At 40.5% G+C, this 72,089-nt stretch overlaps 5 protein-coding genes and 1 pseudogene across 5 annotated transcripts; 2 read left to right on the forward strand and 4 right to left on the reverse strand.

The window, feature by feature from the left end:
* Positions 1-32,649: 32,649 nt before the first annotated feature.
* On the reverse strand, positions 32,650-38,311 carry LOC115107723 (gap junction alpha-1 protein). The gene is made up of 2 exons (XM_029631302.2): positions 38,158-38,311; positions 32,650-35,730 (listed from the first exon to the last, which is right to left on the reverse strand). Exon 2 carries the CDS (start codon positions 35,712-35,714, stop codon positions 34,563-34,565), a length of 1,152 nt encoding a protein of 383 aa, XP_029487162.1. The 5' UTR covers positions 35,715-35,730; positions 38,158-38,311; the 3' UTR covers positions 32,650-34,562.
* A 654-nt stretch (positions 38,312-38,965) lies between these two features.
* LOC115107724 (gap junction Cx32.2 protein-like) lies at positions 38,966-40,392 on the reverse strand. Its single transcript, XM_029631303.2, has 2 exons — positions 40,304-40,392; positions 38,966-40,084 (listed from the first exon to the last, which is right to left on the reverse strand). The coding sequence occupies exon 2, from the start codon at positions 40,062-40,064 to the stop codon at positions 39,219-39,221; it is 846 nt and encodes a 281-aa protein (XP_029487163.1). The 5' UTR covers positions 40,065-40,084; positions 40,304-40,392; the 3' UTR covers positions 38,966-39,218.
* Positions 40,393-41,028: 636 nt separating this feature from the next.
* Positions 41,029-43,299, forward strand: LOC115107294 (gap junction Cx32.2 protein-like). Its single transcript, XM_029630681.2, has 2 exons — positions 41,029-41,177; positions 41,649-43,299. The coding sequence occupies exon 2, from the start codon at positions 41,662-41,664 to the stop codon at positions 42,415-42,417; it is 756 nt and encodes a 251-aa protein (XP_029486541.1). The 5' UTR covers positions 41,029-41,177; positions 41,649-41,661; the 3' UTR covers positions 42,418-43,299.
* A 190-nt stretch (positions 43,300-43,489) lies between these two features.
* LOC115107295 (gap junction Cx32.2 protein-like) lies at positions 43,490-46,998 on the reverse strand. Its single transcript, XM_029630682.2, has 2 exons — positions 46,891-46,998; positions 43,490-45,488 (listed from the first exon to the last, which is right to left on the reverse strand). Exon 2 carries the CDS (start codon positions 45,472-45,474, stop codon positions 44,686-44,688), a length of 789 nt encoding a protein of 262 aa, XP_029486542.1. The 5' UTR covers positions 45,475-45,488; positions 46,891-46,998; the 3' UTR covers positions 43,490-44,685.
* A 1,264-nt stretch (positions 46,999-48,262) lies between these two features.
* On the reverse strand, positions 48,263-50,152 carry LOC115107725 (gap junction Cx32.2 protein-like). Its single transcript, XM_029631304.2, has 2 exons — positions 50,048-50,152; positions 48,263-49,463 (listed from the first exon to the last, which is right to left on the reverse strand). The coding sequence occupies exon 2, from the start codon at positions 49,438-49,440 to the stop codon at positions 48,562-48,564; it is 879 nt and encodes a 292-aa protein (XP_029487164.2). The 5' UTR covers positions 49,441-49,463; positions 50,048-50,152; the 3' UTR covers positions 48,263-48,561.
* A 6,576-nt stretch (positions 50,153-56,728) lies between these two features.
* The window catches only part of LOC115107471 (protein broad-minded-like), a 24,268-nt pseudogene continuing 8,907 nt past the window's right edge, over positions 56,729-72,089 (forward strand).

Here is a 72,089-nt window from a genome sequence, read left to right on the forward strand (position 1 = left end):
CTCTCATCCACTGGCACATTGCATGTTTCCTCTCTAAGCACTGTGAGTAGCCCTATCAATTTTCTGTCATTACTGTATGTAGAGTCAATCACATACACAAAAACAATCATGTTATTATACATCATGATTGTTTTTTGTATTCTCAGTAAAATCCTGTCCTCCACTGGTCAAGCCTCTGAACACCTCAACTCATGCCTCATACCCTCGTTCAATTACTGCTATGATCCCTTTCCTACACTGTTAGTAGCCCTCTCATTCAGATTCACCATACTATTGTACTATAAATGTCTTTATTAAATGCTTTAGGTTCAAATAATTTTTGACGATTTTTGAAACACACTTTGTCGTCTCCATGCATTCTACGCCTATACCGCGGGTCTCCCATCCTCCTCAATTTTTCAAGTCACCAGTCTCCACTGGTGTGTGTGTGTTCATATTTCTTATTTCTCACGTGTTTTTTTCTAGTATTACATTATTGATTATTGCATTGTTGGGTTTTGGGTTGGCAAGAAAGGCATTTCCCTGTACTTGTGCATGTGACATTACAACTTGAACCATGAAATTGAAATTGTGTGTCTGTGTCTGTGTGCCTGTGTGTGAGTGACCTTGCATGTCCCCCTGTGTGTCTGCGACATCTCCCTGAATCCCTGCACGTTGCTCCTTTGTCCCCAATGTCCTCAAATGGCTCCACTTCCGTCAGTGGCATGGCTATGGGAAACAAAATAGCTCTGGGCTGATCAAAGGCCATGGGAGAAGCTCCCTAACATTGAGGAATTAGAGAGGTCAGACCAGACTTTCTGGAGAAAAAAAATGTGTGTTTACTGTTTTACAGCCATCAAGGCCAAGCAAAGCACATTCTAAACATTATGTTTCCCCACCAAAAAGTATTGTCTCTGTATTTGGCTTCTTTTACAAGCGATGGAAATGTAATTAAAATATTTGTTTGGCCACTCCAGATTTAAATGAAAGTGACCAGTGCTTTTTATGACAACTTTTTCTCACCATAAAGTTTGGGAATCATAAATAATTGCTTGTTGAGTGCTTGAAAAGAAAAATACAGACCTAATGTGCATGTCCTATGCAGTCTCTGTTTTCTTCTGTCACACAGATTAGTTACCAAAGTAACAGAGGCATTACTTTTTCATACATTTGACTATTTAGATCACGTGAAGAAAGGCAGAATTTCACAGCGTAAGAACAGGACATCCTGTAGGGCCCATAACAACTCAGTCATACTGTAGAATTGCACTACATGTGAATAGGGTGAGTCAGTTTATGAACAAGAACTTTAACTGTGTGGGTGAATGGGCAGTTCAGCACAAAATATTTCATGACTGGCTTTCTGCAACGTAAGCAAATGGAAAACACATTGAATGGGTCCAGAAAAAAACAAAAAACAAAACGTGCTTGGGAGTGGGGAACATCTCTTTTCAGACACAATGACAACAGGCAGTCATTGCCTTTATATTCATCACAGTCTCGGTTATTAAATCAATGGTAAATACTGTACTTAAAAGTGCCAACATATCAGTTCTGCCCACTAATTGCTGCAGTTTTCACACTCCTACCCCTCAGTAACTGTTGTCAACACTGTATTGTGTTTTCCCTATGATCTTACTAGAGGTGGCTGCTGCTATGCTCAAAGACGTCACAACGGGAATGTCACACGCTGAAGCCAAGCAGGTCGTGGCAGGGGAGAGGCCAGCACTTTTAGCCGACAGTCAAGTGTTAATGCATTGAAGGGATGTGTATAGGAGTCCCCCTTCCAGTGCCTGGCTGACTTTTATACTGGATGTGAAATGGGGTCCTACGTACGTGTTGACAAGCTGTAAACTGAGATCCAAATGAAATTATTCCCCCTATTCAGTTCCAGTCGCACTCAACTCTGTCTCAGTGTGGCTGTGGCTTTATTAACGTTCCACTTCAATTCTGTGACTGCGGTTTTATTAACAGCCACCCATTACTGCCGGAGGTGGGAGCCAAGCAGTTTGAGCAATAGAGTCAGTCACTCACTACGCATGCAACACAGCTAAGCATTTAACACAGGGCCGTATTTTGGGGTATTTCATTACTTTAACAGAACGTTTCCTAAAACGGCTACATTGAATTTTACATGTTGGTAATGTTCTACGAACGTTCTCCAACTGGTTTGACATTGGGAAGAGACAACTTTTACTTGTATTGTCTTTTTTATTCTTGGATTAAATGGTATCAGTCAATATGGGGAGGGAGAAACCCTTTGTATTCTGCACCAGGATCAGGGAACTCCTGTTGTATATGGGACACCATAAAGGAAAGTATGACCACTCTGACATGTTTTCCAAGTTAACCCCATTACCACCTGACAAAATTCCAATTTGCACAGTAGGAATGACAATGAAAATGAAAAGATACACATTGTTATATTAGCAGAACACTTCTTCTATGGTATTATGTAACATTTGTTTTATTCTACGTGGACCTGTTACTACATTTAAAAGTTACCAAAATGGCCTCCCGGGTGGCGCAGTGGTCTAAGGCACTGCATCGCAGTGCTAGCTGTGCCACCAGAGAATCTGGGTTTGAGCACGATGCACAATTGGCCTAGCGTCGTCCGGGTTAGGGAGGGTTTGGCCGGTAGGGATATCCTTGTCTGATCTCGCACTAGCGACTCCTGTTGCGGGCCGGGCACAGTGCACGCTGACCAGGTTGCTAGGTGCACAGTGTTTCCTCTGACACATTGGTGCAGCTGGCTTCTGGGTTGGATGCGTGCTGTGTTAAGAAGCGTGGGTTGTGTTTCGGAGTTTGTGTTTCGGAGGACGCATGGCTCTCAACCTTTAGTTTAGAATATCTACATGAATTCAGCAATTGTATTCTCATATTACTCTGTAGGCTACTGACCTGTTCAAAGCTTCCTCCGGCATCTCACCATACATCTGCATGTACAGTAGTGATTAAACTCAACCTGCAGGAGGTTTATTTGTTGTGATTTAGTGGGGGGAAGGTTCTGACAGATGGGTGTCTCCGTTCACAGCATCAACAAAACTCTCTCTATCCTCTATCTTGTAAAGTGTATTCAGGTGCCTTGGCCGCATCCACTAATTGGCCACACCTGACCTTATTGACTGCTTGTTTCCACTGAAATGGGCTCTGTTTGAATAGCCTGAAATTAACAGCTTCGCAACCTAAAAATAAATGTTCCCAGAACAGGTAAAAGGTTCACTTCTGTTCTCAGAATTTTTTAAAAACCGGTCGGAAAATGTATGGCTTTGTTCACACAACCAATGTGAAACCAAGAACATACAATCCCACAACTTCCAATGAACCAAATGCACTAGCTGGGTGGTGTCCAGTGGGAACAAACGGGGACAGTATATGCTGCTACAGTATGAGGTCACAGCCACACATAAGGGTGAACCCTGACCTCGACTCCTCTTCCTGTTGATATGCCGCTGCACTCGACGAACCATCCGCTTCCCACAATGGCACAAATACACGTGACCCACATGGACAAAAGTGGAGTCTGCTGAGGGGAGGACCGCTTATAATAATAGCTGGAACGAAGCGAATGGAAACCATGTTTGATGTCTTTGATACAATTCCACCTATTCCGCTCCAGCCATTTCCACGAGCCTGTCCTCCCCAATTAAGGTGCCAATAACCTCCGGTGATGGACACGTACTTCAACACATGGGAACTTGTGTCCAAGAACACGGTGCACTGGTGTTACACTTCTGACATCGCTGGCCAGGTTTACTATCTAATACTGTAGCTCTATGCATTATATGGAGAGTTATTTCAGACCGGGGTGTGGAATCTGGATGTATATAATCACACAACTTCAGCTCATAAACATATGCATGAACTCTAAGAGCTGAATTGTAAAGCAGTTTATACACTATGACTAAATTGAATGACTCAATGAATAGTATTGTATGTGTGCCATATTTTAGCATCCTAATCAATACATGGCACCATTGGAGCTATTTTCATGCCTCCATGAAATGCATCCTAGAGTAGATTATGTAACATTGTTTGGAAAAGTGGCTGGGTCTGCTACGTCATGGTTATCATAAACTCCCCTTAGAGCTGGTTACTGCATTGCGCAATCATCCAACAGTGTTTTCAATGACAGTGTTGAGCCTGAACAGTTATGGTTCGGCAGACATTAGTCTTTCTCCTAAGTAATTAACTATTTCTCCTAGACTTGCCAAGATAAGCAGGCTTATACTTGATTTGTTTATAGCGTTGGCTGACTTTTTTCTCTCTCAGCCCTGCAGATGAAATGTCTTGGCAGTACCTATGAAACTCTTAATGGTGTGGATGATTATCTTAAGGCAGGAACTAACTCGTGCGACCATTGACGTGAGGCAGTTTTATATGATTTCAGTCCTGCTACTAGCTATTACTGGAACTCTGTTCAGATAAAAATTCACCATTTATTCGATTCAATTTCCCTTTCTTACTGTATGTTTTTTTTTCCAGCAGGGTGGGGATACTCTGGGGAGCATTCTGAAATACCCCTTTTCAGCATTTTATGTGTACTCTTCAAAATGTGTTTCTCCTACCTTTTTGATAACAAAATGCATTACTTGTTAAACAAAATCACTTTCTCTGAGCAATTGTGGAGAATACAATATAGCTCAGTATTTGAATTATTTTATACAGTCTTTATTGCTCATATTTATCAAGGGTGTCAATCATTTCAGACCCCACAGTATGTTGTTGGAAATGAAGATTAGTCTGTTTGTCACGCCTTGGTCTTAGTATTTTGTGTTTTCTTTAGTTATTTGGTCAGGCCAGGGTGTGACATGGGTTTATTGTGTTGTCGTATTGGGGTTTTAGTAGGCATTGGGATTGTGGCTGAGTAGGGGTGTCTAGCATAGGCTATGGCTGCCTGAGGCGGTTCTCAATCAGAGTCAGGTGATTTTCGTTGTCTCTGATTGGGAACCATATTTAAGTAGCCTGGGTTTCACTGTGTGTTTGTGGGTGATTGTTCCTGTCTCAGTGTGTTTGTATTTCACCAGATAGGCTGTATAGGTTTTCACGTTCCGTTTCTTGTTTTTGTATTGTTCGTGTTTTTTCTATATTAAAGATGTATCGAACTAACCACGCTGCATTTTGGTCCGACTCTCCTTCGACGGAAGAAAGCCGTTACACTGTTAGCACTGCTGAAACGTTAATGCACTTCCGCAAGGTCAAATCTGCAAGGTCAAATCTGCAAGGTCAAATCTGCAAGGTCAAATCTGCAAAGCATTCATGCACACTTTACACACTTGCCTACTGACTTGCCTACTTAAAAAAGGTTTAAAAAATTTAAATGAATTAAAAACCATCAAGTCGCTCAGCACTGCTATTTTTACGTTGGTGTTGTCAGATAATCTGACAATTATTGACTTGATTCTTAATAAACTTTTTCCATAGTTCAGAAATGTATTCTTGCCATTAAATCTGTGCCAATCTCTGTCATGCCCACAGACCTGGTGGTGTAGCAGGACATTCAGGTCATTAGGTTGTGAGTCAAACCCCAAGTGAGGTACAGTCTCAAGTACCAGCATTCATCAGCATACTGTTCTTTTACAGCAATAATACCTTAATTCAGCAGTATAAATTAAGTCACTCATTGTTGTGTACCATACAATTACAGGAACTTTTTAACAGTGTAGAATTTCATGGCATAAAAGGAAAACATGGTGGAGAGGGAAATAACTATCACAACAGTAAAGAACCATTCCTGATGGTTGGTTACACATATCACCCTCACCTTTAGTGTATGCTGGTCCAGCTGGTCTGCAAAACCATGCTCATCATTATCATATTTCCCAGCATGCTCTATTGCAGTCTGATTTGTAGAGTTGTTTCAATATCTATATATTTGCATGTATATTGATTTAATTAATCACAAAGATAAATAACATATATTTCTCTAAACTAATCCAATCTGTTAGTTGGATGTATTGCTCCCGTTACTGAAATGGTTGTTCCAGTTGAGATGGTTTAGTCAGTTTTGTTCATTTTTCTTTTTAACCCTGGCAGTCATTCTGAATGCATTTTGTGGCTGAATAAAAGTTCAAATTGTTGGATATCCCTAATTCCAATTGGAATTAGACATCACTTCGTAAACCAGCATAATGTGACTTATTGCTGGTTTTGCAGGTGACCAACATATGCTGGTACAGTACGTTGCTGGTCACCAGTGCCCAAAACACACCGAAGGCTGGTCCCCAGCGAAAACACAAGCTCATGGTTATTGATGGAGGTTCAGCACATGTGCAGAAAATGTTGTCTGCAACTGTTTCCGTTTATAAATTCCATGACATTTGTCAAAAACAAAAAATAAACTTTGGACTGACACGCTGCGTCCCATTCAGCATCCTGTTTGTTTACAGGGAGAGACATGCTTCTCCTTGTGTGAGTGACCGCGTTGCATACTAATTGTGCTAAATACCATATGTGACACATACTCTCTAACTGAATGTGTGTTGTTTTCCTAATTAAGGTCACAGTTAAGGTAACATGGATAGGGGATGGTGGGTAGTTGGAGGGGGTGCGGATGGGGGTTTGGATACTCTACCTCCTTTCCTCTGATTGGCCAAGAAGGGGGACTATACAGCTACTGTCTGTGGCCGGCCCTGTTTCTCCTTCACTGCACTGGGTCAGCACTTAGCATCTGTAACCATACATTCCCTCCAAATTAGACACGACGCCACCAGTATGGGAACAATGCGCCCAAGCCATCAGCAGAATGGCCTTTGTGGAAATAATTGTTTAAGGCCACAATCCAGCAAGAAGCGTGGTTATGAGAGGGCTTAGCCCTGAGATCCTTATGGAAAAAACAGCTGTTCCCTCTCTTCTCTTTCTCCTCTCCATCTATTCTTCCCTCTATTCTCTATCAGACCAGTCAGCTGCTGCTTCTGCATGGTGTGACCACAGAATGTCAAAAGAGCCAACTTTGTCAAGAGGAATTCCAATTCAAACACACCGAGATAGTATGCTTCTAGAAATGGAGCTGTTTGTTAGAATTTCTCCAAGTTTTAAACTTTCTATCATTCTATTGTTCGCTCTAGGTTTCCTTAATCATTCCTATATTTATGAGATTGGTATATAGTTACAAACAGTACCTCAGTACCTCATTATGCTCAGCATCAACAGTTAGATTACAAATAAACAAACATCCTAGATTATTAACATGCACCACAGGTCTATGTCTATCTTTTCTTTCTTCCTTTCTACCATCAAATAGTTTTCCAAATGACGGAACTACTTTGTCTGCCTGACGCTCCCTCACTGGCGAATCACGTGTTAATTAGAGGGGATTAGTTCAAAAACGGAGCGGCAGGCATTGACTTGTCTGATGGGGACTCTTTTCTCCAATTAAAATGGATGGGACAGTTTTTGGTGTGAAGTCGACCATTTCTCCTGTTTACAAAGGAGCTTTTAAAAATAAATGAATACAGTGAACAGTTCATGAAGTGTCCATTATAACACGGGAGAGTTATTGCCCGTTTGTTTTAAAGAGGGATAAAGCTCTTTCGCCATCACTACCCACATCTCCCCTCCCCCTCCCCTCCCCCTCCCACCACTTGCTTTCATAATTGCTTAGTGTCTACCGTTTCTTTTAAGAGGGCGGCAGAGGCCTCTTCTGTTTTCATGAAAAACTTCAGCATAACTGGGCCATTTATTGTGTAAAACGAATACAGTTTTATGGGAGTGAAATAACAATGTGTAATCTCAGTCGTGTGAGTTATATCCTTTGCTTAATAATGCAGTCACTGAGCTGTATTGTGTTCTGTTGTTGTTGACTCCTGGCAGCATTTTGGAATACTGTACATTTTCTCAAACATAACTGAATCAGTGGCTTGTGCTGAGACACTGCCTGTTTCACATAACATCTTATCTACCAGCTCTCATAGCAGTATTGCAAATTATATTTTCAGGGATGACACTTTTTACTTGTCCTCTTGGTGACAAAGAATAAATTGTTTATTCATGTGATAAATGTATTCTTATTGAAAACCTCATTCTCCAGTGTGTGTGTGTGTGTGTGTGTGTGTGTGTGTGTGTGTGTGTGTGTGTGTGTGTGTGTGTGTGCGTGCGTGCGTGCGTGCCTGTGTGTATGTGTGTGCCTGTGTGTCTGTCTGCTGTCCACCTCAGCTGCTAGCAGAGGGTGGGGGGGGGGGGGGTGAGTGTAGTCTGCAGCTCTCCAAATCTCTCTGTATGAACCACAGCCTCCTTTTACAGAGGAGCACTAACACCATGCTTTCTGTACCCAGGCTAGCAGCCTTTTATGGGTTCCTCTCTTCACGCCGCCAGCTTGGCTCTGCTTGTGAGGAGCAAACGAACAAACACCACACTATGCTACACTATAAAAGCTGCACTATTGGAGGATGCTTCTAAGCAATGAAAAGAACAAAGCACTTTGCTTTCTGAAATCCTACACATCTTCTGAAGTCCATGCCAAAATGAGAACAATGTAATGTGGGGTTCAAGAACACCTTAGCTGCTGCAGCAGGACACTTGTGAAGTAAAGACATGAACCAAACTCTCTTGAGCTATACTTGTTCTCTCAGAGAGCTAAAACTATAGTTGTGCTTATCATCTCAAAGACATGAATCATTCCTTTCTCTGTCATAGATGACAAGGTCTTCATTTGGCATGTCAGGGTAAGCCTATGGTGTCTCTCTATTCTCCCTCAGTGGGTTAGCTGCATGATGTTTAACAACTACGTACTGTACACGGTATCAAGCTTTCTGCAGAGTCACTTTTTGTCTCCAGCACGTTATTGATTGTCCTGCAGCCGCGCTAGCCAAAGGCAGTTAAAAATACCCTAGTGAACCAAATGAGGTGCAATTTGTTTGTTTCTCCTCAAGCTTGTAAAGTGGAACCATGTGAAGCAGACGTATATCTCAAAAGAGTTTGCAAATAATTGGAAATCCCGATTTCTAGTTACCGCATTTCAAACATAATTACAAGTTGCAGGCATAGTTTGTTGTGTCTGATGTGGTCTCTGCCTTTTCTTTCCTCTGTTTAAGGCTTTGAAACCAGTATCAATAACTTTTTATTTTTTATTTAGGCCAAACAATGCCCTGATATAAAATGAAGCCAGAGAAAGCCACCCCCCTCCCCCCAACATCCACAGCTAAAATAATGTTTTGAAATATACAAATGATTAATCTATTGCAACATTTAGTTTACTGTTCAGGTATTCTACACAAATCTTCAGTAAGTGCGATAGGTAGGTGATAATAACATATTTTGAATTTAAACCATTTACTTTCTCAGAGGTCTGATGTTTAACTTAGCTGAAATAGCACGGGAGTGTGGTCAGGTGGTCAGCTGTGGAGAGGGAAAGCCCAGTTCCATGCTATACTTACACGTTGGAGGGATGGAGGGGTGAATTATCTCCTCCTGACATACTTCTTCTTCTGCCTCAGCTTCTTTCTTTCCTCCACAAGGGAGACCTAACAGAATTAGGATAACACCTTCAAGTTAAAGCTTTTTTAATGGCTGCGACAGAACACTTTACAAGACCCTGAGACGACTTGTTTACGGTCTGTGGGTGATAGAGTGCACTAGGTGGGGCTCTCTTGGAGCCATACACGGCCACAATTATGTCACGTGGGCTTTCTGCCCCTGACCTGAAAAAAAAGGCTGCTTTTCTGAGCTTATGTAAAACACTGTGACCATTCCTCAACTCATGAAGTTCGGCAAAATATAGTCATACGTTCTCCTCAAATCTTAATTTTCATGTTATTCAATAACGCTTCTGAGGGGAACGCTATCCAAATAGGACCTGTTTGAGCTTTTGTGTCGTTGCACTGAGAAGAGCTGTCTGTGTAGTTTAGCTTTCAAAGTCTTTCCAGCATCAATTACGAAAGGTTCCATAATGCCTGTGGTCTGTTCCCAAATGCCCTTTGAACTATTTATAAAATATCTATTTGCACTGGCAAGTTCAATGCAAGTCTAAATATTACTATTAAAGATGTAAAACAATCTAGGTCATCCTTGAAAGTATTCTTTTTGACTTAATGGTAGATTAAATGTCAGAGAGTGCTTTCCTTCAGTAGGAATTAAGGTGGTGTGGTGGAGGTCTATGTACCAACCAAGAATGGGAGATGGAAGTTTCATACTGTCCCTTACTCCTCCAGCCTCCAGGTGAAGGCAAATATGTTAGTGCCATGCTAGAGATATTTCAGTGCTCCCATACTTAAAACAGCTCAGAAATTGCAATCAGCATCCATTTACAGTGTCTTCAACACTTGATTTCCCTTCAAAAGACTTGTATGTCCCTCTATTCTAAGCAGCATGTGCAGAGCAACCATGCTAATGTAGCACCCTTCAGATAAGTGTCCTTCCTTAGGTGGGAAGATAAACCCGTCTGACAGAGTGATGGATGGTTTGTATGTCTTTAGAGGCAGCTCTTTGAAAACCAGTAACATTGGGAGAAAGCTTTATGGACACAACAGCCAAGAGCACTTAGTGTTAAAGGGATACTTTTTTGTTTCAGCTTCATGCTGACTGCACTCAGTGGAAACAAAAAAACAACTATTTTAAACATAATTCAGACTTCATCAGAGAGACCCAAGATGTGAACTGCACATAACCAGAGAGCATGAAGCATTCTGGGACATAGATGGGATTCACCCCAGTGAAAGTAACAAACTCAGTCTCAGACACTGTCTCGATAAGTGAAGTTGAGTCTGATTTCTCAGAAGTATTTCAATTTTTTGAGGATTCAATTAGCTCAAATATAACAGATGACTTATGACGATAATCTGTTTTGTGTAGATCTGATATGAGCACTTGGCGAACCAGCATTGTAGTGTGGCGTAGTGCGTGTGAATGGGCCTTTACCATCACCCTCCTTAATGCCAGGTTGGAAAGGACAAAATGAAGACGTCAGATCTCTTGGTTGTCTGCAACATTACCAAAAGATTGCACATAATAAGAGCTCGGATGGCTTAGGCAATCAGGGCCTGATTGCTTTGGCCACTCATGAGAGTTACTGTGCTGTTTGATGTGCTAACCAAAAAGCCCATCTCCTCTGTGTGACCGCCTGCTTTCTCATGATAGTGGTATTAAACAATGCTAAACTGATGCAGCAGTCCCAAAACCAGCTGATACATAAGTGGCTCGGACAAATGCTATGTAAGAACAGAAGACAAAGATCTCACAAGGCATACAGGGTGTATTTCAGAGCCACAGTATATAGGACCCCACAATGCATTGTGACCCTTTTTTACAGGTTCAGTCACCAAATAATATAGCATTTGTTATGAACACAGGCTTTAGTTTTTGGGGTTTCATTTTTTTTTTTTACATCAACAGGCTTTAATGACCATATAATTAACTATTCAATTCAAGGTATAAATCATTTATTGTGAAGTAAGCTTATACTTTATAAGGATTTCATGGTAGTTGCAATCACTAGATTTACCCGTTGACATCACTAACTACAAGGAACAGTGAAAAGCTAACATCGGCCCTTCATTGATGACCTGCCTACTAATGAGGAGGAAATAATCTCTCTGGTTTCCTGGAAACAAGTCCAATGACCGAATAACAGATCTGTTCTTCTGTCTCAGAGAAAGACGTACTGGATACAAAATATAAAAAGATGCCTTCAGAGTACCAACTTTCTATTATAAAGTTTGTCAAATATTCTTACAGTGAAGAATAGTTACTTAGTTAGCAGTATGCAGGGACGCTTAAATGTCACCTTTAGCTCTCTATGTATCTGTATATTGATGATGCAATCACAGATACACTTGCTAGGGTTTTCTTCCTTTCACAGAGATACTTGATAACTCACTACATGAGGAGCAAACATGCATATACTGTCGGTTGAGCCCTAATTTAAAGCCATGTAAACGTTACACCAAAGACTATTTTAGTAAACTGAGCTCACTGACACACTCCTCTATAAGAGGCAGGAAGTGAACAAGTCCAACAGCTCTACAGTATATCACCCTTCTACAGCAGCTGAGTCATGTCATACAGGCATATTTTGGATGTGAGCTCTTTTCTGTATGGTGAAAATGGCTTAAACGTTACATTGTAGAGTAGAATGTCATTCAGAAGGAGTAGTTCTGAGAGAGTAATCGTTGTGTCTGTTTGGTCAACCAAGAGACTGCAGAAGGAAAGGAATAGCCCAAATGTCAATCCCCCCCTTAGGGGACACATCACTAGAAGTATTCAGGTAGCCAATACAACCCTCCTAAAATGAAGACTAACGTGAAAAAGCAAAACGGTTACTGGTGCTTACTCTACCTTATAAGCCATTTTGAATGGGAGGGACACCGTGCAAAGCACGCCTACTGTATTTTTAGTACATCCGTTTTACACAAAGTTCATAGTTTTCCACTAAATCTACTTCTAAATCATCATATCTTTCTTTCAAGTTGTTAATAATGGGTTGTTAATACATTTGAGATTTTATTACAACTTTACAACCACTCCATTTTGAAGAAAGTGACGCAGCTGCGCCATAAACAATGTACCATCACCCAGGCGTATTGGTCCAATAAAAAAGGTTGAAATGTGAGACTCATCTAGGGCCTGTGGTGATGGTGACGGGGGGTTGGAGGGGACCCACAGGGAGCTCCCCTTGTGGCGTAGCCACACTGCCCCTGGCTGGCCCCACTGTCCACGGGCCAAACACACCCAGCAGGTGATACTGGTAGCTACTGTTAATGAAGCTGTTTTGTGGGCAGTAAAACCCAAGAAGAGGGTTATTAGGCCCTGTCTATGTCTGAGAGACCCAGTCCAAACAGTTCAGCACGCCTAATTACAGCATTTAAATGCTGAACTGCTTTCATTTTCATTACTTATCGCTGAGCCCAGCAAAAACGAAAGATTGTTGGACAAACATATCTAGTATGCAAATTACTGTATGGTTGTCCTCCATCTTGCTCGACTCAACTGACTGTCTGATACAGCTCCAATGTTGGTGACAAGGATGCTAGAGGTTCAAAAAGGTTTTCCAAACCAATAATGTATAATACTGAACCAGGATACTGTGACTGGGTGACATTATTTCCCCCCAAAACATGACAGAATGTGTTTACAAGAGACTTGGCCAAGCCCACCTGACTGACTTCATCTGAAACACCATGGGAACATAATGGTGGGAACATTCAAACTGAAAAGGTGTAAATAATAATTTCCTCAATAATTATGTTTAGACAAAACAGGCCGTAACCATACATAGAAACACATGATGTATTGGCAGCATAACGTATGATTTCATAATCATGGAGTAAACTTTGTCTGGGTAGCAAGTTCATGAACATAACATCATAGTTTAATGCCATACTCTTTTCATTAGAAACAAATGTTGTGGGCAAAAAAAAATGGGCTTAGTCTCCTTGAAAAACAAAAGATCAGCAAATCTCAAGAATCCCCGAGGTTTCATGTGGGATTTGAATTTCAGATAATTACACGAAGTGTGAGGAGAGTAATCCTATTTTCCAAGATACAGTGTTTATTTTCTGATTAAGACCAGATCATATAGGTTTTTTAAATTGAAATTGCAATCCATTCTCATAATACTCTCTTATAAATGTATTATATTTGCTTTATTATATTTATATAAGCTATATCCTATTTTCACCCTCTGTGCACTTTCTTATTCACCAGTCTAACGAGACATAGTCTTTTTATGATCTGAAGTAAATCATAAAAAGATGGACAGGAATTTCTCTAGGCTAAACCCAGAGGCTATCAGAACATTGGGAAGAGTGCTTGTACAGACAGGAAGGAAGGACATAACGTTTGGTGAAAGGGACAGAGAGCCAAATTAAACACTTGTCTGTTGCTGCTCAGCTTTGCTATGGTTACCATTCTTCACACTTTTCTATTGCATGTGGACTATATTGGTACAAAGAGGTGCAGACATCAGGAGCGTATTGCACTCCAGTATGTGGGGGAGATGAACCCACCCAGTCACCTGGGGTGAACTTTCAGTCCATTACCTGTTAGTTAAATAGTACTTCATCTTAGTGGTGTAAAGTACTTAAGTAAAAATACTTTAAAGTACTACTTAAGTAGTTTTTAGGGTTATCTGTACTTTACTATTTATATTTTTGACTATTTTTACTTTTACTTCGCTACATTCCTTACGAAAATATTGTACTTTTTACTCCGTACATTTTCCTTGACACCCAAAAGTACTCGTTACATTTTGAACGTGTAGCTGGACAGGAAAGAAGTCAAAGTCACACACTTATCAACCGGACATCCCTATCCCTATCCTTATCCCAAAAACTCTGATCCGGTAGACTCACTAAACACACATGCTTCATTTGTAAATGATGTCTGACTGTTGGAATGTGCCCGTGGCTTTCTGTAAATAAAAATAAATAAAAATGGTGCCATCTAGTTTGCATAATATACAGAATTTTTGATGATTTATATTTTTACTTTTGATAAGTATATTTTAAACCAAAAATGTTTAGACTTTTACTCAAGTAGAATTTTACTGGGTGACTTTTACTTTTACTTGAGGCATCTTCTATTAAGGTATCTTTACATTTACTCAAGGATGACAGTTGGGTACTTTTTCCACCTTACTCTCACATAACCATATCCTAAATGATTTTTCCTTCTGAGAAAGTATTTGAAAGTATACACTCTTAAAAAAAGGTGCTATCTAAAACCTTAACGGGTTCTTCAGCTGTCCCCATAGAAAAAAGCTTTGAAGAAATCCTTTTGGTTCCATGTAAAACCCCTTCCCCAGAGGGTTCTACATGGAACCAAAAAGGGTTTTCCTATGGGGACAGCCGAATAACCCGTTTGGAACCCTTTATTCTAAGAGTGTATGTAATACTACAGCTGTAGTAATTGTTGACCATAACAATGACTGAAGCATAAAGATGTGGTCATGCCCTAATTATATCCACTTCTCTAGATGAGGTGAGATCATTGCTTCTGCTGTGCATATCTTAAATCAACCCACAGAAATAATAATTGCTGTACAAATAGGCAACACTGATTAAATACATTCAGTACTTTTGGACTGTTTCTTTTAAAAGCTTCCAGAGCATGGCACTGCATTTAAGTATGTGTCGTAACTCTTTGTTGCCAATATCACAAAGACCGACAGCCAAGCATTCGGAGACGTGTGAAGCAGAGGCGGGGTTGCGTAGGAACTACATTCCTTAATTGGGCTCATGCAGTAAACATTTTAAAAAGCAAAACACATTTAGTTGCATGTGTGGGAGGGTGTCTTTGCAGTTGTGTTTCTGTCAAAAACATTGAGACTAACTACTTGCATTTATTTTATAAATTAGGTCTGTCACTTTGCATGCTACTGTCAAAGGGCAATGAGAGCTCATGTAAGTGAGGTATAAATCCTGAGTGTGTGCCTGGATAAACAGTTAGTAAATAGACTTTGAATGGACCACCCCTTCACTAAGGACTTGGTTTTATTTGTCAGCATAATTTAGAATCTGTCAGCATTTTCAGTTGATTAGCTCTGGCAGTGGGATTGAGGTGGAACATAGAAATGTGGCAATACTCTTTGGGTGAGAAAGTATCTCTCTCTGGCTGTACTCAAGTCTAAGTGAAGGATTTGAGGTCTCTGCTGAATCCTGTAATAGGAGTTAGGTGCATTGCTTCACATGAAGTAAAACGTCCAGGTTTCAAACAATAAAGAAACAGGAACAATATATCAATGCTAATGATAGCCTAACCGTCTTCTGGTAGATGGAAAGGCTTTCCCCAAAACCATCTCTATTAAATGTTAACTAGCTACAAGTAGCCCATGCCTACCTGTCAGAACTATGTCATGGCGATTATTTGCATCAGTCCAGTGGCCATTTATTTTACAAACTCCATCTCATGTGCTAGAGAAACACTGCTAATCAAACAGTAGTGCTAGGTGCCTGCACACTTGAATTAAAAGGTAACTACTCTCAAAAGTCAAGGTCTTATGTTTTTCCCAGGCCTCAAAAGTGGTCTCCTGATGTGGTTTAAGCATTGTTATGGACATAGAATATATATACGTATATATACGTATATTTAAAAAAGTGTGACTGAACTAGAACCTGAAAAGAAATCTCGAACATTTCTGACCCAGTTTTTCTGTTTCAATAGTAGACCTACTATTAACCTACTGCAGAGGGCAGCTCGGGTTGGCCTGACTGTGAAGACCAATATGAGATGTGTCATTTTAGGTCATTCATTGTGTATGTCACTATTTCTCATAGAATATTTCACATAAGGGACATTTCTTTCTGCGGGCGGGCCATTTAGATGATTGTTTTGCAAAATTAAAGTATACCTACTTCTTCAGGCACCAATACACCACTGAGGCAGGGTTAGGGCTGGTTATTCTCATGGAAAATACTGTCAGTCCAATGGAAATTGACCGTTAATGAACATAAGCATGTTTAGTGTCTCTAGGCCTCCACACATACAGGCCTCATACAAGCCTCATGCGCTGCTAATGCGCGCCTTTGGAACATCTAGCCGACATTTAAAATAAGTCTAGCCTAATAAATCCATTTAATATACACCATCACAATAAATCCATTATTTATTTTATGCAGATATTTTCTTGAGCAGATGGTTGGGGGGCCAGATCATAATTACAAATAATTTGTAGACTGAAAATTGACCACAAGAAGCTCGAACATTTATAATATTTGACAAAAAAAAATCGAATTTCAAACCTATTATGTGTGGAAATAATTGGGAACAGATTTTCAAAAGGAAAATCACTTGGAGCTAATTTCTTGGTGTTGTCTTTTATGTCCAACAATGGGAGGGCGGGATACCTAGTCAGTTGTACAACTGAATGCCTTCAACTGAAATGTGTCTCCTGCATTTAACCCAACCCCTCTGAATCAGAGTGCAGGGGGCTGCCTTAATTGACATCCACAGAACAGTGGGTTAATTGCCTTGCACAGAACAACAGACTTTTACCTTGTCAGCTCGAGGATTCGATCCAGCAAGCTTTTGGTTACTGGCCCAACACTCTAACCACTAGGCTACCTGCCACCCCAATGAATTCTTGTATTTATTTATATGTATTTATTTATGCTCAGAAAACTTGGGAGGCCAAATAAAACCACCCTTCGGTCACCAGTTGGGGAAACCTGCCATAGACTGTAGGTTTGTTCATTTAGCAGCCAATATGAGAATGTTTTAGAAATCATAACGTATATGGGCTGCATGATGCGACTATAGGCTATTGATGATTTGAGTATGCTACTCCAGCTCTTTCACTCCAAGCATCAACCATTGTTTGAGGAGCATCTAGCCTCTCTCTGCATGACAGGTGATATTCCACCAAAACTCTGTATGCCATGGGCTCTCCAACCCTTTTCCTGCAGCTACCCAGTACTCTGTATGCCATGGGCTCTCCAACCCTTTTCCTGCAGCTACCCAGTACTCTGTATGCCATGGGCTCTCCAACCCTTTTCCTGCAGCTACCCAGTACTCTGTATGCCATGGGCTCTCCTACCCTTTTCCTGCAGCTACCCAGTACTCTGTATACCATGGGCTCTCCAACCCTTTTCCTGCAGCTACCCAGTACTCTGTATACCATGGGCTCTCCAACCCTTTTCCTGCAGCTACCCAGTACTCTGTATACCATGGGCTCTCCAACCCTTTTCCTGGGCAGCTACTCTGTATACCATGGGCCCAGTACTCTGTATACCATGGGCTCTCCAACCCTTTTCCTGCAGCTACCCAGTACTCTGTATACCATGGGCTCTCCAACCCTTTTCCTGCAGCTACCCAGTACTCTGTATACCATGGGCTCTCCAACCCTTTTCCTGCAGCTACCCAGCTACTCTGTATACCATGGGCCAGTACCTCTGTACTCTGTACCATGGGCTCTCCAACCCTTTTCCTGCAGCTACCCAGTACTCTGTATGCCATGGGCTCTCCAACCCTTTTCCTGCAGCTACCCAGTACTCTGTATACCATGGGCTCTCCAACCCTTTTCCTGCAGCTACCCAGTACTCTGTATACCATGGGCTCTCCAACCCTTTTCCTGCAGCTACCCAGTACTCTGTATGCCATGGGCTCTCCAACCCTTTTCCTGCAGCTACCCAGTACTCTGTATGCCATGGGCTCTCCAACCCTTTTCCTGCAGCTACCCAGTACTCTGTATGCCATGGGCTCTCCAACCCTTTTCCTGCAGCTACCCAGGGCTCTCCACCCTTTTCCTGCAGCTACCCAGTACTCATGGGCTCTCCAACCCTTTTCCTGCAGCTACCCAGTACTCTGTATACCATGGGCTCTCCAACCCTTTTCCTGCAGCTACCCAGTACTCTGTATGCCATGGGCTCTCCAACCCCTGCAGCTACCCAGTCCTGCCATGGGCTCTCCAACCCTTTTCCTGCAGCTACCCAGTACTGTATGCCATGGGCTCTCCAACCCTTTTCCTGCAGCTACCCAGTACTCTGTATACCATGGGCTCTCCAACCCTTTTCCTGCAGCTACCCAGTACTCTGTATACCATGGGCTCTCCAACCCTTTTCCTGCAGCTACCCAGTACTCTGTATGCCATGGCCTCTCCAACCCTTTTCCTGCATCTACCCAGTACTCTGTATGCCATGGCCTCTCCAACCCTTTTCCTGCAGCTACCAAGTATTTCATTTGCAAAACCAGGAGAGATCTGTTCGAGAACATCAACGTTTTCACAACTAAACATATTTCATTAAACTGTTGACAGCCCCTCTCTCTGCGGGCTTGAAAGGAATGAAGGAGAGAGGGGAGGAGACGGAAACGCATGGTGGTGAGATATTCTGTAGCTAAAGAAATGAAGGAGAGAGGGGAGGAGACGGAAACGCATGGTGGTGTAGCTAAAGGTGATGTGTTATTACTAGGCTATTCAACATAATGTACAAATTCACTATAATTGTAAACTACTCTGTACGCCACCCAGCACAGTCAGTGAACCAACACCATCGCCTAGGCCTATATGTTCTCTCCCAGACTCATGGATAGAACGTTTGGAGCATAGCATAAGGTAACCAGTCCCTCCAGTATGCATAATAATACAGTCCACAGTCAAAGGTGATTACTAGAATTTGTTTCATTTTGGAGTACAGACTAGACCAATTATGTACCAAAGACATTTTAAATCCGTTTTTTGTCATGGTTTTCTGCCATGCGTAATATGCGATAGGCTACGTATTGTTTAAAGGCACAATCAATATTTTAATTTGTGGGTTTTTTCGGACTTGGTCTCATATATAGGCCTATGTGTATGCATAAAGTCTAGTATGAGTATGGGTGTTTGGAATTAATCATCACCTTAGAAAGCACTGTCCATTTTGTTGTGTTAGGGTTTGAAACAGCATCCTGTTGTTGAATTTATTTCTTCAAAATGATCAATCACAGTGAGGTGAGTTTTAAAATCAGACTGTTTTGATGGTGTTTGATGTGATTTTCAACAGCATTTGCATTGATGTCAGACTGGTTAGACGGACAATAGAGCCATGAGTACCAGGCCATTGGCAACCTGATGATCATTAGCGAGTTTGTTACTACCAGCGCGTGTCTAATGTACATACTAAGTGGAGATTACCATGCACATGGAATTTTACTGCGGTCATGACACATGACTGCCGGTGTGGCGGTAATATGGTCACCGCAACTGCCCTAGGCATAGTACTGGATGGAGGCCAGCTAGTGGTGTCTATTTAACAGCCTGACGGCCTGGAGATAGAAGTTGTTTTTCAGTCTCTCAGTCCCAGGTTTAATGCACCTGTAATGTCTCTGTCTTCTAGATATTAGCGGATGAACAGGCCGTGGCTCAAGTGGCTGAGGTCCTTGATGATTTGCATGGCTTTCCTGTGACACTGGGTGCTTTAGATGTTCTGGGGGGCAGGCAGTGTGCCCCCGGTAACATGTTGGGCTGAACGCACAATCCTCTGGAGAGCCCTGCGGTTGCTGTCGACATCTTGAAGCAACATCCACATTCCAACTTAAGTTGCAGAACCACTTCTCTGCTCTCGTCCACAATATCCCAGCCAATCCAGAAGAGATCTGGACTGCCTTTAAGAACAACATCACTGAAGCAGCTGAAAAGACACAAAGAAGAAGGACTTCATCTCAGAGGCAACCTTTAATATAATCGGGGCCAGAAGAATGGCCAGACTCAAAGGACTCAGGAGCGACTTATGAAGGTTGAACTCCACAAGGACAAACAGAAGTGGCATGACACCATTGCTGATAAAGCCAAGGCTACTTCTAAGGTAGGAACCATGGAACCTTTTACAAAACCCTCTGGACTCTCACTGTGAAGAATACACCCCGCACAGTGTCAGTATATGTCACTCAATCGGTCTGAGTTAGAGACCTCAGAACAGCAACTTGAGTGCTGGAGTAAACACTTCTCCAAACTCCTTAACCTCCGTCCTCTACCTCCCTCTCTAATCCCAGATGAGCTGGCGTCCTCCTCAGTGGAAGACTCTACCATCATGTCAGAGCCTCCCTCGGAGGCAGAGGTTGACGAGGCCATAGGGAAACTGAAGCTAGGAAAGGCACTCACCCACATACTCCTCAAATGCATACGCCCCCTACTTCTGCAAAAACAGAGCTGTGAACAAAGCGGATTCACCCCTAGTCTTTCCACTACCGACCAGGTCTTCTCCCACAGACTTCTTGAAGAAAAGAGAGTTCAGGAAGCCACTATACGTTGTCTAAGTTGACCTAAAGCAGGCTTTTGGCAGGATGCACAGGGAAGCCCTCTGGAAGTTTCAGGGAAGCTGACCGGTCTGCTTTCCTTGCTGTACAGGAACACCAGCTCTTGAGTTCGGGTCAGCGGGCGAACCTCCCCCACCTTTAATAACAGTGGAGTTAGACAGCGCTGTGTTCTGGCACCTACCACCTTTAACACAACCATCAACTTCGTAATGGGAAGGACTGTTACCCGAAGCATGTGTGGTACCAGTTATAGCAGCCTCAGCTTCACTGACCTGGAATATGTGGACGATGTGGCAATCCTTGCCGAGCTCTTGGACATCATACACCTTGCTGTTGAATGAGGAGACCCAGCCACTTGGCCTCATGATCAGCTGGGACAAAACTAAGATCCAGTCCTTCTGTCACACCCTGATCTGTTTCACCTGTCTTTGTGATTGTCTCCACCCCCCATCCAGGTGTCACCCATCTTCCCCATCTTCCCCATCCCCTCTGTATTTATACCTGTGTTCTCCGTTTGTCTGTTGCCAGTTCGTCTTGTTTGTTCGAGTCAACCAGCGTTTTGTGTCTGAGCTCCTGCTTTTTCCAGTCTCTCTTTTCTCACCCTCCTGGTTTTGACCCTTGCCTGTCCTGACTCCGAGCCCGCCTGCCTGACCACTCTGCCTGCCCCTGACCCTGAGCCTGCCTGCCGACCTGTACCTTTGCCCCCCTCTAGATTGGACCCTCACCCTGGACCTTACATGTCATCTGGACGCCTTTGACTCCCCGATACGGACCAACCTCCTGTCTCCTCCCTGGTCAGAGCCTCCTGACTCCAACTGTTTGGTCACCTGGTCAGATCAAACCCACCTTTGGAGCCTGCCCTTATCCTCAAGGAGCCATCCCCCAACTGGACATGCACAGGAGGAAGACTGAGAGCCAAATGGTCCAACCAGTTGGAGGACGACCTACACAACCTAGGACTCAACACCGTGGAGATCTATTTGTTGAGGCGCTATGCTACAAGGAGCGAGCGAAGATGCGTGAGAGTGATTTAGTACTTCCTCAAGATGCTGTGGAAAAGATGACAAATTATCTATTGAAACATTTGGTATTTGTATCTGTTTTAGTACACAAAACATGTGCAGTATATTGGAAAATGGCTTAGAGTTCGTTGAAGGACATAAACCAAATGGATTATGACATTAGTCAATTACCATTTGTCTGGGACAATGGAGAGGAAATATGTCAGTATCTCTGATGTTTGGATATCTCATCACCACCACTGGCCCAAAGTAGTGGCAACAGCACATTACCTTTTGACCTTTATTATAAATGCCATTCAATCCTAGTCATTTGTGCAGCTACGTCCTTCCCTCCTTCCCTACCTCTTGAACATAATAGTTTGTTCCACACTGGGTATTTTTGTTCTGTCCAAAGAAACTTGTGATTGTCTCCTTTCTATCACATTGTGAACATTTTGAGAATCCCTTTTTACTGAACAAAGGGGGAAATTAATGTTGAGGGTTTGGATGGTATCCAGGAACAAGCAGGATCAACATCCTCAGTCTTCTTTCATGTTGCTTTGCAAAAACCTGTCCAGTCCCTACTGTTGGTAAGCACACATACCTCCACTTCCTGTTCAATTTCCTCAGTGGCCTGTCTCCTTTTCTACACGAGCTGCATATGCTACTTTTCATTCTGCTTCATTCTGCTTTATCCAGCTAAACGCCCAAGCTCCCACTGCGCAGGTTTGTACACTAATGAGAAAAGCAGTACCCTCTAAGCATGCTAGACTCATTACCAGTAACCGTGACACTGCCCCCGATAAATCTACTACAACTCACAATATCTCTCTATGATCTCAAATGTCTCTTGAGAGGTATTCATCAGGCTAAGACAGTAGCCTTTCATCTTTACATTTCAATCTACCTATTCAGAGAGAAGAAAAAGTAGAGACTGCATCCCTCGTGTGTGTTTCAGATGCCCAGTAAGAGACGGGAGCCTAAGATTTTGAGGCAAAGTAATGAAACTTTAAGTATTTTTTACTTTAAAACAACCATTTGTCAGACAATGTTACTGTATATGTTTCGACATACGGAATAGTTTCGTAAGTAATCACACACCACACAGTCCTCCCTGCATCAAAAATCTTTGACATAATCGGTGTCTCATATACATAGCCTTATATTGCGAAAATAGCTCACCAATGAAAACAGGCTATATTTTGACATTGGTGGATGTGTTCTTCAACTTGTTTGTTGAATAAGTCCACAGCTGTTAAAGGGGGTGCTATGTTATACCCAGCGTGTTGTAATGGCCTCTGAAAGTAATTTGTAGCCTACATTTCACACTAATCTACTGGATCTAGTAACTAACAAACATGTTCTGTAAAATATTCAAAGCGTAATATGTAAACAAACATGTCAAGGTTTAAGGGTTTGCATTCTGGTTGGCCCATATTGGTGTAATTTCTTGTGAATTGTATCTTGTGATCAAATCAAATCAAACTTTATTTGTCACATGCATTGAATACACCAAGTGTAGACCTTACCGTGAAATGCTTACTTACAAGCCCTTAACCAACAGTGCAGTTCAAAAATATTTACCAAATAAACTCAAGTAAAAAAACAATAAAATGAACACAATAACATAACAGTAACGAGGCTATATACAGGGGGTACCGGTACCGAGTCAGCGTGTGGGGGTACAGGTTAGTTGAGGTCATTTGTACATATAGGTAGGGCTGAAATGACTATGCATAGATAATAAACAGTGAGTTGCAGCAGTGTACAAACAAATGGAAGGGGAGGGTTGTCAATGTAAATAGTCCGGTGTCCATTTGATTAATTGTTCAGCAGATATAGGCTACTGTGGTGATGGATACTGGGGCAAACTGAGGACTGTAGTCATTATGGTCAGGTAAGCTTTAGCTATTGCTACGAGTGCAAATCCAGATCTAGCTTAAACACCAGATTTAACTGGTTCTGATCATCAATCACAACATACCCACTCGGCACAGATGTCAACTCAACATGTTTCTCACATTGGTTCAACGTAATTGAATTGAAATGACATGGAAACAACGTTGATTCAACTAGTGTGTGCCAAGTGGGTAATGATAATCAGAAGCCATTTTTTTCCTAAAATAGATTTGAATCAGTTACCAGTGAGTAACAGTTTCCACTTGGCAGTCTGTTCTGCTCTGTCCTCCTACTGTCTACACTACAGCCATCCAACTTATCACTTGCTTTGGGAATACAAATAATATGTTATTATGATTTGGGGGGTCTTGTTTCTTTTCATTTGCACAAGAAGCCAGGTGGTGTATGTACAGGTGGATCTTGAACCAAATGCCTACATTCATTTTGTTACGCAAGAGAGAGGTTGACTTTGGGCCTTACCCAGTGACTGTCTGAGCCATTCATCACACATTACCTCTGGTTATTTCTCTCTGTTCCCTCTGCAAGAGCAAGTGTAACTGCGTACAGACCTTTCCCGATGAAATTACTGCTATGGCAAATATGTACAGTATTGCTAAAATAATCTTGCGCAAGTGATTCAATCGCAAGCATATTAGGTATCTGAAAAATAATGTAGGACTCGCCATTCTTAGAATACTCCTGGCTTGATTTTCGAGATTTGGATCTTGTCATGGTAAACCAGGACCCAACTGGCCAAATAGAGACTAACCGGCATTGCCAACGCACCGACCAGGCTGCATTGTTAGTGGATGCTGATGTGGAAGAAAATACACAGAACATTATTTAGATGTGGAAATAATTAGTGTGCCAGTACAATTAGCTATTACATTTCTATGCCTGCTACGTAGTTTCTTTATTATGACCTTTCAGAGAATAAAAAGCTGTCAAACATTTTAGCCTCACCAGTTTTATGATAACAGTTCCAGTCCCATCCATCTAAATCCAAGTGTCTTGTTTCATAGGCAGTGGCTTGAACTGGCTTATAATTCTTAAATGAACTTGGACACCTTTCATATTGCAGAAACCACTGTACTGTAGTTACCTGCCCCTGCACTTTACCATAATCTGTTCTGAGACCCTGTTTTTCTGCTCAGTGCTTCCTTCTCTGTGTCTCTCCCTGCCTCAGGCTCCAGTTGTTTGGGACAAGGAAGCTCATGAACCATGTGCCTAATGTGCTGCTCACAGACTTCAAAAGCAAAAATGTCTGGGACACAGCTTTTTGCAATCAGTGGTTTATGTGCCTTGAAATAAAGGCACGTACAAATATGAATTGACTCTCTTTGTGTGTGTGCGTGTGTGCGTGTGTGCGTGTGTGCGTGTGTGCGTGTGTGCGTGTGTGTGTGTGTGTGTGTGTGTGTGTGTGTGTGTGTGTGTGTGTGTGTATGTGTGTGTGTGTGTAATGAAAAGATAAAAAAGTATGAGTTTAAGGACCAATTCAGTCATTTGAAAATGGTCAAAAGAAACTAAAATATCTTCTTAGCAAAGAGAAATTTCTCAAGCAAGAATTTAGCTAGGAGTGGTCTGAGTGGGGATGGGAATACTGAAAGCAAGCTGTTATTGGCAGAGAGGTTTGGTCTGTAATTATTATTGGGCTCTAATTTCATTTACCAACTGGTGATGTCACCAAGCAGGCCAAAGCATCCCACCAAAACAGGCTGAAATTTCAGGCGCTCTTTTTTGAAAGCTCTTACACTAAAAGGGTATTATTATCATTTTCACAATTTCACAGTATTATTCCAACCTCATAGTGCGGAAATATATATATATAAATATATAAAACACAGAAAAATCATGTTTTTTACTGCACTGGGCCTTAAAGTTTAATTAAGTGATGTTTTATGGCTGATATTATGGTAAGAACTCCCCAAGAATGCTTTTAGCTTTCAGTGATTGGTAATCTGGTTAAAAGTTTCAACAATAATTGAACTTTTCTTATTATGTCAGTTCATTAAACAATTTACTAATATTAACACATAGTTCAGATACATTTCTGTTTACCTTGTGTTTTTGTGTCCTTTTCCATGGGAGGAAACCCTGGGGTCATATGCTCCCATGCTCTGGCACCCCACATTTCAGCACAGACATCCTGCTATAGCTTCAGTTATGGTGGACACCTCCAGGGCACTTCCCTAATAGATTGGGCATGGTGCTGTGTGCTTGTCTAACTGACAGTAAAAGTACAATAGCACAAACCTACTATAACTCAGCGCAAGTCCTCATGTTCATTAGACATGCTTAGAGGCACTTTCCCGTGTTTAATATAACCACAGTTCGACGGCCTCTGTCCAGCATTGGAAGAAAATGGATTGGGTAGGAATCGAATTGTAACCGCAAAGAAAGCTGAGACACCTTTTGAAATCTTCTACTCTTTTTTTTTTTTTTAAGATCTGCTACTCTTGCCATTTAAAATTGGAAGTATCCGATTGTTTTCCTTTACTTCTGCTTATATACACAGTTGGGAGCAGGTAGACAGCTCAGGAAACAAGACTGCACGTTAAAAAACAACTGGGGATGCAATTCACATGTAGCACACATACTGACTTTAGTTTCCACTGAATCATATGAGATCTCCCACATGTTTTCCCACACACATGTGGAATGGCTGGGTTTACCCTTACTCTCCATGCTCTATTTGAGTCTGATCTGTTTGAAGGGATGAAATATGATGTTCTGTTTCACCAATAATCCTGGCCGCTGCCAGCTAGCAACAGGTGAGATATTTCCATGCAGTGATTTTGCCAGAACTGCTTGTCAAAGTTGGTTAGCTGCAGCAGCGATTTTAGCAGGTAAATCTTGGTGGGACAAAGCCCAACATTTTTGGGGGGAAGCATGCCAGCATAGCCACTACACAACACTACACTAAACAATACATTAATTGTACTAAACCGGTGACAAATGGTTCCCATAAACTGTTAGGGCCTACATAAAGCTGTCCCAACAGCAGAGTCCAAACAGCACTCCCAACACCTTACTACTGCTACACCTGGCTATCAGCGGAGCCTTGTCTGGCAGTGAAACAGCTCATTCAACCTCATTTACTGCCTTTAAAAAAACCATAGCTGATATGGCTAACTTGCTTAAACAAATGTGGGTTCTACTGACAATTGAGATGTACAAACTATGGCATAAAGGGACGACAAGCGGATAAGAGACAATCCGTAATTTCGATTAAGACATTAATGAGCGAGCTCGGACGGATGTATCAAATCAAATCAAATCAAATGTTATTTGTCACATACACATGGTTAGCAGATGTTAGTGCGAGTGTAGCGAAATGCTTGTGCTTCTAGTTCCGACAATGCAGTAATAACCAACAAGTAATCTAACTAACAATTCCAAAACTACTGTCTTATACACAGTGTAAGGGGATAAAGAATATGTACATAAGGATATATGAATGAGTGATGGTACAGGGCAGCATACAGTAGATGGTATCGAGTACAGTATATACATATGAGATGAGTATGTAGACAAAGTAAACAAAGTGGCATAGTTAAAGTGGCTAGTGATACATGTATTACATAAGGATGCAGTCGATGATATAGAGTACAGTATATACGTATGCATATGAGATGAATAATGTAGGGTAAGTAACATTATATAAGGTAGCATTGTTTAAAGTGGCTAGTGATATATTTACATCGTTTCCCATCAATTCCCATTATTAAAGTGGCTGGAGTTGGGTCAGCGTCAATGTCAGTGTGTTGGCAGCAGCCACTCAATGTTAGTGGTGGCTGTTTAACAGTCTGGTGGCCTTGAGATAGAAGCTGTTTTTCAGTCTCTCGGTCCCAGCTTTGATGCACCTGTACTGACCTCGCCTTCTGGATGATAGCGGGGTGAACAGGCAGTGGCTCGAGTGGTTGATGTCCTTGATGATCTTTATGGCCTTCCTGTAACATCGGGTGGTGTAGGTGTCTTGGAGGGCAGGTGATCACCCCCGGTGATGCGTTGTGCAGACCTCACTACCCTCTGGAGAGCCTTACGGTTGAGGGCGGAGCAGTTGCCGTACCAGGCGGTGATACAGCCCGCCAGGATGCTCTCGATTGTGCATCTGTAGAAGTTTGTGAGTGCTTTTGGTGACAAGCCGAATTTCTTCAGCCTCCTGAGGTTGAAGAGGCGCTGCTGCGCCTTCTTCACGACGCTGTCTGTGTGAGTGGACCAATTCAGTTTGTCTGTGATGTGTATGCCGAGGAACTTAAAACTTGCTACCCTCTCCACTACTGTTCCATCGATGTGGATAGGGGGGTGTTCCCTCTGCTGTTTCCTGAAGTCCACAATCATCTCCTTAGTTTTGTTGACGTTGAGTGTGAGGTTATTTTCCTGACACCACACTCCGAGGGCCCTCACCTCCTCCCTGTAGGCCGTCTCGTCGTTGTTGGTAATCAAGCCTACCACTGTTGTGTCGTCCGCAAACTTGATGATTGAGTTGGAGGCGTGCGTGGCCATGCAGTCGTGGGTGAACAGGGAGTACAGGAGAGGGCTCAGAACGCACCCTTGTGGGGCCCCCGTGTTGAGGATCAGCGGGGAGGAGATGTTGTTGCCTACCCTCACCACCTGGGGGCGGCCCGTCAGGAAGTCCAGTACCCAGTTGCACAGGGCGGGGTTGAGACCCAGGGTCTCGAGCTTGATGACGAGCTTGGAGGGTACTATGGTGTTGAATGCTGAGCTGTAGTCAATGAACAGCATTCTCACATAGGTATTCCTCTTGTCCAGATGGGTTAGGGCAGTGTGCAGTGTGGTTGAGATTGCATCGTCTGTGGACCTATTTGGGCGGTAAGCAAATTGGAGTGGGTCTAGGGTGTCAGGTAGGGTGGAGGTGATATGGTCCTTGACTAGTCTCTCAAAGCACTTCATGATGACGGAAGTGAGTGCTACGGGCGGTAGTCGTTTAGCTCAGTTACCTTAGCTTTCTTGGGAACAGGAACAATGGTGGCCCTCTTGAAGCATGTGGGAACAGCAGACTGGTATAGGGATTGATTGAATATGTCCGTAAACACACCGGCCAGCTGGTCTGCGCATGCTCTGAGGGCGCGGCTGGGATGCCATCTGGGCCTGCAGCCTTGCGAGGGTTAACACGTTTAAATGTCTTACTCACCTCGGCTGCAGTGAAGGAGAGACCGCATGTTTTCGTTGCAGGCCGTGTCAGTGGCACTGTATTGTCCTCAAAGCGGGCAAAAAAGTTATTTAGTCTGCCTGGGAGCAAGACATCCTGGTCCGTGACTGGGCTGGGTTTCTTCTTGTAGTCCGTGATTGACTGTAGACCCTGCCACATGCCTCTTGTGTCTGAGCCGTTGAATTGAGATTCTACTTTGTCTCTGTACTGACGCTTAGCTTGTTTGATAGCCTTGCAGGAGGGAATAGCTGCACTGTTTGTATTCGGTCATGTTACCAGACACCTTGCCCTGATTAAAAGCAGTGGTTCGCGCTTTCAGTTTCACGCGAATGCTGCCATCAATCCACGGTTTCTGGTTAGGGAATGTTTTTATCGTTGCTATGGGAAGCAGTCAATATAACTATTTGTTCAGCACTGTACAGCGGCAGAATTCAGAACATGGGCCAGAACATCTTACAGTATTCTCCCTGTGCATCAAGTCAGAACTGTAGGATTATTTAAAGGGGACATATAAGCAGACAATGAAAGCGCTTTCAATATTCAATGATTACATTTCTCTAAAACAGGTCATAGGCTACATGTGCACCACCAAGTCAGAACAGTAGGTGAAATGAAGAGGGGAAAATAGATCAAATTATTAGGGTTAGGCACACGGGCTTCTAACAGGTTAATACACAACATACACTTAGTATTACTTTCTTAGCAACAGTATACATATCTCCCTGGCATATTACATAATTTATGCAGCAGCATACAAGACATTCTTGGACTCACCTTGTTGTGATGTGCTCACTTGAACAGGAAGGTTGCCCGGCGGTCCTTCGTGGGCAAATTTTGTCATCAATCTTTGTCATCAAAGTCTGACATTCTCTGGATTTATGGTGCTTTCAAGATAACTGGGATCTCGGGAAAAAAACAAAATCGAATCATGATGACATTAGTGATCTTCAGGTCGGAGCTCTAGAAAGAGGCTCGAGTTCCCGACTTAGTTGGATGACCGTTCAAAATGTATTTTCCCAGTCGGTAAGGGTGAAGTGACTATGCATAGATAATAAACAGCGAGTAGCAGCAGTGTACAAAACAAATGGTGGGGGGTTGTCAATGTAAATATTCCGGTGGCCATTTGATTAATTGTTCAGCAGATATAGGCTACTTCCGAGTTCCCAGTTGTCTTGAACTCAGTTGTTTTGAGCGTGGCAGAAATTATGCTGGATTGACAGCACAACCAATATTGAATGTTTATCATTTTAAGCTTGGAAAATAGACCCTTAAAACCAGACTTGGGACCACAGAGCCACTCCACTGAATATCAGACTAGTGCCTGCTTTGCAATGCTTGCAGATTCCTTCCTAACCACTCATTGTTGAATTTGCAATTTCCAACTTGTTCTGTAATGTTTATGTCCGATGGCCGATGAGCACCGATACGTTTTATCTATAATTTCTCTTAATTATTTATCTACATATGACAAGGATTTAAAATGATTTGCCAGTAGATTGTTGACTTGATTCATGATGATGACTGCTAGCTATTTTGAAAGTATGATGTTGACCATGATCAGTCCAATCAAAGCTATTGTAGATATAACGTGATTTGACGTAATTTTATCTGTGGCCAATGACCTTGACCCTTCTTGGATTGGCACTTCTAATGTAACTCTATGGCAGCACCCAAGGGGCTTGAATTTCCTAGCTCTACCCTTAGATTTGGCGGTGACGTAGTGTCCCCATGAGTGACAGAACACTGAACCAATCACGGCGCAAATACATTACCAACCCCTACGCTCCGTATTTTCCACTGGCTGCCCCACCACCACAGAAAGCACTGAGCTAGACTGAAATATCTGCAATTTGGAGCTGCCTTATTCAAGAAAGCAAAAAAGAAAGCAAAAAAGAGACCATGTTTATATGCAGCTTCATTTCTTTATTTTATTTAACTAGGCAAGTCAGTTAGAAACAAATTCTTATTTCTAATGACAGGCTACAGTGGGTTATCTGCCTTGTTCAGGGGCAGAATTACAGTTTATTTACCCTGTCAGCTGAGGGATTTGATCTAGTAACCTTACTGGCCCAACACTCTAACCACTAGGCTACCTGCCACCCATAGGATTTTTCATAGATTTTTTACATTGTTTGCAAACTGATATGTGACATGTATTAATGCCAAAATAACATGCAAAACAGGCAACCCAGAATTTAAAAAATTATTATTATTTAAAAGATTATAGCTAAAAATGTGCGGCTCTAAACAGTCGGGGCTCGGCCCTGAATGACGGGTCACCACTGGTTAGCTGACCCAGTAATGGTGACCACAAAGTAAATAGGGTCAAGTATGTCTTATGAATCCACAGGTTTGCCCTAACAAGAGGTGGGAAACTGAAGAGCATATAAAAAATAAACATCAATTAGGTCCAAGTTAGTGACGCTAATGGTCTCGCTATAGACTCCATAGGACAGTTCAGTTACTAATAAACTCTGCAGAGAGAGGTGAATGATATATCTACCATGTACAGTCGATAGTTTCATTCACTTTTGATGTGTTGTGCTACTCATTTATCTGTAGTTTTGCAAGCTGTCTTTCCTTTAGAGGACAGGGAATGGCTCATCTGTCAAAGATGCCTAATAAAACTATTTCCCACCCCACTGACATGATAAAAGGAATAAATAACTTAAAAGCTTATTCTGTGATGAGAAGTCTACACCAAGCACCAGCTGTTTCTGTTAACTCTGTGGTGACGTCATGATGAAAAGTTCATCTAGGATTTTTAGTTAGATTTACCAGATTTACCATGCATTGGTAGCACCGCCCTGGCCTTGAGGTCTGAGTGGTTGTACAGACAGCGGAAATGTAACTCAGACATTGAGGTTTCCAGTAGTCTTTGGGAGAAATTAAAGCTGTACTCATTTGAATCCTCGTTGTCTAAAAATAAGCATGCACAAACACAGTAAAACTCTAACCTAACCACTGCACCAAGTACAGTTACTTTATTTGACATTTATCAAGTATGCATGTGGTTAGTATCTGCACTAGAGAGACAGAAGTTGTACTATCGCATTTTGTTTTCCGTCACCTTCTGAATGCTTTAAAATGTACTAGGACTACCATTTTAAATTGGACAATTCTGTGATGTAGTTTTGCTAATGGACTTTGAACAATTTCTACCATTTAGTATTCCACAGTATCAGGGGTCATGTCTTTGATTCACTCACACAGAGAATCAACATTTAAAACATATTTAAGAAAACTTTATCTTAATTAGGTGAACTGCTGTGTTGTTCGTTTTCATACTCAGCACAGTTCTTAATTTTTATGATATCTTCTGTTATGTAAATGCATTATGTAATACAGATTTTTCGTAGAAATGGCATGTGTTTTAACCATTTTTGTGTTGACAGTTGTACTTACAGTAACGTCTTGTTTAAAAGTCCTGATAAAAACTCATCGTTAAATTAAAAATCTAGATGAATTAGCATTGGAACAAAGTATCGCTTTTTTCCATTCTGCTTCAGCCACATGTGGTCTACAGATTGGGTCCAAACATGTGGTTTTATTTAGCTTTGTGGAAAGGTTAAATAGGAAACTTGGATAAGAGAAAAGCGCTGAGTCTTTTCATATTATGACATTTTCAAAGTCTCCGAGGCATTTTCAGTACATAATACTGAATAACTCTTGTCATTCTCTCAATATCCCCAAGCTGACTTTAACATAAATGATTCATTGTTTAGGGTTCGTTTCCTATAAAAGAGGAAAGTGTGAGCTACTGTAGTCTCAAAACATGACAAATGTATCTTTTAGCCATAACATTGATCTATTTGATACCTATTAAACAGTAGGTCCTTCACTGAGGAGGCTGGACTAGACACATAGCCTGTATCAAGACGGACAAAGGCAAAATGAGGTGCAAAGGATAACAGACTTGTAAAGAAAACAATCTTAAGAAAGAAAAAATCTTTATTGGGTTAAAATAGCTTTTCACAGATATGATTAATGAGGTTTTTTGCTATCATGCACTTACACACTGTACAACAGTGGATTTCCATGGAATGGCGTTATTTGATCACGTTATCAAACAAATGTACACCCAAGTTCGTCTTGTACTCTGTATGGAGGCCCTTTGCTTTAGCCTTGCAAGATCATTGAAACCAGTGGTCACACAAAAGCACTGTCTGAATGTATGTACTGAAGTGATTTCTGCCTGGTGTTGTAAAATAAATTAGTAACATGCATATCCGAAAACACTTGGCACTTTTTGAATCCTATTAAACCCTAGTCAAGATCTCAGTGCAAACACCATCGTAGCTGAAAAACCCATGAAACTCTCTGTTTGAGTACCGAAATACTATAAATGCAAAATTGGAAAGAAAACATGAACATTTCCAATTGAAAATCCCATTTACAAGTGTATGGTAGGTGTGGAGCTACATTGGCATATACCTTTTAATATATTTGACTAAATATTAGTCCGGCTCTATAAGCAGTCTTCTAAAAACTCACATTTGTGACACAGTTAGCTTGATTTACAGTACTAAATATCTATCTCTCAAGCAGCAATGATTACATTGAGTTTGGGAAAAAAAATCATTCACTCAAAAGGCAAAACAAAAAAAATCATTCTATTGCCCTCCTCTACCATCCAACAGGAAACAACATTAAAAAAACAAACACACACTTTAAAATGAGAAAAATATAAAGCCTTTCGTTCAAAGATGCTTCCGAGACACATTGCAATACAAAACTGTTGCTCTGTATTTCTCTTCCAGCAGCTTGAGTCCACCATCTGACAACAACCTCAAAAAAACAAACATAAAATAAATCAACTGACACCACATAAATTCAAAGTTTATCAGGAAATGACAGTCCACAATAATAAAAATCAACCTCTTATTTGTTGAACAAATTGTACTGCTGTAATTTGGATTATTATCAATAAATATGCAGTTGGGTGTATGGACATGACCTTGGATAGTAGTCAATCTTTTTCTAGTGGTGGATGTCCTGCATACTAATAAATACATATTTATTCATGAATTTGAGCATCCTTCTCACAACCCAGTTTGACAAGACATACTTGGAAGTCATACAGACAATGAGTGTGACGGAGACTTAAAAGCCAAGTGTTTTTCAAACTACTTCCAAGGCCTGGAAAAAGACACATTGCTATTATATTGAAGAGTCATCTTTCTAGATGTAATGTCATTGTGTGTGGCCATATGGTGGAAGCAGGTTGAAGTTTATTGTCATAAATCTTACACTGGAGGCAGAACTGACCAATTTCTGCTAGATGGGCCGGCAGCTGCAAAGTCAAAATTGGTTATATCATAAAAAATAAAAAATTAAAAAGTGCTTTTTGGTCTTAATTTAAGGTTAGGGTTAGACATTAGGGTTAGCAGGTAAGGTAAGGTAAGAAGTTCAAATTAAATTGTATGACTTTGTGGCTGTACCAGCTAGTGACCACTCAGCAGAGCTGCCTCCAGGGCAAGATTCATGACAATAAATGCCATCCTGCATAATGAAACCTACAGGTAAAAACATGATAACTAAACCAAACACATCACCAAGGCATATTCTTCTAAAGTTGAAATGAGGGACTGTTGGGCACAGTTATCGGAAACACAGTCACATGTTCTTCACCAACGAGTTGTTTTCTTTTTAAAGCTTGTTAGCTCCACTAGTTTGAAAGTCATCAATAAATGTATAGTACCTCCAACAGTGTAAGTATTTGAATGTCTCTTTATTGACTAGATTCTCTGGTGAGGACAGTGAATGGGCTATGCCCAGCCCACTTCAGCACTTTGAGAATGCTTCCTGTTCTCTGTTCTCTGTTCTCTGACACCAATGGGGGGGGGCTAGACATCTAGATCATCTGGCCTCGGCCGACTGCTCATGCGACTGCTGGCCCGACTGCAGGGCCTGGGGTCCATCAAGGCCAACGGCTGCAGCTCGTGCCCTGGGGTCAGTTTCTTACTCTCCTGGGTGTCGTCAGGAAAGTCAAAGGCCTGTGCATGGGAGTTGGAGATGGTGCTGCCATTCTGACCCAGGCGGTTCTGCTCCGTGCTGTAGTTGGCCCAGTTTTGCTCATTGGCTTGCTTATTGTAGTTGCGAACAGAGTTGGTTCTCTCCCCAGTGGCCAGCTTGTACCCCGGGGGTGACATGGGTGACAGGGGGGCAGTGGGAGAGGAACAGCCATTATAGTAGGCATACTTAGTGGTGGACAGATCCTTGGGAGTGGGGCTTAACGTCCCAGTGCCAGGGTAGTGGATGGGAGGTTGTTTCCCCTTCACGCGGTCCTTGATCCTCTTGAACATCACGTAGAAGAGCTCAATGACGTTCAGAAGCAGGGAGACCAGAGAGACCACCAGCATGAAGATGATGAAGACGGTTTTCTCAGTGGGTCTGGAGAGGAAACAGTCTACTCTGTGGGGGCAGGGGGACCTCTCACAGGTGTAGACAGCAGCCAAACTGAAGCCGTAAATGTACCACTGTATGACCAGGAAGCCCACCTCAAAAATGGACTTGAAAAAAATGCTGAATATGTAGGTTCTCAAGAGGGCTCCCTTCATCTTAACCTTCCCATGCTCCTCCAGCCCATGCTTGAGCTTTTTTAACTCAATCTTCTTTAGAGGTATGTCCACGTCGCCTCCGTCGTTCTGGATGGTTTTCAGCCCTTCCTCTTTGCGGTTAATCTTCTGCTCTATTCGCAACAGGTAGAACACATGGGCAAGGTAGAGAAGAGTCGGCGTCGAGACAAAGATAATCTGTAGCACCCAGAACCGTACATGTGATATAGGAAAAGATTTGTCATAACACACATTCTCACAACCAGGTTGCTGGGTGTTGCACTTGAAGGCGGACTGCTCGTCCCCCCAGGCAGACTCCACAGCCGTTCCCAACACCAGGATCCTGAAGATGAAGAGGACAGAGAGCCACACCTTCCCTCCAGCCGTGGAGTAAGCCTGTACCTTGTCCAGGAGCCTCCCCAAAGCACTCCAGTCACCCATGATGAAGGAGCTTTAGCTGCAATTAGACAGAAAATAATTGAATGCAATATATAAATAAACATTCCTATATACAGTAAACATGCTTATATATCACTTTCTCAAGTAACATTTTTGATTATAATCAAACACATCTCAACGTTCTATGAAAAAGTGGAATGACCACAAGTCTTGTGATAGCTCTTTCATGGCTCTGGAGTGAAATCCACTTCCTGTATGGACTAGACCATAATAATAATAATGTCTTATTGACCACAATATGTCAATCCCTTATGTTATGCTTTATGAATCTTCAATCCAGAAAGTGAATTTGATTGCTATTGTCTTCCTATTGGAAGTGATGAGAGGAAAGTCACTTTGTGTGGTCCTACAAGTGTTGATGCTACTTCTTAAAAAACGGAGTAAGTGAATAGTGTAATGGGAGATGATAGAGCCCAGGTTTTTGAAACACAAGCACAAACATTTGTTTCCCCTTCATCGGCAGGCTATAAAAACATGACCTGTTTCTCATCAAACCATTGTTTGTTAATTTGGTCCGCATGCCTTATTTCTACATTGTTTCATGTTTATTAGGGTTGTTAAAAAGATGTTAAAAAGATGTCAAGTAGGGTGTGTGTGAGTGTTTCTCAATGTTAACTTGTGTTGTACAGTGTAATTGAAGGATTGTTATGAAAATACCCCGAAGTCTCAAATAAATGTCACACACAGTTTCAGACAAAGTTACTGTTCTTCACAAAATACAACAATTTACTATTCAGCTGAGAATATAACTATAAGATTTTCAGAATGCAAGATCTATTTGCATTCTGACTATCCTGGATATATCATTTTTATTATTTTTAAGTATCATCTTCAAGTAAATTTTGTTCCTAAAAGCTGGAGATGGAATTGAACCAACTTCCACATCCAGGTACAAACTTTACTTTACTAAGGCCTAATAGCTCTCAGAGCATGCCTCAGATTGGGGAACAATGGCTCTCCTGCTGGGGCCAATAGCAAGAGTGTCTGGAGCGCACTCAGACAGTCCGTCTGCGCTCTGAGACTACTGCACAGGGCCCGTTCATTGTGCGCTTATTAGTGACCTGCCTACTGTAGCTCCGCTACAGAGACCCAACTCTCACAAATACTAAACTCACACTGCATGTCATATGAGATTCAAGTTTGTAAACACGAATACCATTTGAATAAAGGTTCTGAACGATGCCAGTACGCAAATAAAGTCCCGAGAATGACTGCACAATGAACAAACATGGATAAGTAGAAGCCATCTGTTAGGAGGGTGTACCAAAAGCATGTGTCTTCAATTAGCTAATAATGTACTGCATATACTGTAGACATACTGTACTAGAGTCTGCAACTTCACATCACAAACAACCTTTCACATGCAGGTTTCACATGCATGAGCCCTAATGCCTAACCCCAACCTTGAGGAACATCAAAATTGTCATTCAATTTTGATGTTTAGCATAAAGGAAAACTTCTAAACTCCCGCCAAACCTCAAAATTATTCTCACTTCTCAAAGCACTGCAGTAAAGTGAAAAATAACACATCAATCTAAGGACTGCTTCTTACTCAACAATGATGGTACCATGATAAAAGCCTTTTCAAATAAATAATTTGTAATTCAAGAAAAATTGTTTAATCAATTTCACTGGGTAATTTATAGGCCTATTTAATATAACAGAATCATTTCGTGATTTGAGGAAGAAGAAAAACGTCCACAGGGACAATTCTGATCTAGAGTAAGAAACCCACTAAAGCTTAAGATCTCTGATCTTGTAAAGATGTTATTACATGAATTAAATTAAACGTTGAGCGAATATCATAATGTATGAGATTGTAATAAGTACATCAGTTCAACCTCAATGTTTCCTTACAGGGGAAGCGTATTTTAAACTGCGCTTCTCAGATGCAAGGAAGAACTTCACAAATCTGAGTAGCAAAATTCGACAATATTTAATTTAAAAATAGTATAAATAAGCATGTCAATATGCTTGGTTAGGATTAAGTTTAGAAAACAAATCTATCTCCAGTCTACAGCTTATAAGCAGTTCAGTTGCAATTCTCTATAAACTTGACATCACATGCTGCTTTTAGAGTAATTGGACCCAGGTTACTCGTGTATCTCATAAGCAATGGTCACACCAAATTATAAAATGAAAACATCAAAAGTAACAGATGAATCAATGTCTCAATCTTTCCTGGAGGATCATTTACACTTCTCCTTGTTAAACACTTTTTTTTAAAGTATATATTATGGATCATACTATAGCGGATAGATAGCCTATATTAATACAATGCGTCTGTATTGGCACAGTGCATCTGGATTCTGAGCAAATTAGTTTCTCGGCAAAAACTGAAACTAATTTGCTCAGAATCCAGATGCAGTGAATCCAGATACTTCTTCAGATCAATATTGGCACTGGAATTTAACGCAACGCTTACCTGGAAAGTTACTCAGAAGGAAGAAGACAGCCCCTAGGGACTTTCCCTGTCACTTCTTGAAAACAGTCACCACTTTCTTGAAATCCAAGTTTGGGACCAGGGAGAAACTTAGACTGACTTGTCAAACTTTGCTTGCCTTATAACAGTCCACATACAGGCTGGGGGGAGAAAAAAAACGATGGAGAGAAAAGTTTGGAGTCACCTGACCCCTACGTCAAGGCTTAGACCTCCTTACGCTCGATTTCTATACTTTTTTTTTTTTTTTTACTTTTTCTTTAAATAACAAGATTAACCGCAACTTTTTCAGATCACTGTGAATTCAAAGCTTCACCGAGACCAAGTCTACACCATATGATAGGTTAGAGCGGTCCGTTGATAGGTCCTGTGCGCCAATCCGTAAACCAGTAGCCTAGTTGAGGAGTATGTTTTAATTGTTTAAGAAAATATCCATGACATACATTACGTAGATCAAAGCCCACAGATAGTTGCTTAACATGTGTGACAGTCACCTTTTCTTGTTAGTTGTAATGACAGACCACAAGTGTTAAGCATTAATCATGATGAGAATAACTCATCAAGACGCTAAACGATTTAATGTTGCACTGATAATATGAAGCTTTGACATGAGAGGTAACTTGTGTTGCATGTGTTTATAAGCATAGAGCTAGACATTTAGATAAGACTACAGTCTATTCTGCAGAACAAAGTCGGACCACTGGTGCTGGTAAAATGTGATTTCAATCACCAAGTTTATGCTGCCATCTAGTGTAAAGCCCTGGGAATGTGCGGCCTTGAGTTATTTTTCACGTTTCTTTTTCCAGTACTTTTATTTTGAACAAAGATATGCATATCCTACAAAACATTAGTCATCACAGTGTCAGCATAGAAACAAAATGTAATATTTACAACATTCAGTAACAAGGTAGTCTATTTGACAAACAAAACTCAATACACTCTGGAATGTTTTGTTTCCCTAATTTACTGGAAGTGTAGCCAACTAATTGGATATGATTACATCAATTCACATGTCAGAATATCATCACATGAAATCTATTGCAAACCTATGGAGTGTTTTTCTTTTCCTCCATTAGTTCAGCTTCTCTTTGGATGTTGTGAAGGGGTGAGCAATCTTCATGTTCATCCAGGTTACCTTTCCATTCTGATGCAGGACAGTAAAGTGTGGTTGGGTTCTCAGTTGAGATGATATGCAGTGGGTATTGTTTCTTGTTTCCACATTTTACTCTGGTGCAAATCAAATAAAACACCTCGATCACATTCAAAAGCAGAGAAACACAGCCCACCACCAGCATGAAGATGATAAAGATGGTCTTCTCTGTGGGACGGGACATGAAGCACTCAGCACCCAGTCTGGAACAGGGCTGTTGTTGACAGAGGAACATGGGTTTCATGACAAACCCATATAAGTAGTACTGTCCCACAATAAAAGCGAGCTCCAACACTATCTTAAAGAACAACTGGGTCATGTAGCTACGTAGCAGAATTCCCTTGATTTTGATTTTCCCCCGGTCATCTGTGTATTTGGGCCTCTTCAACATGCCATTGTCAACCTGTCTCTGCAGTGCCTCCCTCATTTTATCCTCCTGTTGGATGACATGCATGGCATGGCCCAGATATAGAAGAGTTGGGGTGGAGACAAAGATGATCTGCATGACCCAGAAACGGATGTGTGAGATGGGGAAGGCCCAGTCATAGCACACGTTCTCACACCCAGGTTCTTTGTTGTTGCAGTAGAAATCAGACTGTTCGTCTCCCCACACGCTATCTGCTGCTGCACCCAGAACCAGGATCCTGAAGATAAACAGGACACTCATCCATGTCTTTCCGATGGCCGTTGAGTGGGACTGCACCTTGTCCAGTAACTTGGAAAGATATGACCAGTCCCCCATTGTCACTGATTATATTATCTCTGTTGAAAACATAGGTCAGATTTCATTCATGAATACCATTTTAGAGAAAAAATGACAACATACTGAGATAATTAATTGCCTTTGATAGTAGTGAGCTGTGAAAAGACTGGGAAAGTAAATTGGCTTCACAGCACTATTTCAAAATGAAATACTAGTTATTTCTACATATCCATGAGATATTATCTTCAGTTTGTACAAAAATAAACAAATTTACTCACTTGTTATGTTGCAAAGATCAGAATTTTTTTCATCAATAAACCAGAGGCAAGGAATAGCGTTCGTGAACATGGGATTAGGATATTGAAATACTCAAAGAGTAGCCCATTCTTATAAACCTGATGGGTTTGGTCAGCATGACTCACAGTTATACAAAGTGCTTGTAGTAACACTTATACACCAATCAGACTTCCATGCAACAATTTCATAATCTCTCTCTTCCTCTAAAGTGGGTTGACCTTTTGACATCCCACCCCCTCCTCACGTTATTGTCAGCACAAAAGATGTGCTTGAACTCCCAATCTAAAAATGTGAACTATCACAAACACATTTTGCAGAGTCATTCAACCCTCTCTGACATATTTTCTACAGAAAGTTTGTTTCTTACTGGATTTTTGTGTCAGTACTTTAAATGATTGTACACAGCTGAGATTCTCCATGAGCAAACTCATCTGTTAAAGTAAAGCATCTTTGGAAAGTCTCAAAGGAGACATCAACACAAACATAGAGATGAATAGTAGCCTACCCCTCTAGGTAGGGACCAAATGCCATGGATCGTGTTTGATAACATCCCTGAATCCACCATGACCTTTTACAGTCAATTGATTGCTTCACAAGGATGAGGCATTGGGTGGTGACTGACCAATGATGACATATTGGAGGGGGGGGCAGTCATGAGTTTCTGCCTTCCTTGGTTTAAACATTTGTAAAGAGGAATAAACGACGTGCAAGTTGTCAGAGAGTATGGGGCTAGATGGGGTTGACCGGATGATTCAAACTGATGTCAAACTATAAGAGGGGAGAGTTCAATTCATTAAGAGAGAATTCCCCACAGTAGAGAAGAACTGGTGTGGGGAGATTGTGCTCACCTCTGAGGTAAGAAAGCTGCTTTATATACTCAACATTTCAGCAAACTACCATGTAATTTAGTTTACGCTGCAGCAAAACGTGTTACATGGAACATTGGCTGACTACTGTATCTTCATAGAGTATACAGATGTATGATCTTAATTTGACCTATGTTTTCACAGCAAAACAATCCTGCAGCAAAGGGATTTTAACGTTTAGTCCATAATGTTGCTTGATCAGTGGTTAGGCTATTAGCTGTCCAAAAGTAGGCTACATGAAAAGCTCTGTTAATATAACCGTGTGTTAACGTGGTTAGTTACTGCACCGTGTGTCAGTGGATTTATGTAAATCACAAAGCTTATCTGCATATCCTTCGGTGCAGAAAAATTCTCAGCAACAACAGGGTGATCAAACTAAGATTCATATGTAGTAGATACAGTACTAACAACACTAATCGTGTTTTATCTCCTATTATCCTATCTATCTTTGAACATCTAGCCATACCTGCAAAATGGGGGACTGGTCCTTTCTTGCTTCCCTGTTGGACAAAGTACAATCCCATTCTACAGTTGTTGGGAAGGTTTGGCTGACAGTCCTGTTTGTGTTCAGACTGCTGGTTCTGGTGGCAGGGATAGAAAAAGTATGGGGGGATGAGCAATCACGTCTGGTCTGCAACACACTGTCACCAGGTTGTAAGAATCTGTGCTACGACCGGGCTTTCCCCATCTCCCACATCCGCTTCTGGGTCCTTCAGATCATCTTCGTCTCCGTCCCAACTCTGGTTTACCTGGCACACGTCATGCACGTCATCCACAAGGAGAACAAACTGAGAAGACAACAATCAAAAGGAAAGAACGGAATCGTGAAAGTGCCCAAATACACTGATGACAATGGCAAAGTTCACATAAAGGGGACCTTGCTTGTCAGTTACATGTCCAATGTGTTTTTTAAGATTCTATTTGAGGTTGGATTCATAGTGGGCCAGTATTACCTGTATGGCTTCGTGTTGCCCAGTAAGATTAAATGCAGTGGATACCCATGTAAGGGAGACCATGTAGAGTGCTTCATATCACGGCCCACTGAGAAGACTATCTTTATCATCTTCATGCTGGTGATGGCCTGTGTGTCTCTGCTGCTCAATGTGGTGGAGATGTTCCACCTGATTGGATCAAAGGTTAGGCAGGGGTGTAACAGACAACCTCCTCCAGCTGAGAGGTATGCACTCCATGATAAACACAAGCAGTTTGATAAAGAGTCATTCTGCTGAATATTCAGTTGAATCACTGTCTATCTTAATTTGTTTTCTCATGTACAGTGTGACGAGAGCCATTGACCTCACAATTATAACAAGAAATCCCCAATACAATATGTTGTTGTTTTTACTGCTGCTCTCTGACTCTGTTGTGTAAAATTGATTGAATGTACTGCCTATATGTTTAATGTGCAGTAAAAACTGGGATGTTCTAACAAATTCTAAGACATTGCTGAGTTGTGACTAAAATATCTCTGAAGTCTGACGGAGACTAGATGCATAGGCACTACTGACAACCGAATTGGTTCTTTTTGTGCATTTTTTGTTTGGGATATGAATCATGAAATAGTGCTGTGCATTTGATAAGGATGTGCCTTTTCAACAAATACAACAAATCAAATCAAAGTCTATTTGTTGCATACACAGATGAGCTTGTCTGGATCCATGCAGTCATATATCAAGCATCAAATTTGAGTTCACTGAGTTTTATAATGTTACATAATTTCTCTTCACATATGCAGCTGTATACTAACACATTTTTTCACGATGTAGTAAAAGCAAACTTTCACTGATTGGTACATAGGTGATTAACTTTTGAAAATGCCACCTCATCGAAATCTAACTGATGAAGTACTTATAATTGCATCTCCTACAATTCAACCATAATTAACTCAATATTATAGTACATTCCTGCAGATATAAATACAGTGTGTAGACTACAGCCACTGGGCACAGACATCAATTCAACGTAATTTAATTGAAATGACGTGGAAACAATGTTGATTCAACCAGTGTATGCCAAGTGGACAGCCTCATTGTACACATATTTGTTATGGTCAATTACCATGACAAGTTTGTTTGACCTCTTGACTCATGAAGACTATGCTGTGTATATGTTTTATGTTTTGGTCTGAGTCAATTACATCACTGATATAATATACAGTACACATAAAGTCCTGTTTTGCTGCACAATTTACTTTTTTATATATGATGTACATATAGAGAAAAAAACATCTCACCAGTCCCCTGTTTATATTATTTATCATCTTTCCTCATCTTATAACATAAAATACACTCAAGTCAACACTCACATTTTTTAAATTTTATAAAACCATAAATAAATTACAAAATCAAATTGACATATTCACATGATGAAATTACAAATATTTTCTGAAACCATTTTTTGTGTCACTTTAGGACAGTGTGGGTTCAATAACCAAAACAATGTATGCTGAATCGGCAGGGTAGCCTAGTGATTAGAGCTTTGGACTAGTAACCGGAAGGTTGCAAGTTCAAGCCCCCGAGCTGACAAGGTACAAAATCTGTCGTTCTGCCCCTGAACAGGCAGTTAACCCACTGTTCCTAGGCCGTCATTGAAAATAAGAATTTGTTCTTAACTGACTTGCCTAGTTAAATAAAGGTAAAATAAATACAAATTACATCAAGGTTCACACCTCATTAGAGAAAGACCCTGCGGTGACTAGCTCACTGAGGAGTGACAGCAAGACTGCTGAAAATTAGGCTGCTCCTAGTGCACATCATGAACAAATAAAAGACAATGATGCAAAGCTCAATGCATCAGTCCTGCTCCACCTACTGTATTGTATTAACCCTTACTTGTCATCAACTGTTCCTAGGCCGTCATTGAAAATAAGAATTTGTTCTTAACTGACTGGCCTAGTCAAATTAAAATAAATTAACTTACGGAATCAAGCCAAGCCTAAAAATAATCTTAAAGGTCCAATGCATTTGTTTTTATCTAATTATTTATTTATCTCAATCATTTCAATGAGGTACCTTACTGTGATTGTTTTCAATGTAAATGGTCAAAAAGAAACAAAAATAACTTCTTAGCAAAGAGCAATTTCTCAAGCAATAATTTTGCTAGGACTGTCTGGGTGTGGTCTGAGTAGGGAGGGAAAAACTGAAAATTAGCTGTTAGCGACGTTTGGAACTCTCTTTCTTATTGGTCTATTTAACTAATTACCGCATGGTGATGTCACTGTGGAAGGTCAAAACTCCATCCGAACTCCAATTTCAGGCAGCCATTTCAAACAGCTCTTACACTGAAAGGGTATATCATTATTCTCACAAGTTCACTGCATTAGTCAAATCTCATAGTGTGAAAATACATATAAAACATAGAAAATTCACGTTTTTTACTTTACTGGGCCTTTAAGATCCTGCATTATTGTAGGACTGACAGTTTTAGTGGCATTCTTCCTCTGTATATCAACAGAAATGTCAATAGTGTTTACAATAGTTGATTGGTGATCAGTGACTTCAGGCTGTGCTGTGACCAGTTGCATGAAGACTCATCTTCTCGTTCTGCATCATACTGCCTCCATCCAGACAGCTGTGGATTGCGATGGCTGGAACTGCTTTGGCTCGTCTTCTTGAGCCAGAACCACACTTGGAGCAGATCAGATAGAATATCTCCACCACATTCAACAGCAGAGATGCGCACGCCACCACCAGCATGAAGATGATGAAGATGGTCTTCTCTGTTGGTCGTGACATGAAGCATTCTACAGTGAACGGACAGGGAGCTCTGCTGCATTCAATCTTGGGGTCCAGCACAAACCCATACAAGTAATACTGACCCACTATAAATGCTATCTCCAGCAAAATCCTGAAGAAGATATTGACCATGTAACTGGCCAACAAGTCACCTTTGATTTTGACATGACCCTTCTCATCAGAATACTTAGGCATTTTCCCCATCTCCTTGCCTGCCTGACTTAGCCGTTGCCTCAGTTTGTTCTCCTTGTGGATGACGTGCATGACATGTCCTAGATACACCAAAGTTGGGGTGGAGACGAAGATGATCTGAAGGACCCAGAAGCGGATGTGGGAGATGGGGAAGGCGTGGTCATAGCACACGGTCTTACAGCCGGGCTGTTTGGTATTGCATTTCATATTAGACTGCTCATCGCTCCACACCTTCTCTGCCCCGGCACCCAGGACCATGATCCTAAAGATAAACAGGACGGTCATCCAAACTTTACCCACGACCGTGGAGTGTGACTGCACCTTGTCCAGCAGTGATGACAGGAATCCCCACTCTCCCATGTTTGCGGATTGTTCTGGTTGGAAAGAAATACGAACATAGGAATGACAAATGTGATGCTGATGTTTGGGAAAACAAATGTACAAGTTGAGTACAAGTTGAAAAATCTATGATAACATTAAATGATGAAATATCAAATGACTAAAGCAGAATCACACACAGTAGGTAGCTCAACAGAGAACAGTCTGTGTTGTGGAGATAAGAACACAAGCTGTGTATGGGATAGTAAGATAGTAATTTCCTAGAGCCAAGTGAGCTATAAAACATATCGCATAACAGGAGAGATATCCCATGCTGTCTGTGAACAACCAGATTATGTTTCTTCTTAGTCAAAATCTAATGTGTCATCTTTCAGCATCTAACATTGAAATTCAGTATTTCGGCAGCAAAATACACAGAGTGTACAAAACATTAGGAACACCTTCCTAATATTGAGTTGCACCCCCTTTTGCCCATAGAACAGCCTCAATTCGTTGGGGCATGGACTCTACAAGGTGTTGAAAGCATTCCACAGGAATGCTGACCCATGTTGACACCAATGCTTCCCACAGTTGTGTCAAGTTGACCATTCTTAATACACACGGGAAACTTTTGAATGTGAAAAACCCAGCAGCGCTGCAGTTCTTGACACACTCAAACTGGCGAGCCTGGCACCTACTACTATGCCCCATTCAAAGGCACTTACATCTTTTGTTTTTCCATTAACTCTCTGAACGGCACACATACACAATCCATGTCTCAATTGGTCAAGGCTTAAAAACCCTTCTTTAACCTGTCTCCTCCCCTTCATCTACACTGATTGAAGTGCATTTAACAAGTGACGTCAATAAGGGATCATAGCTTCCACCTGGATTCACCTGGTCAGTCTATGTCATGGAAAGAGGTGTTCCTAATGTTTTTTACACTCAGTGTATATCACTTATTTATACCTACAGTATGTATTCTATTTCGATGTGATAACATTTTGTTACAAATTCTATTAATTTATTTTTATGATATGCCCAAAAACATTGAGAAAGTGAGTAAATGTGATATTTTTTCCATGCTGTAAGCCTCACGGGGCTCTTATGAGGTCAGTATACCAGTATAGGTGGTCTGTGTGTTTAGTCTGCATCAATGATTTACTTGCTTCAAGTAATGGACACAGACGGCACGAGGCTATCAAAGTAAAATGTCCCAAATACCACAAAATCAATATCTAAATAAAAACTATTACACTTGTTTCAGATAATAATTTGTAGGTTATGTTTCACTTAGGCTGTCCATCTTAGAATGGTTCAAGCTTATCAATAAATCATTTTTTGATTATATTAGGTTTTCATTCTTATGTCTATTCATGTTAGATGAAACAATACAATTATTCATAATTATAGGCAACATAAAAAGAAGTAGAAAGATCAGTTTAAAAAATGCTTTACCTTTAAAGAGACCGTTTCTGGCCAGAACACAACAGCCACCAGCTGTAGAGACAAATTATAAAATTCTGCGTAGTAGCCTACAACCGTCTACCTTGAAGTTGCACAATTAGCCTGTTGTGCAAAGTGGCACGTTGTGCATGACATCTTGAAATGAGAAGTCTGCTGTTTAGAATTTGGCTGTACCTGGGGTGATTGTGAAGGTTAATATTTGGCAACACAATGATAAAGTTAATTATGTATCAGTATTTCCAATTGAATCAGTAATAACCATGAAATAGCATTGTAGTCTAAGCCATGTTCTGTGCTAAGGATTTCTAATTGAAAAAGTGGGTGGTCCAGGTAGGTAGAAGGTAATATGAGGTCTTGAAATCTGAAATATATATTTTTTAATACAATATACTCTTTCAGAATATGTGCCTGGGTTGGTACTGTAGGTAATCCAGTACTGGCAAAACAATAAGGATATTTCTGTTATATTATACCTGTAAGCCCCTTTATTGTGAGGGGTTGGGAGACATACCACTCTTCTATGCCTCTTTATTGTGACGGGTTGGGAGACATACCACTCTTCTAGGCCTCTTTATTGTGAGGGGTTGGGAGACATACCACTCTTCTATGCCCCTTTATTGTGAGGGGTTGGGAGACATACCACTCTTCAATGCCTCTTTATGGTGAGGGGTTGGGAGACATACCACTCTTCTATGCCCCTTTATGGTGAGGGGTTGGGAGACATACCACTCTTCTATGCCTCTTTATTGTGAGGGGTTGGGAGACATACCACTCTTCTATGCCTCTTTATTGTGAGGGGTTGGGATACATACCACTCTTCTATGCCTCTTTATTGTGAGGGGTTGGGAGACATACCACTCTTCTATGCCTCTTTATTGTGACGGGTTGGGAGACATACCACTCTTCTATGCCCCTTTATTGTGAGGGGTTGGGAGACATACCACTCTTCTATGCCTCTTTATGGTGAGGGGTTGGGAGACATACCACTCTTCTATGCCTCTTTATTGTGATGGGTTGGGAGACATACCACTCTTCTATGCCTCTTTATGGTGAGGGGTTGGAGGACGGGGCGATCCTTATTTTCAAATGACGCTATAGACATATTTTCATACTCTCACTTCTAGAACATTTGTCTTGATTGGTAGTTTGACAAAGTCCTGGTAAAAAAATGAGAGTTTATTTTAAAGCCCCTTTATTTTAGCATTATGTTCAGTGATGTTAATTTGATAGACATATTTCCATAAATGGTGTCCTAAGATAATCAACTATTTCCTAATGTGTGTTATTTTGTTATGTTTCAGTGATTTTATTGATGGGTTTTCAGTCTCTCATTTTCATTCAGGCACCATTGATACAAATAAAACACTACTAACTTTGGATTTTTTTTTTTAATACACTTGTATATCTTGACACATTTATTGTATCACATGACAGAAAATATCTCAACTGTAGGCATTCAAGTGTGAGTTTACAACTCAATTCAAGACCCCAGCTGGTAGTTGCCATAACTTAAGGACAATTTTAGAAATGTAATACACACTACTAGTGCACTGTGCCTAAAACAAATAAAAAGACAAAGACAAAAAAGGTAGTGTATTCATTCAGATTTTCAACAATACAAAAGATTAAGATACATTCAAGGAAAATTAACTTTCAAGTGTTTTAGTGGTTGTCACCCAGCAAATGTTTCTCTTCCTTAGCTCTATCCAGACTACCCCCTAAACTCTGGCCACTCTCAAACTCCAGATTCATCTTGTTCTGTCTCAGGGCGTCCATTTCAGTATTTCCGCGACCAGACCACCCAGGAGCCGGGAGGGTGGCTGGGTTCGCTGTTGAGGTAGTGTGATACCTGCGGCCTTTGGAGCCACCGCATCTTAATCTTGTACAAAGCAGATAGAACACCTCAATCACATTCAGAGCCAGAGACACACAGGCCACCACCAGCATGAAGATGATGAAGATGGTCTTCTCTGTAGGACGGGACATGTAGCATTCGACAGTGAAGGGGCAGGGAGATCTTGAGCAGGGGATCATGGGGACCATGACAAACCCATACAGGTAGTACTGACCCACGATGAAAGTGATCTCTATAATGATCTTAAAGAACAGCTGGGTCATGTAACTACCTAGCAAATTCCCCTTAATTTTGATCTTCCCTGCTTCGTTGCTGTATTTGGGCTTCTTCAATGTGCCATTGTCAACTTGGCTCTGCAGTATGGCTCTCAGTTTGTTCTCCTGGCTGATGACATGCATGGCATGGCCCAGATATAGAAGAGTCGGGGTGGAGACAAAGATGATCTGCATGACCCAGAAGCGGATGTGTGAGATGGGGAAGATATGGTCGTAGCACACATTCTCACAACCAGGTTGTTGCGTATTGCATATGAAACCAGACTGTTCATCGCCCCACACGTTCTCTGCTCCGGCACCCAAGACCATGATTCTGAACAGGAACAGGACACTCATCCATATCTTTCCGATGACTGTTGAGTGAGACTGCACCTTGTCCAGTAACTTGGAAAGAAAACTCCAGTCCCCCATGTTTGCTGATGTTCAATGGCTATCTAGAGTAAAGAAGAAGACATGAAACAAGTTACTGTCGATGAATATGATGGCAGAATGGGCACCAGGGGCTCAGTACACAAGGGCTGTCTTATCAATGAGTCAGGTTTTCAATGTTTTTCACCCAGTTTTCAGCCTTAATCATTAATCGGACCATTGGGAAATGCACACAATAGCCTCAAGCCAAGTGCCTAAAACTGAAATCCCTTCGATCACTATAATTTACCTTTAATAAGAAATTGATTGTTACAAAACATTGTCTTCTAATTCAGTGTGTATCCAAAAACTATTAAAACCAAAAATAAATCAAATGTAAGCAGTTTGTCAAATGTAGAGAAACCACTGATTGACAGTCTATTTGATAGTAAATGTATAGTATTAAATGTAAACGTAATCATTCTAAGATAAAATGTTGGTATAACTTTGGAATAATTTATATTTAAACATTTGATGATAATGCCTGTTATTCAGTAAACTTCAAAGACAAATATCTACAGTGGAATCCTTATATCAAACATTATTACAAATTGAACTGCTGTTCTGTTCATTTTTTCGTTAAATTTAAAAAGATAATGTTGCCTCTTACCTTGTCCTGACCCTATGGAGACTGTGTGGCCAACTGATGTTAACAGAAGTTGAACCTTGAGATTTTAGGGCTGGTGGTAAGAATTGCGTAACCCATCTGCAGGTTCACAGTCATCATAGGGAAATGGGATTTTAAAAGTTAACCCTTGGGATTGCCTGGAAGGTTCCGCGTAATGATTGACAGATAGATACCAACAACAGATTAAACAGGAACACATCTACATAAATGATTTTATATTGCATTGAATTAATAACATGAAATAGGCATCATGGAGGCAGACATTCTGAGACTAATTTATAATAACAAAAGAGGAATCAAACCAAACACAATGATAACAGCCAGAATAGATTCTTATAAAAGAGTAATTTATTAAATCAAGATTATGGTGATATATGAATTACATTACATCAACTCATACAAGCAATGGCACAACCAATAATACAAATCCCAAAGAAATACACACATTTATATTATTTATCTGTGGGACAAGCTCAAAGAAAGCCTCTATTCGATGAAAACATTTTTTTAAATGCAGTTAATATTTATGAGAAATAGACTTCCTCCATATTAGCAATGTTGTCCTCAGAAGCCACACTTTTCGTCACCCCACTGCCCAGCTTCCTCCCATGCAGCTCCAACTCCAGATTTTTTACAGTTCTGGATCATCTGGTCCCTGTTCTCAAAGGCTTTTCTCTCCAGGACAGGGGTGACCAGGGTCACACTGGATGAAGACAGTCTCTTCTCTGTGGGTCTAGACAGAAAGCAGTTCACCTGGTGAGGCCAGGGGAAGCGGCTGCAGACAAAGCGAGCCTGGAGGGTGAATCCATACAGGTGGTATTGACCCACAAAGAACTCCAGCTCTAACCGGATCTTCACCAATATGTGCACAATATAACAGAAGGCCATGCAGGTTAATCATCACATTGACGTTGCTGTACTTGGGGACTGTGTAGCCCTTCTTCAGGAAGTTAATGGCCTTCTCATACTGTACTTGTTAATTCTTCTCGCACTTTGTCCAGCAGCTGGCCCAGCAAGTCCCATTCACCCATTTTGATTGTCCAGTTGGACAGTTTACTGTGAAAAAATAATATATATACAGTTGAAGTCGGAAGTTTACATACACCCTAGCCAAATACATTTAAACTCAGTTTTTCACAATTCCTGACATTAAATCCAATGAAAAATTCCCTGTTTTAGGTCAGTTAGGATCAATGACTGGAACGAACTACAAAAATCTCTGAAACTGGAAACACTTATTTCCCTAACTAGCTTTAAGCACCAGCTGTAAGAGCAGCTCACAGATTACTGCACCTGTACATAGCCAATTTGTAATTTAGCCCCCTCTTTCCCTACTTTCCCTACTATTTTGCTCCTTTGCACCCCATTATTTATATCTCTACTTTGCACATTCTTCCACTGCAAATCTACCATTCCAGTGTTTTACTTGCTATATTGTATTTACTTCGCCACCATGGCCTTTTTTTGCCTTTACCTCCCTTCTCACCTCATTTGCTCACATTGTATATAGACTTGTCTCTATTGTATTATTGACTGTATGTTTTGTTTTACTCCATGTGTAACTCTGTGTCGTTGTATGTGTCGAACTGCTTTACTTTATCTTGGCCAGGTCGCAATTGTAAATGAGAACTTGTTCTCAACTTGCCTACCTGGTTAAATAAAGGTGAAATAAAAACTAAAAGAATATCCACATAATTTTCCTGCCACATGATGCCATCTATTTTGTGAAGTGCACCAGACCCTCCTGCAGCAAAGCACCCCCACAACATGATTGATTTGCACTTTTCACACCAAAGTACGGTCATCTCTAGGAGACAGAACGCGTCTCCTTCCTGAGCGGTATGACGGCTGCGTGGTCCCAGTGTGTTTATACTTGCGTAATATTGTTTATACAGATGAACTTGGTACCTTCAGGCATTTGGAAATTGCTCCTAAGGATGATCCAAATTTGTGGAGGTCTACACGTTTTTTTCTGAGGTCTTGGTAGATTTCTTTTGATTTTCCCATGATGTCAAGCAAAGAGGCACTGAGTTTGAAGAGAGGCCTTGAAATACATCCACAGATACACCTCCAATTGACTCAAATGATGTCAATTAGCCTATCAGAAGCTTCTAAAGCCATGACATCCTTTTCTGGACTTTTCCAAACTGTTTAAAGGCACAGTCAACTTAGTGTATATAAACTTCTGACCCACTGGAATTGTGATACAGTGAATTATAAGTGAAATAATTTGTAAACAATTGTTGGAAAAATTACTTGTGTCATGCACAAAGTAGAAGTCGTAACCGACATGCCAAAACTATAGTTTGTTAACAAGAAATTTGTGGAGTGGTTGAAAAACTAGTTTTAACGACTCCAACCTAAGTGTATGTAAACTTCCCACTTCAACGGTATATATTTATCACCTGGGGGATTATCACTTATGACAAGAACTGTATAAGATATTGCATTTTTTAAGCAAGGTTTTAGAGAATGAATAGATCTCATAACAGCATTAATTAATATGTACTAATTGAAATGTACCAATGAGCGCTCAGTCAAGGACCCTCTTTATCTGTTCATTTGGACCAGTGAGTACATTGATACGTGAAGACCCATGAGGCCCAGATATCAATAGCCATTCCAATAACAGACCTTTCCAATCTGGTGGGAACCAAGGACCTGACCTTGTTCAATCCCTAAACATTGATTGTTTTATTCAGAAGGCACATGAAGACATGAAGATTGTTTTCCTACCTTTTCATTACATTCAGTTTGCTGTGCCACTATTTCATTCAGGAACATTTATTGAATACATACTCAAAATGAAATCTTTGCCTATCAAAGTTTTCTTTAGGAAAAACCTCCCACTGCACATAGTAGTCTACTTTTCATCAAGGCTGTATGCGTAGTCTATTGGTAAACTGGTATGGTCACATAATGTTATAATTATCTGCCATTACTTTTTGTCAACGTCAGCAATCCCATCCATCCTTACAAAGCAGGTGATATATCTCTAATGTAAAGCTCATTTGATTAACCTCACTGTCTATGCATTATGACTGTCTAATACCAACAACCACCCAGAGGCAATTAACCATTACATCTCACTTTCTAATGTCATGAATGCAATTTTCACAAATCTGGTATTTGATCATGTAATTATCATAAGTGAATTGTTTGCTTTTTCAACTTACCAAGGGACAGGCCTGAAGAAAGGTCCGAGCTCAGTCTCTCAGGATGGTGATGTCAGGGTGAAGATGAGAACCTTCTCAACCTTCCCCTCTTATGGACGAGGCACCATCCACACCACAACAAAGACTACATATCCCACCTCTTAGGCATGACACCATTCAATGACCTGTGGTAGTGCTGTGGCCCAAGAAGTGATCATTTAGGTTCCTATGATACCTAGTGTACAGCTATACCAAACATAGAGGCAGGGTATGTCAATATTCAAGAAATTCAAGAAGTTTGACAAATGATTTAAAAGTCAGAGACACTGCCAACCCGCAACAAGATTTAATTGTCTATAGATCAAGTATTGATTTTCATACACAACATGCATTTTATGTGTCTAATGATTAGACATGTTGTAATTTCTTTGTTAATAGTTACTTTCTAATTGTTCCATCAATTGTTTGTTTTGTTTTTTACAGCAGACTTTGCTTCACATGTTTGTAATCTTCACAATAACAATGCCTGACCTCATTTTTCCAAAAGAATATGTCAAGTGTTGGTCCTTCTAAGTGTAAATGATTTACTAAACTATCTTGTCTTTGTTGATTAAAAACAGATTTTTGTTCAAAAATTAAATCCTCATAAAGTACATCAACAAATAATTATTTAGTAAGGATTATCTTTATTGAGCTACATTTTGTATTGTGCTATGCATAACATATGCATATTCACCAAGCATAAACCAGATGGAATGTCATTCACAAGCACACAACTTATTTCTGCAATCACATCACCAATAATTAGAATCCCAGCACCATCAGTAAATAAAAAATAACTCATTTCAAAATGTATTCTCAAGTACACTGTAAGTTGTCAAAACAACTGGCTTTACATAGGAACGCCAGTTAAACACCTCAAAGACCACAGTTCCTCAAATAAACATCTCAAATCACTGCAAAAAAGATCTCCATCACCTCACATATCTGTGCATTTCAAAGACGTCATCAACATAATTTGGGAGCGACACTCCTGGAGATTATTTAGTATTACATTCACTGAATAAATATAGATTTTTAAGATACAATTATTACACACACTCATTCACTCATCATCTGTTTGATGCCTGTATTAGCTAGGCATAACTTTGTTGTCATGAGTTTAGTGACTGGAGTTCAGTTTTCTGTATGAAGGAGACCTTTCAGCATGAGATTGTGAGCATACATGACCGAAAAACACAAATCCATTCTGGCATTGACTGCACAAGTCCAAACTAGAAAAGATAACACAAACAAGGGTCATGGTTGGCCTAAGGTTTAAAATGGACTATGGACGACTAAATGTCTATCCGTCACCCCATTTTAATCAGCACTGATCTGTGTACCTGCAGTTTATGGGGACAATAGCCTGTGGTCTTGTGTGAGATGCCCAGGGTGGAAATGGCATGACAGGCATAAACAACTGACTGTGGTACAGTGCCTTGCGAAAGTATTCGGCCCCCTTGAACTTTGCGACCTTTTGCCACATTTCAGGTTTCAAACATAAAGATATAAAACTGTATTTTTTTGTGAAGAATCAACAACAAGTGGGACACAATCATGAAGTGGAACGACATTTATTAGATATTTCAAACTTTTTTAACAAATCAAAAACTGAAAAATCGGGCGTGCAAAATTATTCAGCCCCTTTACTTTCAGTGCAGCAAACTCTCTCCAGAAGTTCAGTGAGGATCTCTGAATGATCCAATGTTGACCTAAATGACTAATGATGATAAATACAATCCACCTGTGTGTAATCAAGTCTCCGTATAAATGCACCTGCACTGTGATAGTCTCAGAGGTCCGTTAAAAGCGCAGAGAGCATCATGAAGAACAAGGAACACACCAGGCAGGTCCGAGATACTGTTGTGAAGAAGTTTAAAGCCGGATTTGGATACAAAAATATTTCCCAAGCTTTAAACATCCCAAGGAGCACTGTGCAAGCGATAATATTGAAATGGAAGGAGTATCAGACCACTGCAAATCTACCTAGACCTGGCCGTCCCTCTAAACTTTCAGCTCATACAAGGAGAAGACTGATCAGAGATGCAGCCAAGAGGCCCATGATCACTCTGGATGAACTGCAGAGATCTACAGCTGAGGTGGGAGACTCTGTCCATAGGACAACAATCAGTCGTATATTGCACAAATCTGGCCTTTATGGAAGAGTGGCAAGAAGAAAGCCATTTCTTAAAGATATCCATAAAAAGTATTGTTTAAAGTTTGCCACAAGCCACCTGGGAGACACACCAAACATGTGGAAGAAGGTGCTCTGGTCAGATGAAACCAAAATTGAACTTTTTGGCAACAATGCAAAACGTTATGTTTGGCGTAAAAGCCAAAGATGTTTAAAATTGATGGGAAGATGGATGGAGCCAAATACAGGACCATTCTGGAAGAAAACCTGATGGAGTCTGCAAAAGACCTGAGACTGGGACGGAGATTTGTCTTCCAACAAGACAATGATCCAAAACATAAAGCAAAATCTACAATGGAATGGTTCAAAAATAAACATATCCAGGTGTTAGAATGGCCAAGTCAAAGTCCAGACCTGAATCCAATCGAGAATCTGTGGAAAGAACTGAAAACTGCTGTTCACAAATGCTCTCCATCCAACCTCACTGAGCTCGAGCTGTTTTGCAAGGAGAAATGGGAAAAAATTGTCTCCCGATGTGCAAAACTGATACAGACATACCCTAAGCGACTTACAGCTGTAATCGCAGCAAAATGTGGCGCTACAAAGTATTAACTTAAGGGGGCTGAATAATTTTGCACGCCCAATTTTTCAGTATTTGATTTGTTAAAAAAGTTTGAAATATCCAATAAATGTCGTTCCACTTCATGATTGTGTCCCACTTGTTGATTCTTCACAAAAAAAAACAGTTTTATATCTTTATGTTTGAAGCCTGAAATGTGGCAAAAGGTCACAAAGTTCAAGGGGGCCGAATACTTTCGCAAGGCACTGTACTAGCACAAAGTTTCTAAACCCAGAGGCGCAACATTGCAAGCTTTCCAGGAATACTTGTGATATAGACCAACAGACCCGGCTTGGGCTTCAGGTTTGAGAAGTCCATTTTATTTATTTAACTAGTTAAGAATTTACAATGAAGGCCTACCATGACGAAACCCAGACAACGCTGGGCCAATTGTGCGACCCCTAATCATAACCAGTTATGATACAGGGCCACTAACCAGGGCCTGTAGTGACACCTCTAGCACACAGATGCACCACTCTGGAGCCCAAATGAGAGTCTAACAGTATTCCATAGTTGTTCATTTTCTCGAAATCAAAAATTTGTGCCAATGTCTTAAGTAGTTAAACGTTATTACAACAACCTCATAAAAGTGACAAACAGATACGTTGTCTTTTTCGTCACCAACAACTTTATATCGAAGGAGCGCCTTTGATTTTACGGCGTACACATGGGCAGTTCGGCGCCAGATGACCGTAAAACCCGATGACGTGTTTTTACGTATGAGCTTAGCTAGCCAACGCCTTCATGGCCTCGCCTAGACGTATGGTAGGAGATTTCGATTAGAGAAGCACTTTAAGACTGGCCCTTTTTTTTCCTGTCTTCATACTGTTCTATTTTTGATTTGGCTTTTGACAGACGTTCCTTTCCCGGAAGAGAGTGTAAACATGGGGGACCACGTGACATCTAACGGACAGGGATTTATAGACACAGGAAAAAGCATAGTGCATGAACACTTTGGTTTAAAATAACAGGAGTAGCTGGAATGTATTGTATATCATAATTGTCAGTGTTAACAAACAAAAAAATATGGTGTTTGTTTGCACCCCTTTTCCAATGTACATGTTTCCATGTTTCTGCAGGAGGTTGGAAATTGTTGCTAACTGCACAACTATATTGGCGAAATGAGCAGTACGGTATGGAAGTCGTACACTGTTTATTACAATGTGATACATTTGCAATGGCTTTGCGAAAATGTTTAACCAAGGTCTGTCATGCAAATGACTTTATCTCCTTACCTTCGTTGCTAGCAAGCTAACGTTAGCTACCATGTCAAACAAACATAACGTCAACTAGCTGCAGTAACGTTACATGGCAAGATAATGCATGCCCACGTTTTAATACAATGGCATCGTTTGTCTAGCTATATTTGTTATATTTCTATTGGTTTTTTTCTTCAAACTGCACTGTTGGTTAAGGGCTTGTAAGTAAGCATTTCACTGTAAGGTCTACCTATACCTGTTGTATTCGGCGCATGTGAGAAATACGATTTGATTTGATTTTAGTTGTTACATTAAAGTAGCACTGTAGCTAGCGAGCAAACTGAGTTGCCACTGGATAATCTCCATTCTGTGGATATTTCTGCAGAGAAGAGTGAATCCACATTAGGACCATGTCTCAGATCTCAGCTGAGGAGGAGTCTGAACTTCAGTCTGTTGAGGCAACTGCTAAAAAGCATCAAGACAGAATCTCAGGTGCATCTACCAATTTAACGTGCAGAGGAAATATTGCTTAATCTGGAGGAGATGGACAAGAACTTCCATAAGTAAGCAGAATTTAATACCTTCTCATTTGCTACAATCAAATCTGTAGTAAATGATATCCATTATTATCTAACGCTTGTTGAATATCCGTCTCTTTTTCAGTTATGAATTTGTTAAGTACCTGCGGCAGTATGTGGAAAGCTCTCTGAGAGCTGTTATCGAGGAGGTGACAGAGAGATGTAACAGGAGAGGGACATGCTGTTGGGTCCGGTCAGGACACCTTGGTTCATGCTGTTACAAGGAGGACTAGAGAATCTGGAGAGTATGTATGGTGTCTCTGTAAAGCATTCTCAGTGAAGACTTGTCACAAGTGACTTCTGATGAACTTTATCCTTTACTGTATTCCCAACATGGCTCGTCACTTACTTCACAGAATATGCCATTGCTTACAGGGAGTCTAAAGCCTATGTGCTTGTGTGCTTCACAATGAATACAATCTTGAAGCAATAGCGGCAAGGTAAAAATCTGTCGTTCTGCCCCTGAGCAAGGCAGTTAACCCACTGTTCATGGCACCAAAGACGTGGAAGTGGATTATGGCAGCCCTCTGCACTCCTCTGATTCAGAGGGTTGGGTTAAATGCAGAAGACACATTTCAGTTGCGTGCATTCAGTTGTACAACTAACAAGGTATCCCCCTTTCCCTTAGTGTAGACTAGATTTTTCATTGTATTTACCTGTCTCATTTACTTTGTGTAAAATTTCATCAGGTAACAATAATGTAAATTCCTGCGCCAAAGCATGCGATCTTATCCTCCATCGGATAAGTTTCGTGATAAGTGCCTAAATGTCCTTTTATCTACTATACTTGGTTTCTGTGTTTATTAATGCATGTGTATAGATGACCTAATGTATAATAACTGTTACCAATAATGTAGAAAATGTAATGTACATGACGCGAAAGGAACCATTGTACCATGTCTGACTATGTTTGTTGCTCTACCTGAGTGGTCCACATTATGGTAAAAGAAAATCTGTAATATGTGATGTAAATTATTGTGTCATTGTGGAATGACACTTAAATACATTTCTAACCTCTACTTTGTCATTTATAGATACAAGCAAATAATTAGAAACACTGAAGAACACGATGATGGTAGTTGTTGAACCATTGATGAATACATTTGAAGAGGACCAACTGAGAAGGAAGGAGATGCACAGGGAGAGCCAACATCCTCAGTTAAACAGCCATTACACAGATAACTGCTCCGACAGTCATTCTTCCTTCAATCAGGTAATACCATGTTAAAGAAATAGCCTAAAAGTCACTCTTGCAAAGTGAGGATCCACCCAACGATCCATTGAATGGCTTTTTATACACTACCGGACCAGTATCATTATACCGTATAAACATATTTTGTTGATCTGGATAAGTAATACTAATATTCTTGTAAATCATTACATTATAGGCTTAAGTTGTTTGTGTTGCCTCTGAGTTGAGTTTGCAATCAGTGTCATTTATGCTGTCTAATTATAACTCACGAGCACAAAAAAGTGAATGTACAGTAATTACACATTAACTACAGTTGCAAATGTTTCCTTAGGGTTATGTATTTATCAAACAATAGCAGCTGCAAGTACTTGCTGAAAGGTTGGACCCTAGTAGGCCTAAAGAGTTAAAATGATTTCTATTCTGTATAATTTGCTAGATTATTACTAGATTGGTAAAAGTGTTATTAATTGCATCCAATGTTGTGTGGTCTCTGAGAGTGACAGTGATGTGGTGTGCAAGTGCACTGGGAGGCCATGCAGGGTCTGTGTGGTGCATAGACCTCGGATGTGCTGAGCTGTGGGAGTTGGAGCAGCCTGCATAGGAACCTCTCAGCTGCACTGGCTGACCCAGACCCTGACCTCAGTGTAAGTCACTGAAAAATGCTCACACAAAAGTTGGCACTTATGAGTGGAGATAACATGCTCTCAGCAAAATGCCTTTCTTATGTAACTTAGAAAGTCATATTAATGTACTACTCAAAGGAATGCAGTCATCCTGGTTTTGCTAATACAACAAAATGTTAAAAGGTAAAGAGCTGGACAGCTTAGTTTGGCAACTGAAGATGTCTGATAGATTAACTCAAAGTAAAGTAGGCCATCTTCATACGCTATTAAACATTGACAACAACGCTTGTAGGCATTCTTAGAGTAGACATTTAAAATCTCTGTCTTTATACTAGGTCTTTAAAACCCCTTAAAGTCGATTTCCGCACCCCGCGGAAATCGAATAAAAAAAATTACCATAAAAATCTGTCTTTAAGCTAAAGATATCTGTTTTTTTGCATTGGATTTACCGCATTTGCTGATGTCACACTTCTGCATCTGCGGTGAAAGGTTACAGAGCTAGGACGGTGTTTGTCAGACAATGAGACATCCCGAAAATCAGTCTTCTCACAAAATCATCTGTAGCATCCGAACAGTTTGGTTTACACAATAATATGGAAATGTGAGACTCTCACGAACAAATACATGTCGGTTGTTTTGCTCTAGGATGCCCACAGGCTTCACAAGACTTGTCTGAAGGTCCCCTGGTACCATTTGAAAAAATGGATGGAAGTATGTATGGAGACTGTTAAGTGCCAAAAATAAGGGTTTAAATACATGTAAAAAATGTTTCCTGATCTTTCTTATATCTCTCAGATATAGGACAGACACTTCAGAACAAACTTCCCTTTTTATTAAATTTTTGGGACTATCTGTTATTCCATGTAGTGAATCTATTATTCAATGCGTTTGTATGGGCAAATAGCAGTAAGGCCAAATAAAATGTTCATGAAATACTTTTAAAATATATTTTTTGATACTTCAAGGGGTCTTAAAATTCTAAATCAAATAGCAAAATTATCTTACGTATGACCTTCTTAAAACAATTCCATAAACCTTAGTGAAACCCCTTACCCCAGCTTAGACGGGGCTTAGAATGTAATGGGCTAAATAGAATAAGATACTCTAATATGGGAATTCACCCCCTAGGGATTTTGTGTTCTCTGTTTTGTAAACAACTTTCGTTTTTTATTGGTCTGATGAACATTTGTCACACAGTGAAATTGCAAAAATTCACACCTGCATGAGTCTTATAGTTTTGTTCATCCTCTATTCAGGATAAGGTCCGGGGCTTTTTTATCAAAAACATTCTCTTCTCCACTGAATGTAATAAGAGAGATCTACAACAGTTTAGGTAATTCATTAGTTTTCTCCTATATGTTTCTGAAATGTCTTGTTTCTTTGTCTATTCAAAGTCTGATGTGGATAATGATGTGAATAATGTATATTTTGCCTTCTGACAAATAGCTAAAAGTCTGGAGTCTGACTTCATGTACCTTAAACTGGGGCTCCCGAGCGGTCTAAGGCATTGGATCTGTGCTTGAGGCGTAAACAAGAATTTGTTCTTAACTCACTTGCCTAGTTAAATAAAGGTAAAAAAATAAATAAACTGAGCCTCCTGACTGGATCGGTTGGGATTGATGTAAACAGACCGGACATTACTTGTCTTCTAAAACACGAATGCACTCTGTAATGTGATACTTGCATGGCAGTTATACCCATATGAATATGATATAGTTTTTATTGACATTTATTTTTCCACCAGATGAAACTAATGAATGATTTTCAGAAGGAAGTGACAATCTTTTGGATTCGCCACCCACAAAAGTGAGATGTTCTATTTTACAGTATATTCAGTAATCAGCACTTGCAAAGTAATAGTTTAGTCTAAAATGTAATTTGATATCCTCTTTGTCTCACTAGGTACATGGAGGAGATAATAGAGTACTTTCTCCCTCCTGTCCTTACACCCTGAACACGGATTAGAGACACAAGGGTCAGAGAAAGCCTTGCTGGTTTAATAGGTGGATGGTGAGCACAATATAAACCTAGCTGCTATTATCACTACAAGAAACCAACCCCACCCATAAGTAGGCTAACCAATTGTCAGTGCTGAGTGAAGATGATGTCAGTCCTGTCTCTTCCAGCATGGTTACAACAGCAGGACCGTGGTCTACAGGGTTCTGGAGATGAAGTACAAGTCTCTGGTGAGTGAGTGATGACTAATCTTAATGGTTCTGTTCTGTGGCAGTGAGAGTGGACTGGAAATGAGGGTGGTGGTGAGATTGATGATGAGCTGATGATTGACCACTCCAGGAATCTCAAGGGTCTGTCTCTGATTCTCCTCCTTCGTGATTAGAAATGAGTTCCCAGTTTGATTAATATTAAATTCCTTGCCTTTATAGCTATTAAAACCTTGCCATATATGTAATGCTTGCCTTACAGTATGACATTGATGGATGATGAAGACATTACACTTGCTATTCATAGTTATATTCTGAGGTAGAGTTCTGGAAAATATATTAACTTAAAATGAATTAACTTAAAACAAAGTAATTTCCTGGTCTTCAGTTGTCTTTTTTTCAGTGTTTAAAACATCCCTTTGATTATTGTAATGAGTGCTGTTCTATCCCAGATTGTAGCAGCTCTTCAGCAGTGTATCTATTGAGTCCTGTGACCCATTCATAGACAAGACGGGTGAGGTCATCCACTCTATCGAGAACCAGCACATCAGTGAGTTCAACTTTAATCTACACGAGTATTTCTCTATTCTATTTCAATTACATTAAAACCAAGATTTACTGTAGCACAACACCAACAATTGACATGTAGGCCAATTTCATATCTAGTTGTTGGAGGTGAAAATGTCTATTTATTTAACCTGTTCTATATCCCTTGAGAACTCGATGCAGGCGCCAGAAGCCACCCCTCACAGCTTGCCTCCATCTCTCCCTATTGACCTAGTTCACACACCTCCTTACCCCACTCTGTGGTGAAGGATGTTTAGATGCTGAATAGGTCAAGTCTTGTTTAGGCGGACCGTATCAGGAGTTATCAGGCTGGTTTGTTTTCCTCTGTGGTCTTGGTCTGTCCTCCTCTCCAGGCCCAATGGATGTGCTACTATCTATCGCCAGAGTCGAGGAGTGCTCACATGCACTGATAGAGATGACCACTGTGTATACTGTATAGTCTGGGGAGGAGCTGCATAGTGTTGGTGGGGATGATGGGAATCACTGACTGGTCAAGCTCAGGTAGTACAGGGCTCATGAAAAGTCTTGAAAAGCCCAGATTGTCTATGACCATGCAATATGTATACATCATTTAGTCCACCATAAAACGAATGGCTTATGTGTGGACTAGAGCTTACTCTAATTTTGCTAAATAACTTGTGGTAGGCTATATCATTCTACGGGGTAATTAAGTAAAGGAGACTCTGGGTTATGGAAATGCAGAAAGTATTTAAGAATCCATTAGGTGTTTTGTCATTTGGTTAGGACGGAACATATTACTTATCCTACGCCTGTATTCTAATTCAGACTAGCTTCTCTATTCTCGCTCATGCTAAATCCATTGAGACACTATTTTTCTCCATACATTGTTTCTCCTGAGTACAGTACAAATGTCCACAGCCTCATGTATGATATGGAAGGCCGAGTGAAAAAGTGACGCTTAATGCCTCACTATGCTGTATAGTTCTCCTTTAAACATAGGTGTTATTCCCTCCCTGCCTGTCTCCTGAGCCCAGATAGCTGTGTTATCGTCAGAGAGGAGGGAGTATTTCTCCGGAACGTGCCTCGTGTTATCTGGCGTAGAGTGAGGTTGCGTTCTTGACCTTGCATTGGATGAGCATAGATAAACTGAACCCATTGTCAGTGATTGTACAAATGCTTTTTGTCCCTTAAACATTCGTAACATATTGTACAAATTGTAACATCAAACACATTTTTTGTTTTGCAGGACGAAAGATATATACAAAATAATTGATGTACACAACTGTACACAATTCTGAGCACCAGTTTTGGCTCGTGAGTGCTACTTTCAAAATTACTGGCTGAAATTATACAAAACCTTTGTAGTGTCAGAACTGCCCGTTGTGTGTTTTAATTGTTTTAGCATACGCTAAAAGATAGGTTTGTGAAGAAATTGTATGAAATTACATCAGTATGCTATTTGTTATACATCAGTTTTACCTGATCAGATGTTAATTGGGTCTAGACAGCATTTTATATATTATGTTCCCACTGTTGAATTATGATCTTGTTTCTGTTCAGGCATTGCTAAAAGTACTCTACACTGCCAAAAAGCTGGAATACACTTATTTTGTTCACTCATTATGCGTGCTAGGAAGGGAGAATGGGAGAAAGCTCTTTCCCATCAAAGTGGGGAAAAGCAAAGGTATGAGCAGAAATAAAATGTTTTAAAAAAAAGTCTTATCGTTTTAGATAGTTTGACAGTTATTTCACAGAAGTTACGTAGACCCCATCCTTGAGGTACAGCAGCTGCAATCCATTATTCTAGGTTGCCACCTTAACTGTCTGATCAATTTATCATTTTCCTGTCTTACAGATCCAGTATAGTCTGACAGACCTGGTTGTCATTCTGATTAGCATCATGTACCAACACCCCAAGCTTCTGCACAGTGACTCGTTGCATGCAGGTGTGGTTCACGTTGCCTCTCCCATCCCTTGACTCACTACAAAGCCGTCATTTACACATGCAGCCCAGCTTCCGATTAAGATTATTAATTAACTATGAAAGAAGGTGTAACGGATACTGTAGTATGTGTCTTAGTTTTTATGACAGCCCTTTATCTCGATATAGTGTTCTAGAGTACACCCACTTGAATTCTGTCAGACCTTTTGTCTCGACTCTAGAGAACACTGTGATACTCACTGAGAGGAGACGTAACAAAATCACTGAGATTCACTGGCGTGCCATAACCTTGTATTGAGCCATTAAACATGATCTCAGTTGGTGACAGCAACACCTCTTTTATTTCCCCTTCACTTTCTTGACCAACACTACACTATCTTTATTCCAGTCAAAAGATCAATAATAATGTACCTTCCCTGTCTCACAGGATATCCTTTGTTTGTGCTTTGTCACTAACTAGTTTACAGCTAAAAAAACAGCCATATCGTTTGTTATCTATGTTCAGATAATGATAACTGTTACTTAGGAATTTACGCTGTAGAATTTATGCTGCAATTCTACACTGCAAAACCTGAACTGACCCCTGTGGATGTGTGTCTAATCTGTTGAGGGTATGTCAAGAGTTACATATGCACTGTATGAGTTGTCTGTCATTTTTTATTCATTCCGCAATGTGCCCAAAGCCATTTCAATTCGTTTTGTGTGTCACAGGCCAGATTAAACTCCCCAGAAACTGCACTCATATAGCAGACACTCTCACAAGAATTGCCACCACGGAATGAGGATTGTCGCTTTTCTTATATGAAAGAAATCTAGTTTCTGCCGAGAGTGAAGGGTAAGTTAAAACTGATTTGATTCAGTACACAAGGTGCTTATTTATTATTATGAATATTACATTTTCAGCATACCAAGTATACTAAGAAAGTATGTAGAAGTTCTTTCTCGTGTACTTACAGAGCACAAATAGGAAATCGGCTTGTTTAAGGTCAACTGCAGCTGGGTTTTTTTATATCTCAATACCAAATCATTTCTGGGTAACAATTAAGTACCTTACTGTGATTCTTAGCAAGAGCAATTTCTCAAGCAAGTGTTTTGATAGGACTGTCTGGGAGTGAGTGTGGAGTAGAAAACTGAAATCTAGCTGTTATTGAAATGGATCACTAGCCACTTTAATAATGTTCTGTATCTAACATTACTCATCTCATATGTATAAACCGCACTCCACACTACTCTACGGTATCTTAGTCACTTTTAAATTGTGTTGACATATTGCATCTCCCATTTCATATGCATATACTGTATTGTATTCTAGACTACACCACTGACTGTTAAACAGCCATCTCCAGCACATCAGAGGCTGCTGCCTATAGACAGATTAGGAATCACTGGCCACTTTAAGGGAATGGACACACTAGCCACTTTTAATAATATATCTGTATCTTGCATTACTGTATGTGTAAACTGTACTCTATACTATCTAAGGTATTCTAGGTATCTTAGTCATTTGAGTTGTTTGTAAATATTGCATCACCCATCTCATATGAATATACTGTATTCTATACTCTGCCACTGTATCTTATTCCAATGCTGCTCTGATATATATGTATATATATTCTTAATTCATTCCTTATTTAGATTTCCATGTATTTTGTGTATATGTTGTGAAACTGTTAGATATTACTGCACTGTTGGAGCTAGAAGCACAAGTATTTTGCTACACCCACAATAACATCTGCTAAACACGTGTATGTCAACAAATACAATTTGATTTGATTTATTGGCAGAGAGGTTTGGAACTCTTTCTTATTGGTCTATTGTGTAATTTACAACCTGTTGATGTCACCAGGCAGGCCATACTCCATCCCACCATAACAGGCAGAAATTTCAGCACTCTTTTCAAACAGCTCTTCTAATTGTCTCACGTCAGATGATGTCACTCCTACGCAATGCTCGTCCCTTAACCGATCTGTCTTGTAGGATATGGAACTCCTCTCTAAAAATCGAGATTTTGCTCATCCATTTAACACTAGTTCCTTGTTTATTTAACCTTTATTTAACTAGGCAAGTGTGATACAGCCCGGGATCGGACCCGGGCCTGTAGTGACTCCTCTAGCACTGATGCAGTGCCTTAGAATTTTGGGATCCAATCAGGATCCAGTTCAGAAAATCACCAAAAAATGTACAAATATTCTGAAAATCTGTGAAAATCCCTCCGCTCTCGGAAGCTATGATGTACTGGCTACTTGGAAAACCATGCTCGATCAGCTGAGCAAATTTGCACCAGCTAGCAGGCTAGTGCAAGCTTGTTTGAATGGCCATACGGTAGCTAGTTTGCCAGCTTGTTGAAGTTGTACAGCACCAAAATTATGGGACTGTTCTCAGAAATCAGCATGTATTGTATCTGACTCTGACTGGTATTTTGGCCCATTCCTCCATGCAGATCTCCTCTAGAGCAGTGATGTTTTGGGGCTGTTGCTGGGCAACATAGACTTTCAACTCCCTCCAAAGATTTTCTATGGTGTTGAGATCTGGAGACTGGCTAGGCCACTCCAGGACCTTGAAATGCTTCTTACGAAGCCACTCCTTCATCGCCCGGGCTGTGTGTTTGGGATCATTGTCATGCTGAAAGACCCAGACACGTTTCATCTTCAATGCCCTTGCTGATGGAAGGAGGTTTTCACTCAAAATCTCACGATACATGGCCTCATTCATTCTTTCCTTTACACGGATCAGTTGTCCTGGTCCCTTTGCAGAAAATCAGCCCCAAAGCATGATGTTTCCATCCCCATGTTTCACAGTAGATATGGTGTTCTTTGGATGCAACTCAGCATTCTTTGTCCTCCAAACACGACGAGTTGAGTTTTTACCAAAAAGTTATATTTTGGTTTCATCTGACCATATGACATTCTCCCAATCTTCTTCTGGATCATCCAAATGCTCTCTAGCAAACTTCAGACGGGCCTGAACATGTACTGGCTTAAGCAGGGGGACACGTCTGGCACTGCAGGATTTGAGTCCCTGGCGGCGTAGTGTGTTACCGATGGTAGGCTTTGTTACTTTGGTCCCAGCTCTCTGCAGGTCATTCACTAGGTCCCCCCGTGTGCTTCTGGTATTTTTGCTCACCGTTCTTGTGATCATTTTGACCCCACGGGGTGAGATCTTGCATGGCGCCCCAGATCGAGGGAGATTATCAGTGGTCTTGTATGTCTTCCATTTCCTAATAATTGCTCCCACAGTTGATTTCTTCAAACCAAGCTGCTTACCTATTGCAGATTCAGTCTTCCCAGCCTGGTGCAGGTCTACCATTTTGTTTCTGGTGTCCTTTGACAGCTCTTTGGTCTTGGCCATAGTGGAGTTTGGAGTGTGACTGTTTGAGGTTGTGGACAGGTGTCTTTTATACTGATAACAAGTTCAAACAGGTGCCATTAATACAGGTAACAGAGGAGCCTCTTAAAGAAGAAGTTACAGGTCTGTGAGAGACAGAAATCTTGCTTGTTTGTAGTGACCAAATACTTATTTTCCACCATAATTTGCAAATAAATTCATAAAAAATCCTACAATGTGATTTTCTGGATTTTTAAAAATAATTTTGTCTGTCATAGTTGAAGTGTACCTATGATGAAAATTACAGACCTCTCTCATCTTTTTAAGTGAGAGCCACAATTGGTGGCTGACTAAATACTTTTTTGCCCCACTGTATATGTAATTGCTCAAATATACTTAAGTATCAAAAGTAGAAGTATAAATCATTTCAAATTCCTTATATTAAGCAAACCAAACGGCACAATTTTCTTGTCTTTTAAATTTACAGATAGCCAGGGGAACACTCCAACAAAACATTTGTGTTTAGTGAGTCCTTCAGATCAGATGCAGTAGGGATGACCAGGAATTGTATCTTTAAGTGTGTGAATTAGACCATTTTCCTGTCCTGCTAAGCATTCAAAATGTAATGAGTACTTTTGGGTGTCAGGGAAAATGTATGGAGTAGAAAGTACATTATTTTCTTTCGGAATGTAGTCGAGTAAAAGTTAAAGTTGCCAAAAATATAAATATTGAAGTACAGATACCCTAAAAAACTACTTAAGTAGTACTTTAAAGTATTTTTACTTAAGAACTTTACACCACTGTATACTACTATATCAAGTTATCGACCAATAAAAGGTTACATTAGCAAGACATGTTGGAAAGGAATATTTTAGGGTACGTTTATTAGCAGTTTTACTATTTGGATTACTCTTTGCCAGCTAGCACTTATGATATGCTGTTGGCTATCATGAACCATCGTCTATGCCTTTATCAATATTAATTTTTTATTCCACCTTTATTTAACCAGGGAGGCTAGTTGAGAACAAGTTCTCATTTACAACTGCGACCTGGCCAAGATAAAGCAAAGCAGTTCGACACATACAACAACACAGAGTTACACATGGCATAAACAAACACACATTCAATACTACAGTAGGAAAAGTCTATATACAGTGTGTGCAAGTGAGATAAGATAAGGGAGGTAAGGCAATAAATAGGCCATGGTGGCAAAGTAATTACAATATACCAATTAAACACTGGAGTGATAGATGTGCAGAAGATGAATGTGCAAGTAGAGATACTGGGGTGCAAAGGAGCAAGATAAATAAATAAATACAGTATGGAGATGAGGTAGTTGGATGGGCTATTTACAGATGGGCTATGTACAGGTGCAGTGATCTGATAGCTGGTGCTTAAAGCTAGTGAGGGAGATATGAGTTTCCAGCTTCAGTGATTTTTGCAGTTTGTTCCAGTCATTGGCAGCAGAGAACTGATATGAATTCAACGTAATCCTTATCCTAAGTTCACATATCAAACTCCACCCTACTAGTCTTCTCTCAAACATGTGAATGAAACATGAACTATTTCATTGGGTGTAGAAAAACATCTGAGCAATCCATTTCCTTTTACCTGAGTCGCCCTTCTAAAATATTCGGAATCATTTTTTGAGAGTTTACCAAAAAACAAACTTTATGATGGATAGGCTGTGTTTTGTTGATCCCAAGCCCCAATCATCCATGGTCTCACTTCTCAATTAGAGCTTCTCAACTGCCCTTGCAATTCCCAGAACAACAGTTTATCTTCACAAACCAAACATCATGAATGTTTGAACATAAGCATCCCACTAGGTACACCACGTCATTTCAACGTGGATAATTGGGTAATATTTGGTTGAGATGTTGGTCAATTATTAGACCTCAGGATAAGACCCAGATGCAGACAGTTCGAAGTAACAAAAGTTTATTTCAAAAACGGGGCAGGCAAAAGGCAGGTCAAGGGCAGACAGAGGTCAGTAATCCAGAGCAGAGTCCAAAAGGTACAGAACAACAGGCAGGCTCAGGGTCAGGGCAGGCAGAGGTCAGTAATCCAGGGCAGTGTCACAAGGTACAGAACAGCAGATAGGAAGAATGGTCAAAACCAGGAAAACTAGAAAACAGGAGTACGGGAAAACCGCTGGTAGGCTTGACAAGACAAACTGGCAACAGACAAGCAGAGAACACCGGCATAAATACACAGGGGATGGGGCAGATGGGCGACACCTGGAGGGGGGTGGAGACGAGCACAAAGACAGGTGAAACAGATCAGGGTGTGACATCAATGAGATGAAAACCTATATTACATTTCTCCCACTCAAAATGAGGAAAAAGTTAGTTGAATTCGTAATGTGTTATCACTATGCTTTCAAACATCTAAAGCACAACCAAATTCCAATGTAACAACAATGTCAGATGTTTGGATTAGTTACCTAAAAGTCACCTAAAAGCGTTATCACTGTGATTTCAGCCATTTAGGACAGCAAGGTTCAAATGGGAATACAAAGATATTTTGTTTATTTATACAACAGATGAATGTGTTATCACTGTTGTTCATCTAATAGCAGAACCAAATGACCTGGATTGCAGTTGAACTTACATTAAAAGTACATGGTGCAAGTGATCAATGCCGTTCGTGATTCTGTACAGATTATTACAGCAATTGTGAAGATCTCCACAGACCTGCGACGACCTATGTATTCTATCTTCAACATGCACGCTTTGTATGATTACATAAGAAGTGTATATTTACGCTAACCTCCCAATGTGGTCATGGATGTTTACCTCATGTTAAGGTTGAATTGAATGTTACATTAGTTTGTAAAATGGCCTTATCTGTAGGCTGTTTACTGGATTACAAAGGAATATTGATTTGTGCTTGGTTGTCAACGCAACCAAATATCAGCATTTGAAGGAGATTTATCTTCAATCTGTGCCACTGGTTGAGATGGAGGCGTGATTCCAACATATACGTTATTAATAATTAAAGCCAGATGGAACTATCCAAGCAGAAGATATCTCCTTCAAATGGTGATAGTTGCATTGACAACGGAATACACTTCAATATGACTAAATATTACATTTTAATTGTCTATTCTTTGTTGAACCCTGTGTTGAATTGAAACAGTAGCTGTTGATGACTTTAGTATAATTGATGATACATGAGTGATAAAGTATGGATACGTTTGAGCTGCTCTGTTAAACCTACCCTTTGGTATGAGTTTGATAGCAACATTGAATATATTTAGTTATTAAGAGCTCTCTCAATGTCATTTTCATAATAGCACATTGGTAATAGTCAGTGGCAATTATAAAAGCTAAACAGGGCTTGGTTAAAACCCTGGATGGGAGACCAAATAGATTCTCCAGTAGGAGATGCTGCCAAGGCTATTTTTTTCTTCTTCTGATAGTGGATATAACATTTAAGATCTGACATTTTCAAGGTACGAATTCAAAATATTTTATACAAGGTTTGTCTGTTAAAATTTGGTTACCATGATGACATAATCCTGTGGTTGAAATTTCACCCTCAAAACGACAGTTAATTACTTTTTAAAAATGTATTTTCCATGTAGATTCCAAATCACAATACGTTTACAAATGACTTTAAAACAACATTGATTGAACCTGTTTGTGCCCAGTGGGATATTGTCCAAGTCCATTATTATGTGAGGGATGTAGTGTGTCAGGCAGGCAATGGAGGAGAACAGAAGAGAACTTACTCCACTCTGCTAATAACTCATCCCTGTGAGCCCTGTGCTCCTATGGAGAAAGGTAGAAAGGCTGGAGGAATGAGATTCAGAGCCCCTAATATCACTGCTGAACTCCTCATTATTGCTGTTCAGTGTACGGGTTCAGGGGAGAATTACAAAGGCTCACTCTGAAGTTCTTTTCCCCCTATCATAGATGAGCTCCCTGTCAGAAAGAGATCCCACCCCGGTTCCCAGAGCCATCCTTTCTACATCCTCTCAGAAGCTGCAGAATATGTTCGTTTTGCTAGTGTCTCCCTCTGGAGGCAAAGGGTGCTTGTGGATCTATGATAATGATGTGGTTTTATTTTCAGTCACCCTTCTGGCATGTTGTTAAGTAGGATAAATAAGATGGGGAAATAATGAGGTTTCCCGTTATACTTTCCTTCTGCTGTCAATCCACACAGAGTGGTTTGAGAGGAGACTTTCCTGAACCTGAACCTTCTGAACTTTTCTGCCACTCTGAAAGGCCTGCTGCTCCTCCAGCATACTCCAGTTTCACCAAGAAACTACAGGTATTATTACCATGTTATAGTCAACTCTTATTGCTTACTGGTGATGTGCATTGAGAATCAACACCATGGTAGGGATGAATAGGCTAAATTAAGTCTACTTCCGTACTTAGTATTTATGACGCCCAGCTATGCACTGTATGTATATCATATGCTGGTACTATTACACTGAATGAGATGTATTAGTCTCTCATTAAGTACCCTTACTGCCCAGTGTATGCATCTTATACTGAAAACCTGGGCAGAATGAC

The sequence above is a fragment of the Oncorhynchus nerka genome, linkage group LG24, assembly GCF_034236695.1.
Source record: "Oncorhynchus nerka isolate Pitt River linkage group LG24, Oner_Uvic_2.0, whole genome shotgun sequence".
Taxonomy (NCBI): Eukaryota; Metazoa; Chordata; class Actinopteri; order Salmoniformes; family Salmonidae; genus Oncorhynchus; species Oncorhynchus nerka.

Excerpts from the sequence above, each read along its gene's own strand:
- LOC115107295 (XM_029630682.2), bottom strand. The coding sequence starts at position 45,474 with ATGGGAGAGTGGGGATTCCTGTCATCACTGCTGGACAAGGTGCAGTCA.
- LOC115107723 (XM_029631302.2), bottom strand. The coding sequence starts at position 35,714 with ATGGGTGACTGGAGTGCTTTGGGGAGGCTCCTGGACAAGGTACAGGCT.
- LOC115107724 (XM_029631303.2), bottom strand. The coding sequence starts at position 40,064 with ATGGGGGACTGGTCATATCTTTCCAAGTTACTGGACAAGGTGCAGTCC.
- LOC115107294 (XM_029630681.2), top strand. The coding sequence starts at position 41,662 with ATGGGGGACTGGTCCTTTCTTGCTTCCCTGTTGGACAAAGTACAATCC.
- LOC115107725 (XM_029631304.2), bottom strand. The coding sequence starts at position 49,440 with ATGGGGGACTGGAGTTTTCTTTCCAAGTTACTGGACAAGGTGCAGTCT.